The 52,500-nt window shown below is 33.5% G+C and overlaps 6 protein-coding genes across 8 annotated transcripts; 3 read left to right on the top strand and 3 right to left on the bottom strand.

The window, feature by feature from the left end:
* Window positions 1–1,811: 1,811 nt before the first annotated feature.
* On the top strand, window positions 1,812–8,320 carry LOC124949250. Of its 2 annotated transcripts, none has more exons than XM_047494039.1 (7): window positions 1,812–2,044; window positions 2,883–3,019; window positions 5,334–5,516; window positions 5,693–5,809; window positions 7,068–7,155; window positions 7,334–7,472; window positions 7,716–8,320. In XM_047494039.1, the coding sequence occupies exons 1-7, from the start codon at window positions 2,002–2,004 to the stop codon at window positions 7,924–7,926; spliced, it is 918 nt and encodes a 305-aa protein (XP_047349995.1). In that variant the 5' UTR covers window positions 1,812–2,001; the 3' UTR covers window positions 7,927–8,320. The 2 variants fall into 2 exon arrangements, with proteins under 2 accessions (XP_047349995.1, XP_047349994.1); XM_047494038.1 differs by having other exon boundaries at window positions 5,328–5,516.
* Window positions 8,321–24,008: 15,688 nt separating this feature from the next.
* On the top strand, window positions 24,009–32,260 carry LOC124949285 (homeobox protein SIX2). Its single transcript, XM_047494094.1, has 4 exons — window positions 24,009–24,358; window positions 25,131–25,592; window positions 29,336–29,661; window positions 29,756–32,260. The coding sequence occupies exons 1-4, from the start codon at window positions 24,018–24,020 to the stop codon at window positions 29,929–29,931; spliced, it is 1,305 nt and encodes a 434-aa protein (XP_047350050.1). The 5' UTR covers window positions 24,009–24,017; the 3' UTR covers window positions 29,932–32,260.
* Window positions 32,261–32,548: 288 nt separating this feature from the next.
* LOC124949140 (rho guanine nucleotide exchange factor 7) lies at window positions 32,549–37,727 on the top strand. The gene is made up of 12 exons (XM_047493778.1): window positions 32,549–33,013; window positions 33,098–33,224; window positions 33,337–33,514; window positions 33,603–33,818; window positions 33,934–34,132; window positions 34,209–34,436; window positions 34,520–34,598; window positions 34,666–34,784; window positions 36,484–36,613; window positions 36,784–36,885; window positions 36,954–37,038; window positions 37,112–37,727. Exons 1-12 carry the CDS (start codon window positions 32,945–32,947, stop codon window positions 37,272–37,274), a joined length of 1,695 nt encoding a protein of 564 aa, XP_047349734.1. The 5' UTR covers window positions 32,549–32,944; the 3' UTR covers window positions 37,275–37,727.
* On the bottom strand, window positions 37,613–38,506 carry LOC124949143 (mediator of RNA polymerase II transcription subunit 11-like). Its single transcript, XM_047493782.1, has 3 exons — window positions 38,211–38,506; window positions 37,984–38,124; window positions 37,613–37,853 (listed from the first exon to the last, which is right to left on the bottom strand). The coding sequence occupies exons 1-3, from the start codon at window positions 38,284–38,286 to the stop codon at window positions 37,732–37,734; spliced, it is 339 nt and encodes a 112-aa protein (XP_047349738.1). The 5' UTR covers window positions 38,287–38,506; the 3' UTR covers window positions 37,613–37,731.
* Window positions 38,507–39,043: 537 nt separating this feature from the next.
* On the bottom strand, window positions 39,044–40,639 carry LOC124949142 (cytochrome b-c1 complex subunit Rieske, mitochondrial-like). Of its 2 annotated transcripts, XM_047493780.1 has the most exons (4): window positions 39,977–40,639; window positions 39,785–39,901; window positions 39,528–39,705; window positions 39,044–39,454 (listed from the first exon to the last, which is right to left on the bottom strand). In XM_047493780.1, the coding sequence occupies exons 1-4, from the start codon at window positions 40,080–40,082 to the stop codon at window positions 39,163–39,165; spliced, it is 693 nt and encodes a 230-aa protein (XP_047349736.1). In that variant the 5' UTR covers window positions 40,083–40,639; the 3' UTR covers window positions 39,044–39,162. The 2 variants fall into 2 exon arrangements, with proteins under 2 accessions (XP_047349736.1, XP_047349737.1); XM_047493781.1 differs by lacking the exon at window positions 39,785–39,901.
* Window positions 40,640–40,782: 143 nt separating this feature from the next.
* Window positions 40,783–45,688, bottom strand: LOC124949141 (vanin-like protein 1). Its single transcript, XM_047493779.1, has 8 exons — window positions 45,530–45,688; window positions 43,939–44,030; window positions 43,721–43,858; window positions 43,019–43,165; window positions 42,418–42,578; window positions 42,118–42,332; window positions 41,900–42,004; window positions 40,783–41,759 (listed from the first exon to the last, which is right to left on the bottom strand). Exons 2-8 carry the CDS (start codon window positions 44,008–44,010, stop codon window positions 41,059–41,061), a joined length of 1,539 nt encoding a protein of 512 aa, XP_047349735.1. The 5' UTR covers window positions 44,011–44,030; window positions 45,530–45,688; the 3' UTR covers window positions 40,783–41,058.
* Between the last annotated feature and the right edge of the window lie 6,812 nt (window positions 45,689–52,500).

Here is a 52,500-nt window from a genome sequence, read left to right as displayed (position 1 = left end):
TCTTCTTTTTCTGTCTATTTTTTTTTCTTTTTTACAAATTCGTTACCGAAACGACAAGATTTTTAGATTTCAAAATAACGCAGAATGAGCGCAATAAATGTCACAGTGCAAATAATTCGATTTAGATAAAGAAGAAAATTTTGTCTCGAATGATATAATCCTTGTAGAGAAAACTTGACAATTTTGGAAGAAAATTGTTATCGCACATGTATATATATAGTTTGATATGGTTATAGTAGGAATATAAAAGTTGAAAAATTATAAAAAAAAAAAGTTGAGACTTTGATTTTTGCCGTAATCACGAGTCTCTTCAAAATAACACAAAATGTCATAGGAGAGTCATGCAACGCGTGGGATGCTTTTTATAGTTAGTTGTTACGATAAATCCATGTTTTTTTTTCTTTTGTACATTAAATACAAATCGGGTCACGATATTCATTAGTATTATAATATTTTCACGTGTTAATGCGAACGAGGATAGATAATTATTTATTGATGTAGGATAAATGTTAGTGCACAATTTTTCTTTTTCATTTCTTTCCTATGACGCATGCTCTACCAATCTATTACCATTCAATAATAATCAACTCGAATGATATCCCCTTTTTTCCTTAAGATACTAACTGTTATTCTAAAACCCAATCCTTTCCATTTTTCGATTAATAATTAATATCCGGCGAAATGTCATCGGAGTCATGACTTTAATTCTCGCGTTATTCGTAATCCTACTTTTTTTTCCCCTTCCATAATTTTTTCATGTAACCTAGATATCTTCTTCTTTTTTTTTTCTTCTTTTTTTATTTCCATCAAGAAGAATACCTTGTATATATAATAAAATTTTCAAAGAGACGAATTCCTTAACGATGATTGAAACAACAGAGAGAAGGTATAAATGAGAAGCAATTAATAAAGGATGCTCGATAAAAAGTGACGGAAAAAAAAAAGAAAGAACGACGGAATATCAACGGGAGGTTTAATGTACGCGAGATGTGTCAGCTTAAAATGAATGAAAATCTGAGTACGATACGACGTCACTGCTATCGCGCACATCGCGGAGGAGGAAATCATCAAAAAGCTTTCGTGTTTTGTATATATAGAGTGTACACAAATTGTATACGGAATGTATATATACATATACAAATACAAATCGGCGATATTCAACTGAATAATATATACATATATATATACAAATATACATTTATACACATAATATAGATAAATTACACGTACACGCACACACATACAAGTATATATATATATATATATAAAATTTAAATATGTATTTAGAGTATGCACACTAAAAATGATTTCAATGAATTGTACGAATTCTATAAGCCTATCAAATTGATATACACCCTGTATAACCGGATACTTGTTTAAGAGAAAAAGAGAAAGGGCTAGAGAATGACAGAGAAGGAGGAAATAGGGAGGAGAGAGAGAGAGAGAGAGAGAAAGCGCAGCGCATGCTGAAAGCTCCTTCTATCGATCGATCCGCACCCGAGCTTACTCGTTTTCCTTCATAAGCTTCGCGAACGTCGACACGGTGTAATCGTCTCGCGCGTACGATCGCGACGTACGACGGGGCGTATTTTTCGTTCTCTCCGCTTTTTCTCTATCTATTTATCTATTCATCTATCTATCTCTATTCATCTATCTATCTTTTAATCTCTGTCATTATCTCTCTTCGTCGTGCGTGTTTCTCTCTCTCTCTCTCTCTCTCTCTCTCTCTCTCTCTCTCTCTCTTCTTCTCTCTCTCCTTCTCTCTCTCCTCTCTCTCTCTCTCTCTCTATCTATCTATTTCTATTCTCTTTTCTATCTATCTTAATTTATCTTATTAGTCTACGTTAAAAATATTTTTCTCTTTTTTGTCTTCCTCCCCCCCTTCTTTTTCTATTTCTATTTCTTCTTCTTCTTCTTCTTTTTCTTCTTCGTCCTCCTTATCTTCTACTTCCAACGTAGGATAAAAATCTTGAAGGCGAAGATCGAAAGAAGTCCGTCGTCATGGCGCATCGAAGCGAATCCTTCAAAGCACTCTGTCTATTGTGTGAGTTTTCTGCTTTTCTTTTCCTTCTTCCTTTTTTTCTCTCTCTTTTTCTCCCAACCCACCCCTATCTCCATTCCTCTTCCTCTCTCCTTCTATATCTATAACTTTTACAATCTCTTCTTGAATTATTATCTGCAAGATCGTCTTTCCATTTTACTTACTTTTCTATATATTTCTATAAAATAGAGAAAAAGAGAGAGAAGAAAAAGGGCAAAACTAGTACTGCTGTATAATATATATATATATATATATATATATATATATATATATATATATATATATATATATTTCTTTCTTTCTCTTTTTTCTAAAGAATGCAGAAAGAAAAGAAAAGATTCGCGTTCTTAGAAGAGATCCTTTTCAGAAAAATTTATTTTTTTATTTTTTAAAGAAACAAATTCGAACTCATCTCTTTATACGCGAAATATATATCTGACATATTATATATATATATATATATATATATATATATATATATATATATATATATATATATGACTATTTGTATAATATACAATATTTTGTCGCTTTCTCTTTTTGTAAATTTAGAGAATACCTTATTCGAATGTTTTTCTTTCTCCTCGACACAGCACGGAAACGTGCTTTAATTTTATGCTTCCTAAGCCGAAAACGAGCCATCGTCACGCGCAAATTCATTCTCGCGTGTATTCCTCTCCTTCTTCCTCCTCCTCCTCCTCCTTCTACCTTCTTTCTCTCTCTCTCTCTCTCTCTCTTTCTCTCCCCGTCCGTCTTCCAATCCTCTCTCCTTTCCACTTTATTTCCCCTACTTGTCCACTTTCATTTTGCTTAATGAAATTTCTCTTTCTATTCCCTGTAGGGTGTGTCTTGGGCAACGTGTTCAGTGTTCCTACTCCAACCACATCGCCCTTAAAAGTGGAAGATCACAGGTATACGACACGTAGGATACCGAAGACTATAGTCGATTTGCCAACTCAAAGAACCAGATTGCCAATTGTAAGTATCCAAATATATTTCCTTTCGATAGAGATTTTCTTTTTGATAGATTTTAATGTATAAAAAGAAAATGAATGAAACAACAATGACATCGATATATCAATGACAATTAAGTACGAACGAAGATAGGGATAGTATATGATCGTAATTATTAATCGATAATATGAAATCTTTATCATAATTGAATATAAAATGAGAAATAGAAAATAGAATTTATAAGGGGAGATAGAGAGATATTCGTAAAAGAAATTTTTCAAGGTTTAATGAAAAAAAAAAAAAAAAAAAAAAAAGAAAAAGAAAAAATAAACGAAAGAAAAAAAAAACAAAAAAAAAATGAAACACGCCGGAATGATATCTATGGATTTTAATAATATCCTTTGTAATATTTAATGAGAGAAGAAAAAACATGGAGAAATAACGAAATGTTTTATTTTGTTGTTCCATCGTACATTGAAGTCGGTACACTGTTCTGATTATGTACGTCCTGTCGGTCTGAATTATTGACTCGTACTACTGGCAGTCTCTCTCTCTCTCTCTCTCTCTCTCTCTCTCTCTCTCTCTCTCTCTCTCTCTCTCTCTCTCTCTCTCTCTCTCCGAAGTCCGGACCGAGTTACTTACTTAACTCTTCTACTTCTGCACGCACATTCATGAATAAGTTAATCTCTTTCCCTTTTTCTTTCTACATTTTGCATAATATATTCAACGTGTACATGCGTCAACGACTTCAAGTGAATTTCCTTTTCTCTCTCTCTCTCTCTCTCTCTCTCTCTCTCTTTCTTGTTTCTAAACGTTATTACCGATTGACGTCGAACCGTTTCCAAGGTGACGAGAAATAATCGTTTGACTTGCCCAAATCGTTCCCTACAATTTAACCATTCCTCGCGTAACAAAAGATCATAAGGTTTCCAATTATGAAGATATATATATATATATATATGTACGATTACACGAATAATACCTATTACATAATAATACCTATATATTTTTTTATAGGTATAGATTTTATCCTTTTCCAAGAGGAAACACCTACGCGTTTGATAATATCATCGTATCTTATCGTTCAGTTAGTTTTTCCATGAACGTTTACCTTAAGAATCAAATCTGATTAGAATAGACCGCAAATATACCTTGAGTATTCTCTGCTAATTCCACGAACTGATTTTCTCACTAATTTCATTTCGATTCTCAAAGTGATTCACGAGATTTAATCAAGCTTTCGTGGTACACCAAAAGGCGATTGTTTCTTGAATATATAATGCTTCAAAGAATTTCTCTCTCTCTCTCTCTCTCTCTCTGATCCTCCTTTTCTCTTGAATAAATCAAACTAAAAGGAGCTAAATGTTTCTTGCTATCTTGCTATAGAATTATTCCAATATACTGTAAATAAGTATATATATATATATATATATATATATATATATATATATATGTTGTATATATGTATATATATATGCACATAACGATCGATTGAAAATCTAGTTACTAGAAACAAATGATATATTCTTTTACGTAGGCATTTATTAATTACTATTACTATTACTATTACTATTACTATTACTATTATATATTTTCCAGTTCGTAATGCACATATATTTTTAATTCGTAAATACGAGTACACTCATACATATATATATATATATATATATATCAATAACATGGCATATAACGTGCATTGCTCGAACACGATCAGTTACCTTGTTTATCAGACAGTTCTGTTAGCCATTTACATCTTTCATCAATCTTTTTCCTCGGTCACGAAAGCGACGAGCGACGACTCAAGCGTTATTTCTATTGACAATACGTTCAAACATACAACATGATAATTGATCGTTCGCGATACAATGTATATATATATATATATACACATATACTTACTGTCGTTAATACACATTACATAAAATTTCATACGTTTTGTCTAGAAAGATTTACTTCATGTTCTACAATGCGAGAATCATCAGGACGCGATTACGAAGATTAATTATCTCTGCGCTTAGGGAATTAGAGAGGAGGAGGAATTACCGGTGAATTGGATAAACGTTCTGGCGAATCAATTTAAATTTCTCCCTTCACTTTAAATCCTGGTTATTGTTTCAGTCATTATTAAACCGAGGATGAGAAAGCTTCGTGAAATCAAGTTAGGGATATTGGTCTATTCGTTTTTCTTTTCTTTTTTAATCTTTCTTTTCTTCCATTTATTATTACTACTCGCAAAGATTTTTCCTCTATTTTCATCTATTGTTAACGATAATATGTCGTTATTAATTGTAATAATTTACAAAGGGTAATATCGTTCATTTTTTTTTTCCATGCGTTGACCCCAATGAATTTGGAGACAAAGACGTCGACTACGTCGATACCGATGACGACACACCACAGATCCATATCCGGAGAGAATCCGATTTATCGTCTGAACGGAGCTAATGGACAAGCTTGCATCCTTCTGCAAACAGACGCTGTTATAGCAATAAAATATCGCACCGTTCTAGGCGAAGATCGAGTAAGAATGATCTTTACGTTTCATTCATTAATATCGTTCTTATTTATTTATATAAATTTTATGAAAGTCACGCGACACTTAAATATAATATACATATATATATATCCATTACGTATGTATTGTACATATAGGCGTTGAAAAAGTTTGTAAAATTTTTCTTTATCCTCATTTCCCAGGTGGCAGATTTATTTGTGCCCGACGATGCAATGGTCACAGGAAATTGCGACAATGAAAATACGGTAACGATGTCCTTGAAGTGGAACGCTTTTATGCTCCTATGGAGCTTCGCCAAGGTATTATAACAAATTTTTATTAACACTCATTTTTTTTCATTTCTTTTTTTTTCTTTTTTTCTTTTTTTAATAATCCTTTTAAATCCTAATAAAATTTTTATCGTCATCGAATATCTCTGCTTCTATTAGGTATCGAAAAAAAAAATATATATATATATATATTATGGAATTGTTAATAGATATCTTAATATAATGATAAGTTCATTACGTTAATCATTATTTCGAATCTTCTTGTTAATAAAACGCGTTAAATTATTCGACGCTGATCACGTTGATCATTTTTGTGCTTAATTGTAATGACGCAAGCTTCTTCGTCCTCTTGGAGATCGATACTCGCGTTCTATTTCCAGTACGAATTCTATCCGTTGCGTAACGTAAAGTCGTTTCGACGAATATTATTTATAGAAACGTGTATCGTTTTACATGTTATTTATATTTCAACATCATCGTCGTTCTTCCGACAGATAAGAAGTTTTCAAAATGACATATTACTTGTTAATTCCCACTACGTTGTCTTTCCTTTTCTTATTTTTTCGCTTATTCTTTATTCCACAGGTGGTACGCGACTTTTTTCTTTTTTTTTTTTTTTTTTCATTTTTCTCTCCTCCTCGCTTTTCTCTCGTTTACCTTCATCGCTACTTCATTTAATGTATTCTCGAATGAAATTCAGCAATGGTTATTATTATTATAGGATTTACGTAGTAAAAGAAAAACGTGTAGTTCGTTCAAAACGTAATAATGATTACTTTGTTATTCGAGGACTTTTGAAAAATCTTATAAAAAGCACGTCGAAAAGCTTCAATCCTATTCTTTCGAAGTGATACTTAAAATACAATTTTCGCGCTTGTCAAGTACGCATCTATATAGAAATATATATATATATGTGTATGTGTGTGTGATTGCATAATGTGCATATATATATATATATATGCACACTTATATGTGTATACCAATAAAAAGTTCGTAAATACGAAATAAAGTCATACAATCGATTTGACGTGGGAATAATTTAGTTCTAAATAATATATAAATATTATAGAAAAGAAATATATTATATTGTAACTTTTAATTAAAAACTAGCCTTTAATTAAAAACTATCCTTTAATTAAAAACCCGATAACATATTGCTATTGCTTATTTTGAAAATCGTTTATGAAGAATAGAGAAATAGGGAGAAAAGAAAATCTCGTTGTAAAAAGGATTTCATTTTTATAAAAGAGATAGAGTTTTCTATTGAAAGAGAAAACTTATTTTTCAGACGCCCGGCGGCGAACGATGGTACGTTGAGAAAATCGAATTGACCTACAATTCGAGCGACCGACATTTCGAGCTAGTAGATCAGCCAAGTAAGTCAAGTTATTACTTTGTTCGACCTCTTCAATATTTCTTTTTTCTTTTACGTTCGATACACACGAAATATCCATTTATTCTACTAAGAAAACACGATGGCAAGGGATGATATTAAAAAACGCTAGAAGATAGGAGAAGGATTTTACCTCTCTTATATGTATTTTTATTTTTCAGATAAAACTGTTCGCGTGAGTACCGGCTCGAAGCACAGTGCCATGCTTTTTCCAACACCCGTTGGAAAGTCTTATGCTTGTGACAATGAAACGGAAATTCATTTAACCGATGGCAAACATACCGCCACCGTTATCCTCAGGTATATGCATATATATGTGTGTATATGTGTATATATATATATATATACATGACCGAGCTATATTTTAATTATTCACATATTTACATTTTTTTATTTTTTTTATATATATATATTTTTTTTTTTTTTTTTTTTTTTTTTTTTTTTTTTTTTCATATAAATACCTAGAGGCGAGTCAATGAGAAACGCTAACAAAGTTTACGTTTTTATAAGACGTGTAAAATATTAATTTATTCGTTTGTTTAGAAATATGAAGCTTCAACCGTTCAAATTTAAGAACAACGAATTTGCCGCTGAGTTTTCTTGTGCAGCGTTAAGTGCACGAGCAAACGGAGACGAGACTGCACCGGTCGCGGTTGGTTCCACTTTGGCTGCTGCCGTCCTATTAACTATCACCGGTTATGCGGCCTATCGATATTTCAAAGTGAAGAAGGTCAAGTACGATACGATGGAGTAAAGTACTTTGCTCTTGCGATCAAGGACACTGTCACGACGACATGCCAAAGAGATTACGAATAAGAGACAGCGAGATAAAAGGGAGTAAGAAAATCTATGAAAAAAGAAAAGAAAAGAAAAGAAACGAAAAGATGCTCCTTTAGCCAAACTAATGTCGACAGAAAAAATCCTTCGCTATTTTTATTCGTTTATTTTTGTTTTTGTTTCTTTTTTCTTTTTGTTATTTTTAAAGAATTCCAAAAAAAAAAAAAAAAAAACGAAAGAAGCTGTAAAAATTTTAATCGGACATATTAAGATTCGTACTGGTAATTATGAAAGTGGTCAAAGTTCGATCATTATTGTTACCGAACATTTTATTTATTTATTTATTCATTTAATTTTTCTTTTATATCGTTTAGAATTATCTAAAAAATTACGTATAGAAACCACTTTCGTAATCATCGGTTCTCATGGTCTCGCTTTTTGAAAGAAAGAGACTCTAATAACGTGCTATCGTCGAAGCGTTCAGTGATATTTACAGAACTTTAACGCTTGAAAATCATAAAGATGGACGTATGGAAGAAAAGAAAGAGAAAAAGGAAAAAATAAAAAAGAGAAAAAAGGAAAGAAAAGAAGAAAGAGAAAAAGGAAAAAAATAAAAAAGAGACAAAAGGAAAGAAAAGAAGAAAAACAGAAAGGAAGAAAGAAAGAAAGAAAGAAAGAAAACGAAAAAAAAAGAAAAAAAAAGAAAAAAAGAAGAAGTAAAAGTTACCTACTAAAAAAAAAACTAAAAAAGTTATCTATTTATTAAACATCTAATGCAAGGACAAAAAGAAAAAAATAAAAAAAAGCAAAGAAAAAGAAAACAAGGTAAAAAAAGAAAAAGAAAAGACGAATAGCGTCCGCGATGATGGTCGAGTCGGTGTACCTGAGATATCTGAGATCCGAGATTTTTTTTTTCGAAAAAAACTTGTCAGACAAAAGTAATAAGAAAAACAAAATCTCTGATTAAGTGAGGATGTTATCGTTGCGAGCACGATCTCTCAATATTCACTGATTAAAATTGTCATTATATCACATATCGTAATCGAGCTAGTGGCCATCATCTATATACAAACTTTTCATAGGATACAAATATTTCGCGAATATATTTAGGAATATTCTCGTTGTACCTTTTAAGGACTTCGATAATCAACTCGTGCGACGATTAATCGCATTAGTATACGAGATATTAAGCGTATGTAAATTTATTATTAATTATTATTATTATTATTAATTATTATCAATTATTATTAATTATCACTCTTATTTCTCTCTCTCTCTCTCTCTCTTTCCCTCTCTCTCTCTCTCTCTCTCTCTCTCTCTCTCTCTCTCTCTCTTTCTCTCTACGTACGTTTCATTCGTCCGAAGTGATATAAAGTCCATATTCGCAAACTCTGATGGTTGTAACGATAGACTTTAAAAAAAAAAAAATCGCAGAAGGGTGTTATTTCATCCCTTCGGTAAATATCGTCATTTCTTTTTAAATCGTGATCAGTGTTGCGCGACATATTCCTTATCTCAATATCCTTCATAAATATTAATTATAAATATATACATATTTACATACCTACATACATAAATAAATATATACCTATATTATAGAACGGAAAATGTTAAGAGAAATATTGAAGAATAAGAATAATGGTTTGTAATTAATTCGTTTCATTATTAAATGCGTTAAAAACGACGAAAGATGTAATTAGCCCCTCAGGCAGCTAAAGTTTTAAAAGAGAAACAACTATAATAATTAGTTTTAAATTAATGCAAATATTTGCCTTGATATTATATTTGTAAGATTTTTCCTCTCTTTTTCTCACTCTTTCTCTCTTTCTCTCTCTTTCTCACTTTCTCTTTATCTCTCTTTTTCCCTTGTGCTTTTATTATTTTTTCATTGCTTAATATTTTTCTCGTCTCTTTTTTATCTCATTTTTTTCTCTCTTTTATTCGATACGTGTAAATGTAGGTTTTACTCGAAATATCTGTAAATACACATAAAGTTAAATCGATCTTATATAATATATATATATATATATATATATATAATTTCAATATTATAATGTTTAAATCAATTTTGCATAAATCGCGATCTGACACAGCTCGCTTTTATCGTCACGTTGCTTTTTGACACGGATGATGGAAATGTGAAAAGTGTATAAAAGGGAAAAAAGAAAAAATGAAAAGAAAAAGAAGTGAGTGTTGACGGGGGAAAAAACAAAAAAAAAAAAAAGAAGAAGAAATTCAATTATCCCATTCCGTATAATTTTCATCCCACGACACTGCGCAATTATATTGTAACATATTGTGTAAATATATTATACGTAGATCGTAACGATTGACGAAGCTCGATGATTTCATAATAAAATCTAAAAATAGGATCGCGATTAAACGTATGTACGATTATATAAAATCGATCCTTTCGAAATATCATCATCGACCTTGGTTGTTATCGTCGAACGAAATAATTCAATATCGTGATAATTTAAAAATTTACAGCACACATCAATTTAAAGATTTTAAATCAAAAAGAACGTTGTCTATAGTCGACAGATAACACATATAAAAAGACCTAATCGAGATCAATACTGTTAGTTTTAAATTATTATTAAATTTTCTTAGATATAATGCGAGGGTAAGACGCACGTAAGATAACAAAAAAAATAAGAAGAGGGGTAGAAAGAGGGAAGAAAATAATAGAGAGAGAGAGAGAGAGAGAGAGAGAGAAGAGAGAAGGAAAGATAAAGATAAGTTCGACGTTTCTATAGCGTATACCCACTTTGATTTTCTTTTTCCTCGACGCATATAATCCAAAAAAAGAAAAAAGGGAAAAAAAAAAAAAAGAAAAAAATTAAACCAAGAAGAAAAAAACAGTCGCAAGATTAACGATCGAAGCGAATAATTTTGAGGGATGAATATTGTAAACGCGGATACGGCGTTTTTAAATGTACCGCGTATGTGCCTGTACGTACGTGTGTGTGGAAATATAATATGTTTATATATATATATATGTATATATATATATATCTATATATACACGCATTTCACACGTGCGTATACATACGCCATATATATGTAATATTTACATTATCGATATATTATTAATATAACATATGAACCTCTGTCTTCCAAGTGCATATTAAAGTTACAGAAAACTTCGTGTGTAAATATATTATATGAATATCGTAATATATGCATATATATATATATATATATATATATATATATATATATATAAATATATATATCGTCGTCAATTCGTGATCATTCACGTTGATCGCGTCAAAGGATACGATAATAACAGAATAAATAAGAAAGAAAGAAAAAAAGAAACAGAAAGAGAAAGAGAGAGAGAGAGAGAGAGAGAGAGAGAGAGAGAGAAAGAAAGAAAGGCACTATACGAAAAGGAAGAAATGAAATATATGATAAAATCAAGAAGACTTCTGGAAAGTTCGACAACAACAGGATCGACTCGCTATTTTAGCTCCAAGAACAATGGCGTTATTATATAAAAATGTATTTTTGTGCTAAAAGTCAATCTTATCTTAAAATTAATTAGAGACACGAGTAAACGAATAGCTATTTAATGAAGAAATCAATTTAACAATAATTATTAACCATTGTACCTTGCGGCTTCCACTTTGTTATCGTGTCGTGTTTATAGCTCGTTGAAGAAAAAGAAAGCCGACAAAAGGAAAACGAATCAATAGTCAAACGATATTAGATCAAACACATTAGCCAAAAACACATATTATTAGACAATTTTGCAGTCCTCCCCTCTCTTCGTCCTTCTCGCTGTTACGTCTCGTCTAAAAAGAAAAATGAAAAAAGAAAACAAAAAAAGAAAAAAAAAAAAAAAAGAAAAGAAAACAAAGAAAAAACCAAGTTACACGAACGTCGAAAGGTGCAAGGGATTGATAAGGGTGATTATTTTGTGCAAAGTTTTTGATAAGCGAACGAAGGAAAATGAAAAATTTCAAAAGGATTTAGAGTCTTTCGAGCTATCTCTTAACGAGGCCAATTAAGTTAATTTCGGCGATAGGATGAGGGTGTCGATGGACAAAGTCGGTGATTAAGATAAAGCGATTGATTAATTTCAATAATCGAAGTGGTACGTAATTATACATCTATAAAAAATTGTATGATATCAATGAAAAAAAAAAGAAAAAAACAAAAGAAAAAGAAAAAAAAAGAAAAAAAAAAATAAAGGCTGTTATACAAATTCATTCGCTCATCTTCACCCGTCTCTGTCTTTCTATATTTTATTACATTAAATTTTCATTTCAATATAATTCATTCGTATACTTTAACACCGTTATACTTAGTTGTACGATTTAGAAGTTTTCAAAGATTTCAAAAACAACGAAAATAATGGAAACGATAAAGACAGTAGATAATTGTCGAAAAAAAAAAAATCAATACGATTGTGTAGATGAGAATAATAATATAGTATATAGTTCGTAACGAAGATCACACCATCGACACCATTTTTCCTATTACCAATAATTTAACAATTAAAAGTTTCAATTGCAAATAATACAGATCTTATTTATTATATATCAAACGTGCTACGCGTTTGTTCGATATGTTTTTCCTAGACAGATGTTTATAGTACGATTTAAGGTAGGGTGGGAGATAGTAGTAATAATAGTAGTAATAATAGTAGTAGTAATAGTAGTAGTAGTAGTAGTAGTAAGAGAGCTCGAAACGACATAATAATTTCGCGTGGAGCTGTGGAAAAAGGGCGTGAAAAGTACAGTCAAGCAGGCTTATACAACGACCAACCAAAGGAACCCTCCGCCCCTTTTTTGCGCAATACACACGTACACGTATATACACACACATACAGATCCCTTTCTTTCTCTCTCTCCCTCCTACAGCATTGCTGTCAATGGTTCATTGTCGTAATGTTCATTGAAAAGATTCTACCGACGTAAATGTGGACCAGTACGGACTGATCTTATTGTCATCGACGACTAAACCATCGACTCGCGCCTGCGGGTAGTCCCGAAGCATTCGAAGAAAAATCACCATTCTCGTATCTTCTCGAGGAGATTAAGTTTACCTAAACTCGAATCTTAGGTTACTAGAGTCATCGATTTTATTCTATTAACAAAATCACTAAACAAATATGATATTGCGAGGACAACGAGTTCTTCTTCTTATTTTTGTTTTCATCGAAACCTTATTGATCTAATAACTGCAATTTGTTGTCTTAGGTTACTGAATTATTCATAGATTTTATTTTGCGAAAATCGATAGCCAATCGTCGTAACAGAACACTGCTGACACAATTATCTAATATAAATCAATTATTTGTCTAGACTTTGTAGGTTGAAATGTCAAACGAGCTGACGAGTTTATCTTCAATTTCGAAAGAAAAAACCCCCCTCCCAAAAAAAAGATAAAGAAAAAAGAAAGAAAGAAAAAAGAAGAAGAAGAAGAGACGATTCGTTAGGACAGGGGACGTTTATTAAGTCTATTTTCCTGGTCGCGATGTCATGCATGATATAACTTACGGTTGGACAGCACGTCCTGGTAAAAGGCTTGCATAGGGCGGCCGTATATAACGGGCCGCTAACGTTATGGTGTTACGCGGCGGATAGTAGAGTGGCACGGTGTCCAGTGACTCCCATGTCGGCTTGTTATCCGGACCGCCCCATCGTTATCTGCAATTACCCCAAAACAGCCCCTAGTTTATAAATTATAGGCCACCCCCTCTAACGCTCACGACCCACTCACCCTTTACGCCACCCAGTTCTACCCTTTTCCATCCTATATCTCTCCACCTCATCCTCATTCTGCATTTTCCTTGGTTACGTTGCGAGCATCAACGAGCATTTCTGCGAACGCAACCGATTGATCGACCATTCAAATCATTTTCTTCTTTTATTCAACACCTGTAACATTGTTTTCATTTATCTTATCAAAGATTTATCTTTCTCTTTACGATTTTCTTTTCCCTTTTCAACATTTCAAATAGAAACGTAAATGATGCGATAAATTTGTAGTTTCTTTTTAAAAAAAAAGGGCCCTAACCCCCAAAGGATTTTCGCGACATCTAAACGTAGATAAGTAGTCGATGTTTCCTTTTGAAAGAAGTAAGTATTTCACACCTTGTTGAACGAGGTACCGACGGTGGAACAACTACCTACTGGGTGTCCATTCGGGAGAGACAACCGAACAAAAGACGTTTCCTCTACCTGACCGTTTCTCTCTCTTTCCCTCTTTCCTTTTTCCTTTCTTTCTCTATCTCTGTCCGTCCGTCTGTCTTTCTTATAGGTCTACGAGCAAACGATTTTACAGAAAACGATATTTTGACAAGCTTGCGGTTTTGAACAATTTCTCATTCCTTTTTAAAGGTTTTACTTTAAGTATGGCCTAAAATAAATAGAGAAGTAATTGAGCCGGAGTGTAACGACGAAACCTTTCATTCCTCTGTCGTATCCTCTGCAAACAAATATACTTTGTTTTTTCTTGACTTGGCAAAAGAAGTCAAAAGTATGTCTCAACGTCTCGAAAGTTGATTTTATTTTGACGGGTTGATAAATGCAGGTATATATATATATATATATATATATATATATATATATATATATATATATAAATTGTCGGAGAGTTCGTTAGTGTTTCCTGGAGAAAGACTATAAATACTACTCCCAGTGGTATGACGCGATAATTATTTAATTCTCACAGCGTAGACCGTTCCGCTTTGTCTTGATAAGCATTGCTGAAAGAGCGCCTCGTCCTTGACGAGTCTGCATGGTCAGCTTAAAGGAATCGTCATAGTAGGCAACGTTTCCTCTTCCCTCCGAGCTAACACAAAATCATCTTCTTATTTCTTTATAGCTATGGCAAACGAATAAACGCGACTAATCGCTGACGTCTAAATTCTTCTATACCTTACTATATATCTACCGATGAAAGGGACATTTTTATGTTAATTTATCAATGGATATGTTAAATTTTCTTTTCAATTAAAAATATAAATCATTTGAATTCGTAAATTTCGATCGAATTTAATGTTATATAATATAAATAAATATTTATTTATAATTGAACGATAAAAGTTTGTTGTATATAACGGAGTTTTGGATGTCTCGTTAAAAGAAAGAACGGATTAAAACGCGAGACTCTCTCTAATTCGATAAATCTTAGCCGCGGTACGGACAATTTCATCGTTTCAAAGGCAGCCGCTAAAGCAACAAGGAGGGGACACGTACACACAGGAGTACGAGATTTCGAGGGGTAAGTTTGTACATCTACCACCGATCTATCTATTGGGGTGCTCGAGGGTGACGGATACAATGATGTAATGCGAAACCTGTGAAACTTTCCCCCTGTCATCTCTTTTCTCTCTCTCTCTCTCTCTCTCTCTCTTTTCTTTTTCTATTTTTTTTTTCTTTTTTTCTTTTTATTATACCATCATGGCGTAACGTAGAGCAATAGATGTACAAATTCTCCCAGCTAGTCTCTGAAACCGAACTAATATAAATTCCTAGCGTAAACGAAAAAGATAAAGAAAAGAAAAACAAATAAATAAATAAGTAAATAAATAAACGAATTGAATTGAAAATGTAATAAAAAGAATTTTGCATATTGTCCGACTTAGGATCGTAGAGAGAGAGCGAGAGAGAAAGAGAGGGAGAGAGAGAGAGAGAGAGAGAGAGAGAGAAAGAGGAATCTTTGCTTTTTCACTTCGAGGTGAGATCAAAGACGAGAAGGAAAAAAGAAAAAAAGAGTATCTAAGATGTCAGAGAAAGAGAAAGAGAGAGAGAGAGAGAGAGAGGGGGGGGGAGAGAGAGAGAGAGAGAAAGAGAGGTAGGGGTATAAGCGTGGAGAAAGACACGGCCGAGGGGTGAAAAGGAGGAAGTTCATAATAACGTCGAGGGACCAACGGACCTCGTCGACGCGTTCAGATGCTCTTTTCAAGAGTGCGAACCCTCCTCGACGCGCATTCAAGTGTCGCCGCTTTGTAATGCCTCTTAATACTACTCGCTCTCGCTCGTTATTAAGGATCCGGAACATATTGTAGGTATAACAGTGCCTACGATGGCACTATGGCGTCAAGCCTTTATATTGTCGTGCGTGTTGTACATCCGCGACAGGAAGTGGCCAGAGATTACTGTGAAATTTTAGAAAAAGATAAGCGACACATCGTTCGTAACCATAGTTACTTTTTTCTCTTTCTCAATTTACTTATTAATTTTACTTTAACATCGATTCTTTATCTTTTTTATTTCTTTCTCTCTCTCTCTCTCTCTCTCTCTTTCTCTCCTCGCTTCTTCTCCATCTAGATCGTTATTAGCGAACGTTGAGAAAGACGAGACTCTTCGAATCTACCAAGAAATCTAAGATTTTTTTATTTTTTATTTTTTGTATTCTCTTCCATTTTTTATAAGTCTCGCCATAAAAATTCTCGTAGGGCACGGCTGAATACATTCTTTTCTTTTTTTTTCCGCGTACTTTACCTGCTCGAACATGTCGCGCGAGTCAGCGTAAGACGACTCCTCGTAGAAACTTGCGTCCACCTTTTTCCCACAAAACTCACCTGACACAAGTTACGGTGATAAGGAACGTCGAATACGCCAAGTGGCACGGATTAGAACGAGAGATCCTTACGACGAAACTTTCATACCATAGTTTGAGACAATTTGCGCTTAACTTTTTATATCAGTCAGCGATTATCACCTAACGAGTCTTTTTTAATACGTATGATGGGCACGAAGAGAAAAAAGAAAACGACGAATAGAAAATCATCGATGCGGTAACGCGGTAGTTTTTATCGGGAAATCGTATGGAGCCACCATATGTGTCAGTCCCACATGGACCCATTAAAACCACCATCCTTTGGTGTCCTTAATAAGCGTCCTACCTAGTCCCTATCTATCAAACAACATCATAATTGCCATCGTGTTTCTGAATCTACAGCATCCCTTCTCCCTCGAATCGTTAAAGTGATTTTTCGTCGATAACACATGTTATCCTTTAAACTTTATCCATCTCCCTTTACAACGTTAATTGCGATTATCAATATTCGTAATTTTCTTAATTGCATGATAAAATAGAATTCTATTAAGAAAGTTTCGTTAAAAAGCGTTGATAAGATTGGAGTTTAGAATGGATTAAATCGACGTTTGTAGTAATTCATTCACTATCATTAGTCGAATGCTTTTCGTTTGCGAAACATTCAGAAGCGTGTCCTTTTCTAGGATCTCTCCTAGTTGGATGAAGTAGAACGTACAAAACGGTACACAAGGGATGATGACAGTCCTCCGTTCGTTCTATCCCCAAATCACTGGGCGCAACTAACTAACCGTGTAATCGACAATTTCGACCTATTACGACACCCTCTACGCTATAGTTTACCCCCTCGTGCAAAGTACAGAGGATAGAGACCGTACGCGACACGATAATAATCATTTCCGATCCTTATTGTTTCTTACGTCGTAATGATGTTACGAGTAACTACAGTCTGTTTAGTAATAGCCGATTCGCTCTAATAAGACGAGTTAAATTATTCTATTCTACATTATAATCAAACAATTACGTTTAATTACTTTCACAATTTTCAACGAATCTATCACGATTTTCTCTTGGAGGAAAGAAGAAAAGAGAAACAAGAAGAAATAAAAAAAAGGAAAGAAAAAGGGAAAATGTGAAACGTAACATTCAAGGCCGACGATCCAGGACACATAATACTCAAACAGCAATATACCTACCTGTAAATCAGAAAAATCGTGGACCAATCGCATTTTCGAATCTATCGTAGTGGGAGCTTACTGATACGGAACCATGGCATAAAGTGGCCAGTGACACATAAAGAGCATATTTTCGGGCATTAGGGCACCCTCCGAAGGACTCATCGAAATGGCTACCTGTGTTCGCGCCTTCGTTCGTGTCTTCGGAATATAAAAAGAATCTCGCTCGACGATCTTCACGAGGAGCAACCCTGCTAATGGGGAAATAACCGACGGATTAAGTCGACTAATCCTCTTGGCAGCGTGATTTTATTGTCGCAAGAGAGAGAGAGAGAGAGAGAGAGAGAGAGAGAGAGAGAGAGAGAGAGAGAGAGAGGATTCCATCGAATTTTAGATTTTCTTTTTTCTTTCGTGGGGTTCCATTATTGTAAGCCGTATAAGGGCTGATCGATGATAATAACGCGTGTACGAAAGTATTAATTTGAGAAAAATATGGTTCGAAACGAAACGAAATAAAACAAAAAAAAATATATATATATATATTGATTAGGTACTTGATAAAAAAAAAAAGAGAAAAAAGTAAGAGATAAAAAGGATGGAAACAATAAAAAAATGTCGAACTCGAGAACGAAGTCTTTTCGAATCATCCCCCTTTTATCGTTGAAACTCGAGACCCGCGAGTATAGCCGCGTGTGCCCTTGCACATTAGCGTTCTCTCACACCTGCCGACTGATAAGATAGAGTCAGCTTCTAAAAATATATCCGAGGAGATTTCGCGAGCGACGGCGGCTTCCGTCCGTCGTCGAGGACTTCTTGGACACACTTCGTCATTCAAACGTGCATACATATTTCTAGACGTATACTAACACACTTTACATCGATGTTACGTATGCATAAAGAAGATGATAGCGGCTATCTCGACGACTCGATTCGGTGTCTAATGACAGACCACCAACGCATTATTTACCCTCCCTCTTTGATGCCCTCTTTCTTCTCTCTTCGTGACTGCTTATTGTTCCAATGATATTAATTATATACATATACATATATATATATATATATATATATATATATATCTGTCTATATATATGTACGTATGTATGTATGTATGTATGTATGTATGTAGGTAGGTACGTATGTACTTACGTTTAAGCGCATAAATGCGTGCGTGCATGCGTGTGTTTATGGTAACGTCGACGATGTGACACCGAGTGGCACAGAAACGTGATACGATCTCCTATCGTTCTCGTCGTGTCAATCGAACGTTATATCGCCGGATTACATCGGCTTCGACAACCCTCGCTTACTCTTTTACAATTAAAACGCATCGAAGTCGTTTCTCTCGTTAGAAATCGCGAGAATCTTCTTTCAGCAGGTCGAATGTGCGTAAGTACGTAGAAATGAGTAAAACTAAAAACCGTGTGTCTTCGAATTTCTCTCTGTGCAAGAGGAAAATAAAAAAGTTTGTGCGATCGTAGCGAGAATCGTAAAGTTCCTTGATTATTTTCTCTTTTTTTTTTTCCTAGTCTTTTTTCTTTTGTTCTTTTTAATTTTTTTCTTCTCTCCTCGCTAGAAAGCACCGAGAGAGATTCCGAGCTTTTTATCTGGCTCGCTTTTGCCCAAAGAGATGGACGAACGAACGAACGAACGAATACACTTGCAATTCGTCATTACAAGCCTCTCCACTCTTTAGTCGCAGTCGCTTTACGGTGAAACCGTAGATTCTTGAACCGAGTCGGGAAGGAAGAGAAGGGAAAAGAGGAGAGACGAAGAGGAGGGTGCTGGCTTGTACGATGAATCTCGGAAACAAACGCTGAAGAGGGTTAGGTGGGTTGGGGAGGGTTCGGAGATAGGATAGGACACGTTCGCGTTGAAATCTACGTGGAGAACGTAGGTGGGTTTAATTTATCTGGATTTACGATACGCTGAAGATGCCACCCTACGGCATCGTTGGCAGCAACAGAAGCAGTAGCAACAGCATCACCAGGCAGCAACTCCAGCACCATCACCAGCACCAGCATCACTACCACTACTACCGCCTCTCAGTCTCGACGAGAGAGCAACGGCAGACGTTAAAGAGGGACGGAGGGTAGTGAGAGGTAGTGGTACTCATGAGAGACAGAGTAGAGGGATGGTGATTTTGCACAGAGCCATTTTGGAATGCAATTAAACGCAGTACAGTGAAATACGATGCTAGTGCTGCTGCTGCTGCTGCTGCTGCTGGTGCCGTTGCCGTTGTCGCTGTCGCTACTGCTGCCGCTTCTGTATACCTCTCCTTTTCTCTCTTTCGCTCTCTCTCTCTCTCTCTCTCTCTCTCTGTCTTTTTCCATCTATTTCTTCTGTATGCGTTCCAACGAATACGCGAAGATAGGAATACCTTAATGCGACGAGAACAAACGGAACATCTCGAAACGTTTGGATTCTGACGAAGAACAAAGTGAATTCGCTGTTATCGAACCGTGCATTTCTTTGATTTCCACCTTTTATCCAATCGAGATCCCATTTTTTTCCTTCGAATACATCACTTTACCGATGTTATCTTTGATTTATTATATTTCGAAATATATCACACTGACCAGTCAATTCGCTACGCGAAAGATCAATTTAGAATGAACCGAAGTAGAACATATCGCAGAAGATAAATGAATAATATTAATTTTGATAATTCGAGTGAGCTAAGACGATTCGAAGAATAAAAATGAAAAAATATTTACGAGAAAAGGAAAGGTAGTTAAGATTGGAAATCTCGGGATCGTTTTGATAAGAAGGTGCGTATATCCTTATCTTTTCAAGTGTAATGCGCGAAAGAGAAACGGGTTGGAGGTACGAGAGGAAGAGAGACGGAGGGAGGGTTAGAGGGAAAATGGCGACCGGGAAAGGAAATCCGACACCAAATCGAAGGAGACGCCATCGCGAAGCACGGCGCCGCCCCTCTATCATCGAGTCTCCCCTGAAGACATCGCGTCATTCTCTTGCCACCTCCGAGGCCTTCTCTCCAAAATATCGCGATAGTGTATTCTCTTTTTTTACCCTCCTATCCACTCCTACTTACGTTTCTTTCAATTTCAAGGATCGGGAGAGGAGGAATACGAGAGGGAGAGAGAGAGAGAGAGAGAGAGAAGAAAAAACGGAAAAGTAAAAATTCGTCGGTCAAAATCAACGAATGATCTTAACTCGTTGATGACGTAGCAACTAGAGACGCAACGTTTTCTTTAAAGGATTCTCTTATCAGACGCGATAACGACGCGATCGTTATTACGTACGATCAGGTTTCTGGACGATCGTCCTGAGTCGTGTTGTCACCTCGTGTCGATAAGAGCGCGTTACATGCAAGTTGGTACGGTCAATCACGTGCCTCTGCTGTCGCCGATTCCTATTGCTTTTGTCACTAAGGAGTCGACATTTTGTTTCAGGGTACATTCCATTCGACACTGACGCGATAACTGATCGAATCCGATGCTACCGATAGAACACTGATCGTTCTTATATATATATATATATATATATATATATATATATATATATATATATATATAATGATTATTGGTAAATCAATTCACTTTCATTACGAATTTCGAAAGGACACGCGGAAACTAGTGTTCTCATCCTTCTTTTTTGTTAAATATCCAAATCCGTTATATAGTTAGGTTTAGCGCATTAGTAAAAAAAGACAACGTCACTTGGTTGGTTACGGTCCAACGGTGGGTTCAACGTTAGACGTTCTGTTGGCAATTAGAGAGAAAAGGCGGAGCACGTTCAAAGGATTGTCGAGGCGTGCCGAGCGTCGTGAAAGATCAGGCTGCCCGCGGAAAGACATCTTCGCTCGTCTGCCACAGAAATATCGGTTCTCATTGATCTACGTTACTCTCGTTGGCTCGACGACTTCCTCGTCGTCTTGAAATTTTCTCTTTGTTACTTTTCAAAATAATTTTATATCGATCTACGGTACGGGTCGAGTTTCCCCGAGATTGTTCCTCATCCATTACCTGGGATTACTCTGTAGAAATAAATTCAAAAAGAAGAAAAAAGAAGAAAAAAAAAAAAGAAAAAAAGAAAAAAGAAGAAAAAAAAAAGAAAAAAGGAAAAAAAGGATTCAACAGGACAGAGTAATCATAAGGTTGAAAAATAAACGCAATTATAAAGTATACACGAGTAGAGGAGTATCAAATTCGTTAGCGATAACACAGCTTGCACCGAATGCAGTCGTGAACGAACATGAAATAAACTTTTTCGACAGATATAGCTCGGGATCTCGTTATAAAGTTAAAAACATAATTACTACGATAAAACAATTCTTGCCGTTATTCTTCGATCGACATAAGGACAGTATTAGATTGAAATGAAATACGATATAGGTTTGCTAGTCAGGTATTTTCCATGAACGATAATAAATTTCCATATTTCTTATCTGTCGAGGAACGATGTAATCGAACGGGAAATCGTCGAACGATTGTTTTGAAATTGCCGATGAAACGGACAGTGGTGCGATAGAGGAACGTAGAGTCAAAACAAGGCGTACGATGACGTGACGCGTTTCCGGTGTTTGTTGATGACCATTTGCATTCTCAAACGTTCATCGTTTGATTATTTTTTTCAGGCGAATTTCCCTAAGGAAGAAGCATTTACCATTTACACCAATGTCTATACGATTAAATAGTATGAATAGATAAAAGTATAAAATTCAATTAAGGGATAAGTCGTAATAATGACAAAGAGGGAATGATTTTAATCAATCGAAATGCATCGACATTTGGGAAAATCCTTGAACGTTCTCTAAAAAGGTAAGTAGTATTGAAGGATTGACCATAAAAAGAGTGATAGGGGGGAGGAGGGGGGAGGGAGGAGGGACGAGAGAGAGAGAGAGAGAGAGAGAGAGAGAGAAGAATGAAAAAGGACGACGGCTGCTGTATGGGGTGAATGTTCCAGCGGGGGTAGAGAGTCTTGGACCGCCCCTAGGCTCGACCAATCGTACGACATCGACGAGTACGCGCCGGCCAATGACAGAACGCTGCTCGTTCGGAGTCGAGCCACTCTGATCTTCGTCCTGTATAGGCAAGCGTGCGTCGAAAAAAAGAGAAGAGAAGAAGAAGAAGAGGAAGAGAGAAGACCACCACCGTCACCGCCACCGCCACCACCACCACCACCACCACCACCACCACCATCACCACCACCACCACCATCACCACCACCACCAACAACACCACCACCACCACCACCATCACATCACCGCCGTCGCCGCCGACGTCGCCGCCGCCGCCGCCGCCGCCGCCGCCGCCGCCGCCACCACCACCACCACGAGCAACACCAGCACCACCACCACCACCACCATCACCATCACCATCAGCGAGTTCTAAGCTATACCAACATCAGCACGGCACAAGCACGGCAACGGCGTTACGTAGCAAGTAGTGGAGCGAGTTCGCTTTTACTAACTTGGTGACTTGGTCACTCAGTGAGTGTGCCTTCAACGGAGGCCAAAGGAGTCCTTATAATCGACGCTTGCATAATTACCTATCAAGAAGAACGATCTTTATCCGCCCTCGGCGCGTGTGTCTTCGTTACGATATCCCACGTTTAGCTTTTACTCTGTTGTGTCTTCGTCGTTTACGTAGCTACTTATGCGAATTACGAACGATGATAATCGTGCTAATAGATATCAAAGCTTTTTACGTTTTCAAAGAAGAAAGGAAACGGTGATCGAGCATGTGGAATTATCGATTATCGTGATTCATTCTTGCTTCTATTTTCTTCGGATACAAACGACGTCTATAAGTCGCAATGATCGACTATTGAACATCATTGGAATGCCGAGTGATTCGTTGCAAAGTGTTCGAAAATCTTACTTTAATCGACGTCTCAACGTTATAATAAGACTGAGTGAAAAGTAAGAATTAATAATCAACGATCGAACTATATATATTAGATCGAAGAACGTTCGATCTTTCTCCCGTAAAAATTTGTGTGCTGTGTAACGGACTCAATGGAAAAGACGTGAACGACAACACCGTGGATATGAATGAATCGCGCGTGATTAAACAACGAGCTAGGCTCGTCGATCGTGCGAACATCGGATGTTTACTCTGATCGCGAGCCATTCTTTCGTTTCTCTCGCGATCGGCAATGTTGAATCGTCTACTAATATCAATAATAATAATAATAGTAATAATAATGGTATTACAAATTAAATCAGTAGTATGAAAGGTTGATAGAAGTAGGAGAAGAAGAGATCAAGGAGCTGTCGAATAATCGATTCGTTCGAAACAAAAGGAAGACAATTTTTAAAATTCGATTTTCTCAAAGGGCCCGAGTGTACGCGTGTTTATGTGTACGTAGGCGTATGCGAGCGTGTTCATGAAAACCTTCGAGGTTCCTAAGAATGTCTGATAGTTCGGATCAGCTGTCACCGCCGAACAGCGACTGTAATAGTCAAATGGGTGGCTTGCATCGGAACACTGCTGCCGGACAATACAGCAATTCTTCGATGTCAGCCCTTACACTGAGCCATCATGCACAACCACAGAATTTAACGCCCACGTCGGACGGTAGTCCACAGTATCCCCAAGAATTGTCCACCTGCAGCTCGTCGAACGTATCTACGAATATTGGAAATATCGGTGGACTTTCACTCGGTACAACCATCAGCAATTTTACACCCGAACAAATATCCTGCATGTGCGAAGCCCTGTCGCAGAGTCAAGACATCGAGAAACTTACTAGGTGAAAGAAATATATTTTCTTTTTATTTCGTCGGAAATAAAATTCAATGTCTAAATAAATAATATAAATAATTTGGATAAACTTTAATAATTATTTCGAACTACGATCGGCACTCAATCGGCCCTCACTTCCCCCTTTACGTTTTACAATGAGTATTAAATCTTTTTCTATTTCTTCGTTCGAAAATTATTTTCTTAGAACGGTCGATCGTTACATTTGACAAATAACGTCGACCGTTTACATCTTATACCTCTCGTCGCTCGTTAATATTATTTCTTTATTTCTTCCTGCAAAGAATCGATAATCGTGAAAAGAAATAAACGAGACAATAAATGCCGACGCGAAGAAACATTGGGCCCTTCGTTTTAATAAAGCCGCACACTATCGAGCACAAACAAAACGAGTCGTTTGGCTCTGCTCGTAAACGGAACGAATATGCGGCTGTGAGATATGCCTGGCCGATAGTCGGTAAAAGGACCACGGGGGAAAAGGGGAGTAAGAGAAAGAGAGAATTGTTTGTAAGTGTGGTTTCAAATTCAACGCTCTAGGATTATTACCTAAATAACTTGACGGATATTAGGATGATTGTAAACGATCGATCGATCAAACAACTTTTCATAAAAATTCGATTTAATATCGTAATTGAAATTTCGTTTTATAATCAAAGTTAAAGTAATAGAACGGATTGAGAAAAACAAACAAACAAAACAAAATAAAAATATGAAATAAGAAAAAAAGCGTGTAATTGAAGGTTTCTCCTTGCATTTATCAGGTTTCTCTGGTCGTTACCACCCGGTGAGCTGCTGCGTGGCGGCGAGAGCGTTTTAATGGCTCGGGCGGCGGTAGCATTTCATCGTGGTGCCTATCACGAGCTCTACTCGATCCTTGAGAGTCATCCGTTTTCGCCGCGACGGCATCCAGAACTTCAACAAATGTGGTACAAATCGCATTACCGCGAAGCCGAAAAGATTCGTGGTCGTCCTTTGGGTGCCGTCGATAAGTATCGACTTCGAAAGAAGTATCCATTGCCAAAGACGATCTGGGATGGCGAAGAGACCGTCTATTGCTTCAAGGAACGATCGAGGAATGCTTTGAAGGAGTGCTACATGAGAAACAGGTACCCGACGCCCGACGACAAGAAAAACTTGGCCAAGAAAACGGGCCTCACGTTGACCCAGGTCTCTAATTGGTTTAAAAATCGAAGACAAAGGGATCGTACGCCGCAAACCAGATCGTAAGTTGATCGTTTCTCTCTCTCTCTCTCTCTCTCTTTCTATATATATATACATATATATATATATATATATATATTTTTTTTTCTTTTATTAATCAAACAACTCTTTCAAGTTCGTAAACGCGCGCGCGCGCGCGTGTAAATTTCAAAGAACGTTCACAAATTCGAATCCTATTGCACTTTCGAGAACACTCGAAAGAATGATGACAGAAAAATTGTGATCTACATACCGAGAGACACCTTTCTTTTTTCTTTGTCTTTTCTCTTTTCTCTCGAATGCCATAGAAATTCTCGGTGAAGAGTAATAAAAGCGTCCCGTGACGAGAGTTTCGTGTATGGAGGGCACATGTATCGACAGGGGGTCTCTTCTTTTTCAAGGAGCAACAAGTGTTTCGACATGTGTCCTCTGACCCATGTCCTTCTTTTTTTTTTTTTCGGGTCCGTCGTAAAAAATCGCTAAATCATTTGGTATAGATATGCGACATGAACTCTGTGTCATTTTTAATTAACTGATTGTTTGTTCGAGGAAAAGGTTGGTTAATAAATAACTTCTCAAAAGGAAAAAGATCGGATTCATTGGGAAAATATATATGTTCATTTTGCAAGGAAATATTTCAACGATGATGATGATGATGCCTGGTACAATTGCTTTTTCAATCAGGATTCCTAATTCCTTCTAAACCATTAAAGATATAAGTGAAAGGGTGTGTTAAACAAAACGGCAAGACGAATCAATTCGATAAGGAAATGTAATTCTAGCGAACGATTATCTGATACGAGAATTTATTTACCTTTCGACCGGCAAAGATGTATACAAACTTATGAGGAATTAAATAAATGCAAGGGGGTGCGATCTCGATGAATGCGATTAGAACACTGATTAATTGGCAAGATTATTAAAGAACATTTTGATAAACCATCAAGAATGGCCGAAGGATAAAAATTTTTTTATGAATTGTATATATATATATATATATATATATATATATATATATACATTTCACATAAAATAATATTATTACCTAATTATCTCGATTATAAATAAATGCAAATACCGATGCCCTCGTCAACAAAAATACACTCGTACGTTTCTAACCATATGGATGATGCAGTAATTAAATGCGTAGATTAACTCAACATCGTACCACCTTTCGGCGAATTTTGCTGACTCGCTGATGTTATACTTAGTGTTCTTCTTCGGAGCGGACACATGGTATCGACTTCCGATCGTGATATCAAAGAATAAAGAATAATAAGAAACTCGTGATTTTAATATATTCGAATTCATAATTTAACCGACCTAGTCCCATAAATGAATTTATTATCAATGATTGACCAGTTTCTGTGAACGTTTTTGTTACGCCATTGATATTAAATTTTGCCAAGCTTAACATTTTGATTTGATTTTCAAGGGTTCCCGATAACGACAAGATAAAAAGAAAAATTGTAGGATTGGATTGTATCTATCAAAAAGAAAGAAAAAAAAAAAAAAGAAAAGAGAAGAAAAGAAAGTAAGAAAGAAAGAAAGAAAGAAAGAAAGAAAAGGAGTAACAATACACACGTGTCATGTAAGATATTCTTTCGAGGCAATGGCCGATATCACGGCGCAGTCAGAGTATCGCAAGGCGTACTCGTCGAACGAATCACCGTACGTAAAGCCGCGCGTGCGTACACACATTTACTAGTAGTGCGTGTAGTATTTATGTTTGTGCCTACGTACAAGCGTGCAATAGTATAGGTACATAAAGAAAGGAACGAACTCCGCGTTGTTATGGCTACGACTTAACCGCGGTCATGGGCTAACACAGAAGGCCTCGTCTCGAACGTTTCTTCTGGACCAACCGACCGAACTTGCTAACTGGACTCTATAATTCAATAGAAAATATATCTTCTGATCGTTCATTTGGAATATTTTAACAGAATGAATAATAAGAGCGAGAGAGAGAGAGAGAGAGAGAGGGGGAGAGAGATGATAATATTAATATCTATTAAAATTGATTGAAAAATAACCAACGAAACAATAAAAATCATAAATCGTTTAGATAACGAAATATTACCTTTTTTCGTAAACGCTTAACGTACATAAGTTATTAATTTCAAAGAATGTGAAAGAGCAGATTTTGTAAAAAAATGGAAAAGAAAAGGGAAAGAAAAATCGAATAATTAATTATCTTTGCGAGGAAAGAAAATTATCGGGAGCGTAGGTAGCGAAAAGGAATGTTTTGTAATTGCGTTAATAAGGAGGAGGAAAAGATTGCGGAATGGACGCGGAGCTTACTCGCGGTGGGACGGCCCAACGAAGATAAATCGGGGTAGCAGGGGAGGGCCGGCCGTGGCCTTTATGTAGTAAACTATTGGTAGTGCGAACAGCTCAATGGTGAAACGCGAGATGTAACCGTAGCTGCGTCATAAAACGGTAATGGGGCGTCGCGTTTCCTTTTCCTAGAGTCTTTCTCGAAGGAGAACGTTAAGGGCGGAAAAAGGGAGAAAGGTCGAATCGGTTCTTCGCCGAAAAACTACTCGCGAGGGATTCATCTTTGCCCGAGCCATCTTTGATCTGATCTATCGAAAGAAGAAAAAAGGAAGATCGATACGAATGGTAAAAAAAAAAAAAAAAAAAAAAGAAGAAAAAAAAAAGAAAAAAGAAAGGAAAGAAAAAACCGAACCAATTCTCTCTCTTCTTTCTTTCGTTTTCTTTTCTTTTCTTTTTTTTTCTTTTTTTTTTTTTTCTCTACAATTCCACAACTTTCTCGTTTATACATTCGCAAGTAATAAAAATAAAAATGATCCAAAAATGTTGCGAATCTTCCTATCTCTTTCTCTCGATTCGATTGGTTATGTAATTTTTTTTATTTATTTTTTTTCTTTCTGTTAACATATTATAAGAAAACAGTGGAGGTAGACGTAAAAGAAGGGTGTTAAAAAGAGGGGAGAGTAAGAGAAAAAAGAAAGGCGAAGGAGGCCATGCGAGGACCACCATAGGGCGTATTTCTTAAGGCTTAGGCCTTGAAGAGCGCGAAGCATAAAAATGCTTGCGCCCTTGCGTCTACATAAAAAGAGAGAAAAAGAAAAAGGAAAGCAGGACAAGAAGATGGAAGGAAGGAAGGAAGGAAGGAAGAAAGAAACGAAGGAGAACCGTGGCCATGGGCGGGGTCGTTGTTGCATATGGACCACCGTGTGTACGCACGTGCTTCACAGTCTAGCACGTATATACATCAAGAGAAACTTGCGTACACGTATACGTGTGTATGCGAGAACGCTTTTATTTTCACGAGCAGTAAAACAATGCGAGAATAAAGTGGCTTTGCTCCTGCTCCTTTGATTCTCTCTCTCTCTCTCTCTCTCGTTCTCTTTTTCTTTCTCGTCGCTAAACGAAAAAAAGAAAATTCTCAGAAGTTGGTCAGGCAAGTAAAAATCGCCTTTGCGAGTGCGTACCCTCAAAATGTGAGGGTCAAAAGCTAATCGTTCTAGACCTAGGACCTTCCGCGTGAGTTATAAGTTTCTTCTGGGTTCTTAAGACAATGGCAGAGAGCTCGCATGTGATCCTCGAAAACGCAAGATTTATGAGGGAACTTTGTGGGATGAAGAACACGAACGAAAAACGTTCTTTTTTTTTTCCAAAGAAACGAATGAAATAAGTGCTTGTTAACTTATGATTTTTCTTTCGGAAACGATTGTGATTAATAGATGGAAATATTATCAATGAGATATAATTGTCGAATTTAATGTATTTCTCTTTTTAGGGATATGCTGCCACTAAATTGTCAAAGCACAACGAACAGTACAATAAGTAATTCGGTGAGCAACGGAGGCAACATGCAATCATTGCAGAGTATCGATTCGGACAGTCCGAATTTAGCGATGTCACCTTTATCAACGATGGGTATGTCGCCAGCAGCAATGAATCCATGTAGTCCAATGGGTATGAGTCCTATGGGGCCTCATCATCATGGATACGCGACTCCTGTAACGCCGTCCTCCGTACACACGGCTCATCCACACAATGGTGGTTTAAGTCCGATGAACGACGTTAAAGCGTTATGCTATGGTCGTAGTGTTTACGACAGCGGTAAGTTCAAGTTTTGTAATTAAAAAATATTTATTTATTTTTGAATAATTTTTAAAAGAATTTCCGTGATCATCCTTCCTCGAAATTTCTTCAGGTAAAGACGTCGAACAGAGTTCGGTTTATTATCCCAGTCATACCAGTATGCATCATCAATATTATCAACAAACCCATCATCAAATGATGTCCGGTTCTCATCATCATCATCATCATCAGCAGGGCATGCCAACGGGCTACGAAATTATGTTACCTCCGCCGCAACATTCCATGTGACCAACGGATTACGATGGCGAACGAAACGAGCAAGGTCATCACGGACCGAATGACGATTCCTTGGCTCGTATTCACGCCTTTGCCTGATTTTTCGTGTTCCAAAGTTTTTCCATTGGTGTATCATCATCATCATCATCATTATCATCATCATCATCCTCATCATCGTCGTCATCATTATCATCATCATCATTGTGTAATATCGAAAGGACAAATTTTCTTCGATCGTCGATTTTCGTCACGTGGGGGAAAAAAGAAAAAAAAAAAAAAAAAAAAGAATCATTGATACCGACGACAGACAATACACACATTTGAGATATTTTTTTAACTCGCTATCCGTAGCAAACGGCGGATCAACTATCGTTCTTAATACTGACGATAAAAAAAAAAAAGGGAAAAAAAAAGAAAAAAGAAAAGGAGAAGAGAAAAAAAGGAGAAAAAAAGGAGAAAAAAAAACAAAAAAAGAAAAGAAAAAAAAACGAAAAAAAGAAAACGAAAAAAAAGGAACAAGAAGAAATTAAAGAACGATTCGACTCGTCACTTAAAAACTGTGATTACCAAATCGGTGCGGTACCAACCAATTTTTTCGAATTGAAGGGCCTAAACGTATCTTATAATAAATTAAATAGCGATTGGTGCATTGAAAATGCATTTAAATTGTGCAAAAGAACATCGGCCATCTTTGCAAGGAACGTGAAATAAATGATTTAACCAATGGGAGACCGAGGCAATATCCATTAAATATCAGGGAGGAGCTCGAAAACTGGTTTTACCCGTGCGCGCACGCACGTACGCACATACATACGATGCACACACACACACGCACACGTACACACACACACACACACACGCGCACGCACGCACGCACGCACGCACGCAAGCAAGCAAGCACACACATACCACACATAATTCTTTAATTTACTTTCGAGATATCATGGCGTGTATTAGAAAAATCCTGCTGTGTAAGTAAATTTTAACGAACGACGGATATGATTCGCGATAGCCGTAATACTTTGATGAATTTTTAAAAATACTTCTCGTCGAATTTTTTTCTTAAATAGAGTATTCTATGTCACATCGAGTTAGTACATACATACTTAATGAACTATATCATCGAAGTGATAGAAAAATTAAAATCAATTACGATTATAACGGACAACAAGAAAAAAAAAATAAGTAAATAAATAAATAAATAAATAAAAAAATAAATAAATAAATAAACTAGTCGAATTTTATGAAATTCGTGTAGTAATTTCCATAACGCGAAGCGTACGTTAAAAAAAAAAAAAAGAAAAAAAAGAAAAAAAAAGGCGTTTAAATTTCAAAAAAATCAACAACGATCCATAACAGTTTATTGCCAGAATAAAAACGTTTAACGTTTTTTTTAATGATATTTAACGATATATTTTCAACATAGTCCGCACAATATCTTTTACTTTTTATAAATATCAATTTATATATCATGTATCTCTGTAGTACCTTGCTTTGAACGGATTAAATTAAAATTGCATACATATGTGTATATATATATATATATATATGTATGTATGTACGTATGTATGTATGAATCGACTAAAAAGAAATATATTTATGTTGAACTTACAAATACGATTCCGACGTAACACGCTGTAGCAGTGTGTGGAAATAAGTATGATGATCATCGAAATTACTGTTAAAGACGAACTTCTTTTATTTTCCAATATTCCTATGTATATAAAAAAAAAAAGCATATATAATATTCTAATGATAATGTATGTAATGTATATAATGAGAGAAAGTATCTGTGTATTCCCCAAAATTAGTGATTTTTAATAAATAAAATGTAATTCGTACTGAGAGATCTTCTCAGAATTAATTCAAAGGAAAAAAAATATGTATTATTTCTTATCTTTGTAGGATAGTCGATCGAACACATAAAAAAAAAAAAAAAAAAATAAAAAATAAAAAATAAAAAAGAAAGGAAAAAAAAGAAAGAATTACAAAAGGAAATAACCTTAAGTCGATTTTATAAAGCACGAGTTTAGAAAATATTAAAAACCATTGATTACTTATACTTACCGTATGTATTAAAATGCATACAGATAAGTTTCTCTTTTGCAAGATAACAGGGTAAACAAAAAAAAATAAATCTATACAAATCCAGAGAAAATTATTCGCTTTAAACACTATATGATTGACTTTATTATTACCTTCGTAATAAACTTCGTTATGGTAGAATCTAACGTTTCAATTGGTCAATAGTTAAAATCCTTCATTCCTATTGGCTGATCGTATTAAATCGTGATTGGACAATTTCAAAAAAATTAATCATTAAAATTTGAAATAATTCCTTGCCATACACATATAAATGACAATAACATATATTATTATTATTATTATTCTATTGAAGTAATAATAAAACGTATTTTAATAAATATATAAAGAAATTGACGTTATTCCTATAAATTTCAATGAAGGTTATATACGAGGAATATTTTATAACGTAGATTTTATTATTATTATCAGATTAAGTAGCTTTGTTGTTAATAATTGTTGAGAAAAATAAAAATTTTTTTCTATAAATGAAGAATCCAAAAAATTAGTGCCATTTCATAAGCACGGCGCTGTCAAGAACATACCAGTAAACATGGTCATGTGATGCAAAGGCCGAGTTATTTATAGAATACTTTGTAGCAAGTATAGGTTGGCAAGATATATAAATGTAATGTCTGCAATTGCACTTTATAAGCATTATATAGATAGAATTCAGTGTGATTGGACCGGATTAGAATCATAATATGTCATATTTATTAATGGATATAAAGTAGCCCCTCGGTATTGTTATAATAATGTAAATAATTGAATCTTAAATAGTGATTGTACTGTCACTGCACTTACTCTCTTCAGTGTATAAAAAGTACATGCAATAATTACGTTTCAAGTTTGTAAAATATTCTCACATTTAAATGCTAGTGATTCATTTTCTGACTATTCGCTTTTAATTGAACTCCAAGATATTTGAAAAACATCCATAGTTATGTCAAAACCTGATGCACCTAAGTTTGTGACAGCACTCTTTTCCTTTAAGGGAAAGAATAACGATGAAGTATGTGAGATCTTATTCTAGTAAAAATAATGATTTACAGATAAGTCGATCCAATACATCTCAAATTTGGATTGTAATTTACAGTTGTGCTTTAAGAAAGGTGATATAATAACGATAACTCAAACGGACGATGAAGGTTGGTGGGAGGGTACGTTGCATGATAAAACTGGATGGTTTCCATCTAATTATGTCAAAGAGCATAGAGTACCAGGTGAGATTTATGTCTTATACAAGAATTATATTAAATAAATGATCTGTTATATCATTCTGTTGTATCAAGATTTGATTCAATTTTTCTTATATAAGAATTTATATTATTGCAGATAATGGACTTTCTTCCGTTAAAGTATCCTCAGATAAAGGTTTACCGGAATCACCTGTTCATCAGAAACTTAATCGTGATATAGTAATAAAAGACATTGTAGATTCCGAAAGAATTAATGTAGCGGAATTACAAGGCTTAGTTAATAATTTCTTGCAACCATTAGAATCATCAAATATGTAGGTCTCATGGCATTTGATTATTTTTCATCTAACATTATATTCATTATATTATTATAATCATGAATTAACTATATTATAATCCTAGATTAAAAAAGGAAGAGTACAAACAGTTATTAGGTAATATACACGAAGTTTTGGAAATGCATCAACGTCTTCTTACAAATTTGGAAGCTACAGTTCTACAAGGTGTAGCTGGTAGAATAGGAAATTTGTTTTTAACTCTTGCTCCAAGATTAAAATCTATTCATACCGCATATTGTAATAATCATCCACAAGCGGTCTGCATTCTTGATAGATACAGGTAAAAAATATATTGCATAGTATTCTTGTTATTTCCCTCCCTCTCTCTCTCTCTCTCTCTCTCTCTATTAGAGAAATGATTTCTACTGGAGAAATTACAAGAAGTACTGTTACAGAGACGAATTAAATGAATTTATGGAAGATAGCGGTGCAATTTCTCCAGGTATATTAGTTTTAACGACGGGTCTTAGTAAACCATTTAGAAGATTAGACAAGTACTCTGCTATGCTACAAGAATTAGAAAGGTACACGGAAAAAAATCATTCCGATAGAGGAGACACGCAACGAAGTATAGCGGTTTATAGGGAAATAGCGGTAAAATTGATATTTGTCATAAAATTTGATCTAACATAACGTATGAAAGATACTTATTATTACCAAACGTTAATAGGATTCTTGTTCTTCGATACGTAAACAACGTGAATTAGCACTACAGGTATTAACTAGCGGCATTAAAGGTTGGGAAGGTGAAGAATTGAGTTCCCTTGGTGAAATTCTTCACGTTGGATCTGTGACTCTAGCGACAGGTGTAGATAGAAGAGACAGATATTTCGTTCTCTTTCCCTCTACATTATTAGTATTGAGTACCAGTCCAAGAATGAGTTCTTTTATTTATGAGGTATACTATCATTTCAAAAAATTGTCTAGAGCATATTACTTTTCATATATGTATTTGTCTATGTAAATTTAACTATTTCCTAGGGGAAACTCCCATTGACAGGCATTAATGTTACAGCAACAGAGGACACTGATGAAATAAGGAATGCTTTTGAAATAACGGGTATAGTCAATTCTATGATTTAAGTTTTTACTAATCAAATATTATCTATATCATTTCTTTTTCGTAGGACCAATGATTGAAAATATAACGGTATTGTGTGCAAGTAAAGAAGAGAGGCAACGTTGGATTGAGCTTCTAGTCCAAGAACAGGGTACCAATGTATTGAAATCACCAACAATGCCTCGAGTGAGTTATAATCATCCTCCGTATACGCGGCTCTCGAGGTACTTTGCAAGGCTCGTGAGGAAAAAAATCATAGAAGTTGAATTAATGAAAAAGTTACTTTATATTCAATATGTCCTAAAGCCAGATATAAGTAACGTAAAGATGCGCAGATGTAATGTAACGTATACTATTTTTCCTAACAAAAGTAGCGAATGTATGTCCGATTGTGAAACCATTATCGATAATGAAAATAGTCAAGATCCGCCAAAAATATTACGTAAATCTACTTTAACGCTCGATGTCAGATACGAGGTTGAAAATACCGATCTTCGTACCTATGGCATAGAAAGTAATTCTCTCACGAACTTTGCATCGAGGGCCGCTTACGGGGATCGTTCTACGTTCGAAACCAGCAAGAGTTTACCTGCTGGCCGTACAACGAGCCACGTCCTGCCAAATATATTACTTTCTACAAGTAATTCTGCAGTGCCAATTTTACTACCGCGAACACACGATCATTATCGAGAAAATTTAGACATACCACGCGAATATATGCCTTGCGGTGGTACAATAAAATGTTGGGACGTTGTCGAGCTTTATCCAAAAATACCGGACATTTCAAAACTCAGTGTTCAAGATTCTGTAACACACGTAAACAGAGCTGATAATGGAAATCTAAGGAATGATCAACATTTATGTCCTACTACCAGTTTGCACTCATCAGATTCTGGAATGGCTGAAAGTTATCACTTAAACTCAACAGAGCTCAATTCCTGTTACAAATCTCAAAGATGCAGTCATAGTAAATATATAGATCCAATAAGAACGTCTCATAGTGAAAGCGAAATTGATGAAAATAAGTTTGAACATCAATGCATTTGTACTTCCCCGTTTGGCTCTACACCCAGAGATAGCGAACGTTCATTCCCTTCGTCAGAAAATATTAATAAGATGACGCATTCGGTAAAGCAGCCTTCCTCCAGCTCTATTAAAAAAGATGTAAAAGATGCATTTGATAATATGAAAGAAGAAACAGAGAAAAACATTGTGTTTCTTACTACAAAAGATTATGAAAATATTAAGCACAAAAGGTTCACAGAACCAATTCCACATTTACATCAAAGTAATCTTAAAAAAAAGGGAAAACGAATGGTCCGTCCAGTACAACCAACTATTGAAGAACAACCTGAACAAACTGGTCAAGTTTATAGATCAGGATTATATGCTCATTGGTGGCTCAAGAAAACAATTCCATTGTCAGGATGCACGGAACGAGGCAAGCTTCCATGGCATGGCTGTTTTTTTTTTTTTTTTCTTTTTTCTTCTCAATTGGATTGATTTCCTTTCATTGATTTCACCACTAATAATCATTTATCATCAATGATTTTATGCTTCTATTTCACAGCCATGTTGTGTGAAGAATGCTTTTGCTTTGCTAACATAACTATTCATAAAATACATATAACCGGGAAAGAACACGAATCACGTAGAAATTTACATTATTATTTATCCTTTTCACGTTCGTTTAACGAATATGCATTGTGCTCACTTTCTTTTTTAGTTTAGTCAAGTTCTTTTTTCTTTTTGTAGGTAGGGCGTGTGCTCCGAATGCTTTTTATAATTCATTATAGATACACAAAAAAAAAAAAAAAAGAAAAAAAAAGAAAGAAAATTTCATGCGTTACTATTATTAATGTTTATAAAAAATTATTTTATATAGATGAACAGTCAGATGAGCGGGAAACGCCAGCGGTCGGCAGCGGATCATTGTTTATCTCCAGGGATTAAGACTCCTTGGAGTATCGCTTCGTTACGTCCAGCCCCACCTTTATATACACTCAAGACATTTGGTAAGATCGCATACGCGTATATAATAACTTTTCTTCATTTCATAAATATATATTATATGTGTATATATATATCTGTCAGTCATTGCATCTGTACAAGAGAAATTTACACGATCAATGAACTCGAAGACAATAGAGACTTCGTTTTTCACTATAGTGTTTTGTTCTAACAGATGAACGTCAATTTGAAGAAGATGCAATTATTCTAAAAATAATAGAAAGTTACTGTCTTTCTGTCAACAGTAGATTTACCATGAATTCTAATGAATCTAATTGTAAGTACATAACATTTTTGTAGATATGTATATATTACATATTTATTATGATAAATTTTAAATCTTAGCTATGATGGATATTGAATGGCAAAGAACGCGCGATGCATCATCAATGCACAAGAGAGGTGTAAATTGGGATACTCGTGCTGATCGGTACATTCTTTTAATCTATCTTTAATATCTTACTTATGAATTATCTGTTTAATTCGAATGTTGTATTGTTCAGGTCATTATCGGAAACTGTGAAAACCTTAAAAAATCAAATGACAGATTTACAGTCACAAATGTCATTACTTACTAAACAATTAGATGAAGAAAGAAGATCTCGCCTTTCATTAGCTGCTACTGTTAAACGCAGTATGGCTGCTATGGATAGTTCCATATCTTAAAATTTATAATTAACATTCAAGAAATAAATTCGCCGAATTTGAATTTAATTCGTGCTACTCGCATGCATCTTAACGCGCAGAAGGATGCATCGTACTTGGAATGTTTTCAGATATCTTTAAGTTCATAACATAGATTACGTAACGTTAAGATAGTAAAATGTTATTTATCTATTTTTATAGTAACTCGTTCATTCATAAAATAAATGAAGGTTTCATCATGTGCCTATTTTACATACATTGTAAATTATATCATATTTTCAAATTAGTGTCTTATACTACATCTTGTTAATAACAGCTGATTTGAAAGATGAAATATAAAAAGAAAATTAGAGATAAAATAAAAAATAAAAAATTAATTTATTGTTACGTTTTATGATACATGACGATACCTTCTAAATATAATTATTGTTATATTTAGAACATGTATTTATAAATATATATTTCTTTAAATCAGTTTTTATCTTGGTTTATTCTTTATGCGTTCCAGTTCATTTACTCTACTACGAGCATGTTCTAACCTATGCCACGCCATTTGCAAAACCTTTTGACTCGCGTATCCAGAACCTTCGTGTGGTTGACCTGTTGAATAAAGAATTTAATTAAAAAAATAATTATAAACATGGAATAATACAGATTTCTTTTCAGTGTCAGATTTCTCAGTGCGGACATTATCAATATTTGGAGGTTATAAGTCTTAGTATTTACGAACCTGTCGAAACTTGTGTAAGATAATTGATTTGTTCGCTCAATTTTGATTCCACATGGCCTAAAGTTTTCAAAAATTGATGAGTTTGGGCTTCTGCTTGCTTTAAACTAGACTTTTCCTTACTTAATTCCATAAACGCTTGTCCTATAATGATACACGAATATTCGTATAACCTTACAAAATATATCTAACGACAGTACAAAATATTAATATTATTGTTCTAAATATACCTGCACTTTGTAAACAAACAATGATATCTTTTTCAATAGTTTCTAAGATTTGAATCCTCTCCATAGGTGGAGTCATTTTTGCGAATTTTGTATTATATTTTATAATATGTACAAAAAGTGTTTAATTAAAGTATTATAGTTACGACGAACAGCTTGAGAGATAACTGCGTATGAGAGAAGCTTCTTCGAAAATGGACGTAATAAATGACAAAATATATGTTATAAGCTTCGAAGAATAAAATCGACTGAACGTAAACACATGTTATACATATGTCCTACTAAAGTTGCGATATTGCGAACTTGAGATTCGTCGATGCGCGAGCTGCGCAGTAATCCTATTGCGCATACATATCCCTTCCACTTTCATGATAGGAGCAGGGCGGCCATTCAAATTTGTGACGATATTATTTCACAATAGTTTTTAATGTATTTAATAATTAGCATAATGACACGTAAAATAATTAACTTGTCATATTAATTAATTATGCTGTTGAATTGTAACGAGATCGGCATGGATTTCATTTTAATGAATATTACGCTACTTTTTATTTCTTCGAAAGACGACGAAGTCATGAACGATTTTATTGTCATTATTATAATATTTCGATCTTATCGCAGTTTGACGACAGTGAACAGTACAGTTTTGTTTGTTAAAAAAGAAAAGATATCTAAAAAGATATATGGATTTTGATTTTTCACGATTCATTTTGTAAATATTGTCTCTTGTGAATCGTAAAATGATCACCATTTTTTTAGGTGCCTTGAACAATTTTAATAAGTAATATTTCACTTTAAGAATTACGTATATATAAGTAGATATGTTAGATTGTAGATATGGTAGATTGGTTTTTTATTTTTATCATAAAGTCAATGCAGATAATGTCAAAACTTAGAATTAATTCTATAAATACAAGTTATTCGGCATGAATAAAAAAAAAACTGATAAAGCCACTTAACCGATAATTATCTTTTCATCATTAATGAATTCGTATTTAGGAATATTAAGATTAATAGGTGCTGGTCCTTTTCGTATACGTCCGGCCGCATCATAATGCGATCCGTGACAAGGACAAAAGAAACCTCCTGGAATAATACCAGAATTAGGAATAGGTATGCATCCTAAATGAGTGCAAATTCCAATGACAATTAGCCATTCGGGTTTTTTCACTCTTTCGTCATCCGTTTGAGGATCTCTCAAAATTGATATATCGGCTGCTCTTTCTTGCTCAATAATATTTTGTGCTCTAACGGCAATAAAAAGTTACATTTCATATCTTCTTTTTAACTCTATGTATATATATATATATAATAAATTACCTATGGTAAAGAAAAACTGGTTTTCCTCGCCATTTAACAATTCCAACTTTCCCTTCTGGTATATTAGTCAATGTGGCTTCTGTTTGAGCCGTAGCCAGTACATCACGAGATGGTGCCAAATACATTATATAATGCAACATATGAGACTTAAAAGTATACATACAAGTTACTCCAGCAACTATAAAATATAAATAATATATATATTTATATTTTTAATATTATCCAATATGAGAGAATGGATGTATAATGAAATGTACCAAAAGATACGGCATAATTTAAACATTTTCGATTTTCATTTGAATCAAGTGGTTTTTTATTTGGCTTTAATATCCCTTCAAAATCTGGTAATGGGATGTCAGAATGAGCATATCTAACTAAAGAAAAGAAAAAGACAAAAAAATCATTTAGATCAAGGTGATATATTTAGGATATTATTTCTTTTCACTTACTTGGATCACAACTTACAAATGACGCTGGAAAATATCTTTTCTTTCTTGCGATTTTTGAAGTTAACCCTATAATTGTATTTGCGAGTATCATTGTCGTTTTCCACATTTTTTATATTTATGAGGAAAAGATCCAAATAATTTTATCAGGTTAAGTTATCCTGTATTTCGAATGTTTTCATTTCAATTGTTTTAGGATTATCATTATTACGAGAGATGACATTATGATATTCCATGATTTATAAGCTCTTTACTATCTTAACTTCGTAACGTATGTGACTTCAATGACAGATATGGCATAAACAAAACATGAACTACAAGGAAAACACTGTTCTCACTATGCGCCTGTTACATCGGTATATTAAGATTATGTAGGTTATATCCCTTGTATAACCTTCACGTGTAATTTAATAATCGAATTACCGTGTGACAGAAACTTTTGTATGTCGCAAAAATAATAGTACATTTGACAAAAGCAAATGAAAAGAAATATGCCAGATTATTACTACTTGTGGATAATTATTCTCTTAAAATCAATAGAAATATAGTGTCAAAAAGATTCACTTTGTGACATATTTTTCCATGAAAATGAAGCTTTTTCAAGAATTCCAAAAAAAAAAAAAAAACTGTGTCATAGCTTGAACCTTCATCTTTAAAATGAGACCTTGTTCGTTAAAATCAATCGAGAAATACCGCATGTACTCATTGTTGGCGTAAACCATTATAAAATCATGGGTAATGAAGAATTTTGAAACTTGAGTGATACTTTTAAGAATCTACTTCATATGATTTAAATAACAAGATGAATATTTCTGTAACATGTAGAATTATATTTTATATACCCCTCACATAATACACATACATCAAGATATCACCGTTTATGTTGCAAAAATATTTTATATTTTTTCATAATAATAATATGAAAAAATTTTAACATAAATATATTTTGGTATTAACTGAAAATAGAAAACAGTCTCTTTATGGAAGTCTTTGAAATAGTTGATACAAAAAACGTGCTAGTAGAAATGTTATTACGATCGAAAACTAATAGGAGGTGATATTGCTTGAAGAAGCAGTATCATTTATTAGTTTACAGTGTTATCCCTGCTATTATCTCTGGAATAAATACCGAATGTAATTGGATTTGTTAACGTTCCGTTCGAAGACATATACACGTGTTTGTGATCGCCGAATGCATATTCTTTAAACGACCAGTCATGTAACGGCAACAACGTTTGGCCCAAAGTATTTGGCATAATCAAAGAATACTTCGACTTGTCGAATTTTCCTGATATGCTGATTTTGTTGAAAGTCGTTGCGGACTCGATAACAGATCCACAAGATTGCAAGGTATTGTCGGAACATTGTATTACTGAGCAGAGTCGCACACCCATCGAACGTATATTCGCAATAACGCGGATTCCATTGAAAACAACCAATCGGTATTGTACCTTCTTATCTAACTTAATCGTTTCAATGACGAAACGACAACAGTGATTATTATGACACAAAGTCTTCGTAACATCGCCCTTCAATATTTCTGTCTGATATGAAGTAACATTTTCACGTAATAATATCATCGAGTCTTCCATTACTTCACGTTTTCTCCTTAGTTCATTGTGAAAATGTTCGCTCACTTTTGACTTTGCGTATGCGATTTCGGGATGTTCTTTGCCTATGACATTCTGATGTGATAAAATCCTACTCGGCATCTTAGGAACTTCTCCGACTAATAATTTGGTACCTCGATTAGTTAATATTATGGCTTTGCTTATCCCATTGCGACCTAAATAAAATTTTTCTTTGTTAAAATATTTATTAACACGTTCTCATTCGATGATTTTACGTTATTTCGATTAATATCTTAACATTAAGTTGACTTATAATTCTATTTATATTACGTCGTTATGAATTAAATGATCGTACCGAAATAAATTCCGCTGCCGGTAGTACCCCTTATGGGATTATTGTATCCAGCTGCCAAAAAATTTACATTCTCCGAGAACGCCCAACCTGATTGCGTCTGAATGGCTACATTATAAATGAATTTATATCGTTATTATACAGTTATAATAAAGTGAGAGAAGGGGAAGGTGAGAGAGAACATTTATAATTAGTTTTACTTAGATTTTGATTTGACTTACAAGTTAAAAATGGAGTCTCAGAGAACCATGCCGTTGTAAAAATAATATCGGTAACTACACGATTTCTTGTTAAAATCAAGGAAGGGTTTGCGAATAGAATATCGAAACAAATGAACGTTCCGAATTTAACACCAAAATCCGTATCGAATGTTACCACATCTGGACGTGCCGGACTATCAAATCCAGGTTCCACAAAAAGATTTACTTTGCGGTATCTATAAATGAGAAACATCGTATTAATTCAAACTATCATTTATCTCTTCGTTCGACGTAGAAAACATTATTATTCGAATATTTTACTTTGCTATTATCGTGCCACTGCGATCGAATACAACATTGGTGTTATAATAAAATACTTTATCTTCTGGACAATTATTGCCCGTACAATGTTCTTTTTCGGCAATATTAATGACAGTGTATATTTTATTATTTCTAGCGGCGCATGATATGTTCTTCAGTACCTGCAAAAAAAAAAAAAAAAAAAAGAATGCATTATCAAAAATTATCATATATTATTAATGTTTATTAGCGTTTACGATCATTATCGATTAATTATCGCTATCAGTTTTCGTAACTTTGTATGTTATGTAATATTGATTCATATATTTCAAAATTATTATTATTTTTATTATTACTATCATAAATATCTTATCAAAGTTCACGAATATGTTTCGTGAAAGATTTCAAATTTTCAACACATTAAAAATATTCGTGTATTGCATATATGTACGCAAAGAGAAATCTAAATATATATTCGAGATAAAATTTCGATCGGACTTGAATACTTTGCAATACTCATTTACTTAATCGACATGATTTATTTATTATATAAATATAAAAAATGGAGAGCAGATTATTTCAATTGATAAATATTGAAGATAAGAAGAAGAATGGAGTTTACCTCGCTAACGCCATTCATATTTGTAGTACAAGGTGTATATTCCGCATCAGCTGAGGGTATCAACGTTGTCCACGAGTCCAATTCACTTCTCTCTGGAAATTCATAACCAGTTATACCATTCTCGGGAAAAACAACGATGTCGGCGTTCTGGGAAAAAAAGAAAAGAAAAAGAAAAGAAAAAAAAAAAAAAATGAAATAAAAAATACAAAAGAAATAGTCGTACGTTACATTAATAACTTTGTTTATAAATTTCGTCTTAGAATTTCAACGTATCGATTTCTGAGACTTTATTATATATCGCTAGTAAGATAGATGTACATATATACTTGCTCAAAAGTTATTCTTCGTCATCAATCTTCTTATGTAAGACAAAGTTTTTTTCTAATAAGATTCTTTATTTCTCTATTCGGATAAATTCATAAATTCGTGCAACGTTCGTTGAATGAAATAGGAGTGAAAGTGGAAATGAGACGATACGATGTGATTGTACGCAAAAAAAAAAAAAAGAAAAAAGAAAAATAAAAAGAAAGAGGGAGAAAGGGGAGAGGGAGAGAATGAAAACAATATATGGAAGAAAATAATTTCGGAGATTGAATAAAAGTAAAATATATAAAATGTAATAGAGTAAAAAATCGATAACACTAAAGCTCATATTAGAACGAAATATTAAAATTGTTCGAAATTAAATAAAAATCCATTTACCTGTTTACCAGCATCTTGTATGAGTTTCAAATATCTCAACGTATTGATTTGCAAAGTGAGTTTGCTGTTATTGGCCATTTTTTCCGGTGCAAATTCTACGACCGCGGCTATATAGCTCTTTGAAGCTGGCGTCGATGCCTGATTTTAAATAAAACATTTAATCATACTTAAATCGTAGACGATCATTCTTTTTTTTAATAATAAAGTTTCATTTTTACCTGACTTGACGATCGCGCATATACAATAAGTAGATAAAATAAGACCCATCGCCAATTTGTATTAGTAGACATGATTGATCTTTTTGAGCTGACTGAAAAATACGTGAAAATAATTTTTATAGACGATTTCTTGGAAATATCTTCTTATTTCTTTCTTTATTTTCTTTTTTTTTCCTGTTTCTTTTGCTTTTTTCTCTTTTAATAATTTTGTTTGATAAATATATGTACTAGCCAAAATATAACTCTTTCTATTGACAAAAATGTGAACTTCATTGCGGAGAAGACTTTTACATTTTTCCAGCCATTGTAGCATAGCATGGTATACAATAGAGAATGACATTGCTACATACGTATGCACATATATTTTAACTTTAATTCAGTTTCGCAGTACAGATGCACACTTATTTTATACAACTAGAATGGATATACACACATATATATATATATATTTAATTCATTTAAAATCATAGACTGTACCCAAAATTTAATTTCAATTTTATATCAGAAACTTTAATCAATTATTAATTTAATTAATTAACTATCTTTTGCAGTCTTTATTTACTTTTTCCCATAGCGCCATGGCTATTTCAAATATGTATAATCATAAGATAAATGTAATAATCATTTTTTTCCATAATTCTCAATAAATAAAGTACTATCAATCAATATATATGTAAACTTTTATAAATAAACATCTATATACATATTTTTGCATTTGTGCAAAAGTGATAAAGATCATTTAAAGTCTTTAATATTAATTATTAATGTTATGGTAACAACATAAAATCATTGTCATGTTATAATATTACTATATTTTCTTTTGTATGTAATGAAATAAAGTAGTAATAGTACATTTCATTTCTAATAATTTTGAAGAAAGTACTGGAACTACCTAACACAATTCAAGTGCTTAAAAATTATATGTATATATACCGTATCTAGAATAGAATCTAAAAATTTAATATTATTAATTAAAAGTTATGTATGTCATATCTAGATAAGAATCTAAAATTTAATTTAGCTTACATTTTATCTTTTGCTTTTCTCTTAAATCTTTAAAATTAAAGTGCGATAAACACAATATGGATTAGTGATAAACATCTCTTTTATCAGTAGTGAAATAATGTAGTAACAATATATGTTATTTCAGAGAATGTTGAAGAAAGATATAAAATTCAAGTATTTGATAGTTATTTATGTTAAATCTAAGATGAAATTTAATATCATAAGTAGTTTACAGTTTATCTTATCTTTTTAGACTTTCTCAAAATTGAAAATAGATAAATATAATGTAAATTGTTTAATATAATCAAAATTGTATAAATTTATTGAAATATAATATTTGCAACAATTAAACATGCGTACAAAAATTTTTAAGATCTCTAATCTATATTTACAAACTTATAAAAGTTATAGCACAAGGAAAAAAGTTATAATTGATTAGTCATAAAATTATACAAGAAAGACTTAATCATACAATGAAAGAAATTACTTTTGAAGGTGTAATAGCTAAATGTTCTTCTTTTTTTGAAGGTTATGTTAATGAAATAGAAAAAAGAAGACAAAATAAAGAAAGTATTATTGGACTTACTCTTTCAGATAAGATGTTTCTTTGACATGAAAGTCAGCAGCTGATATTCAGAATATGATAACTCCCTCGCGTTATAAACGCAACTGCGGACATAGTGAGCTCGGTTTGAACATATACGAATTCATTTATCTTTAGAGTAGGGATTTCCTGATAGTATGCACGTGAGTGTGTCGCTGTATGCATGTTTCTGTGTATAGTTTGATACAAGAGAATTATATATATATATATATATATATGAATATAGATGAATCAAAAGTAAAAATAATTCTTAGTAAGTTGTTTTTAAGAGGCAATAGTAGTGCTCGATGGGAATAAACATACTTGTAAATAATTAATTAATTAAAGAATATCTTAATCCTCGAGATTACTTATGAATTTTTTTAATTTAATCTATTATCGCTCGGTGCTCACGTGCTAGCTATACTTATTATATATATATATATATATATATATTTTGTGTGTAGCATGAAATTTTTCTAATGTATTATTTTAATTAATGTAACAAATAAATTTTTATACATAAAAATCTTTTAACATTTATTACAATTAATTTATGTCAGTGTAAGTATTCAAAATTTTCACTTAAATTTAATTTATTTGATATCAATTAAATAAATATCAAACATTTTGTAATATGATTAATCAAACTTTTTGTATTTTGAATCAAGATAATATTAAAGGTTCTCTCACGTTATATTTATTGATTTTATTAATTTTCACATATTACAGCGAAATAATTATGTTTGGAGATTCGTTATATGTAAATTAGCATTGTGCGCATGCGCTGCGATGAATCGCCAAACGTTAACCAATTCGAATCAGATGCCATGTTGAAATTTGAGAGTAAGTTAATACCGGTATCGTTGTCATCGTAATTACAGGTAATTAGTGATATTTTTTCTAACATACATCCTCCTACTATATATCAATTGATTTTTTAAAATGCGTATTCTAACATGTATTGTTCGTTAGTCGAGATATCATTGCATTTAAAAAATATTCGTGAAAATAAAATCGGTGTCTCCATGAGGGCTACTACGCAATCTTTTTTTTTGGAATTTTTCACCAATATTTTGATAATATCGATATTTCATCAACGTTTTATTGATTATTTTATTAATTATTTTGTATTAATTAAACATGATCGATCATATTTTGATATTATATTCGATTTTTATATATACATATACATATACAGTTTGTCTCTCTCTCTTTCTCTGTCTCTCTGTCTCTCTCTCTCTCTTTCCCTCTCACTCTCTCTTTCTCTTTGTTTCTTTTTGTCTCCGTCTTCCTCTCTACCTCTCTCTCTCTCCTGTTTCTCTTTCTTTCTTTCACATACACACCACACACACACACACACACACACAAACACATATACAACATAACACACACACGCACACACACATACACATTCTCTACTAATAAAGATCGTAATTTTTCCAACCTCTCTCGTATTCTAAGAATTGGTAAAATTAATTCTATATAATACGTAATTGTATATATACGTACAGATATGTAAGTCTATCTCTTTTTAAAGACTTAAAGAGAAGCTTTACATAGAGTATGTTTGTTATTTGGATTTCTAGGAAATCGAGACGATTTCTAGAAAGTTCAAGAACGAAAACAAAATAGACAGTCATGTTCGCGTAACATCGATCATTCATTTAAATATTATATTACTCTCATATAGTACTGTAATATAATTAACCTATGTTTATGTAATATTGCATTTGTTTGAAATAATACGTAGCTCGTAACACACGTTAATTTAAAAAAATAATTTTATTTTAATAATATTTTAATACAATTAAGTTTCAAACAGCGTTTTTTATCATTCTGAAATTGGGCGCCTGTCGTGCATACATCAACGAAGGCTTAATATAAGTAAATTTTTTTATTAAACATTTTCTGAATAATTTCGATGATATTTCATTTTTAACAATGATACTTATAATCTTGTTTTCGTTTTTCTTTTTCAGAATGCCATTGTAATCGTGCGCAAACCAATGAAGAAGTCGTGTGTTGTATCGTTAATATAATAATAGAAAAATCGCGAAATAGAATCAGTGTTGTTCGTCGTATATGAAAAATTCGTTCGCGATAAGAAACTCATCTATAGTTTCTTATTTTCGTCAGCGCGCGTTATTAAAATTCACAAGGAGCCGCGAGACGCATCATCATGGTGCCATTGGGTTCTACTTTCATACGAAATAAACGTAAGTATTTATGTTTCTTTATATGTATATGTATGTGTATAATATATTGAATATATAAAATTCTTTATATATAAAATTTTTATATATATATATAAAGAATAAAATTTTTATTCTAATTGATTTTTGATCAATATTCCAGATAACTTATCGCCTTGTTCTTTTTTGTTCTGTTTCAGATGTGACAACAATTTTTCTTTCTTTTCAAAGAAGAGGAAAAGCGAGCACTTCTTCGAAGGAAGTTTCTAACAGGAAAAACAAGAAATTCTCCGATCGCGTGACCACTGTGATCGTTGTAAAGTAGGTGTGTTTTGGAGCCATCGCAGAACATCTCTATGTAGTGAGTGAACTTTTAAGTTCCTCCGATCACTCAATCATGTCGAGGATGAAAAGTCCGAATTGGTATGGGTGATTGGTTGTAATTAAATAATTTGTAGAAAGAGCATTGGAAGAGTGACCACGAGTAAATTTTCTTTGGAGATTTAGTCGTGAATGCTTTCTTATTTGTTTATTTACTTATTAGATCAGGAATAGGGTCTTTTTCTTTCATATGCATTTGGAATTATTTGCACTATAAATATATTAGTGCATTTTTAACTATTTTTTTTTCTTCTCTCTAGCGATAATAACGAAGAATTTGTCATGTTAATCATTCGAATTTATCAGAAGTATAAATGGGCAAGAAGACATTCGCGATGGGTTGTCTTTAGATTATAAGTGCATGGTCTTTTTGCAACAATTAGATTAATCGCTTATAAGAAAGAGTGTTCAAGGATTTTCTATAATATTTTTAAATAAGAATTAATTAAATATTTAATCAATTTGAATTGATAAAAGAAAAGTCTCGATTAGAGTAATAGCTTTTGAAAATAAAAAAAAAAAAAGAATAGTCGAGTAGAGTAATTATTGCTAAAAGACAAAGTAACTTATAGAATCATAGCCCGTATACCTAGTCAATAAATTAATCATTTTTAGCTCTAGTAGTTTAGCTCTCATAGTTTAGAATTTTCAGCAATTAATATATACTAATTCTCGTTTCTCCTCCCCATCCTCATTCTTTCTGCGTCATCTATACGTGTGCTACAGGTGTTACTCATATATGTGAGAAACAGTTAGTATTGGGTGTAGTATTAAATTTCCCCATTTGGCGATTGTCATTGTTCCTAGTGATTGTGCCTGATCTACGATTCATGCATGTGAATCATACGTCGGTCCGCGATAAATTCTTTGTCCTTAAATATTTATTCTCTCATAAATACACTTTTTTTTTAGAATTGAATTTTGAATATATATATATCATTCATCATATATATATATTTACGAAGGTATACAAATTTTCTCACGTTGCAAAGTAGAGTAATCAAATTCGATCTGATAATGATAAAATACTCGTATGATACTAATACAAGTATATACTAATGTGTATTAGTATTTTTTGTCTTAGTCATATTACGCAATAATCATTAAACGTGACAGTCGATTACAGAAAAATGGTACGTACACGTAGTATGTAAGAGAGAAACGCAGTTGAGCTAGGGCGTTGGAAGTATCCCGGGGTATACTTCCTAGTATAGGTTTTTGCACCCTGGTGGTATGTGAAAGAATCGTGGAGTGTGTGTGTGTGTTGGAATGAACGATATGCTATTTTTTATATATAGATTATAGGCAGACAGATAGCATATTTTTCTGAGCGAATGTGTGAATTTTAATTTTAAGCAGATATGGCAAGGCGCAAGATATGATCGGAAGTGAAAAAAATTCTGCCTCTGGGTTTATATAGAATTGTCACGAAATTTTATCGTTTAACTCGATCATGCTTATCTCATTAATTTATTTAGTAACGATTCTGTAATTTTATTATGTATCATGATTCAAAGGGATTTCCAATTGTTTGTAATTGATTAGTTTTTATTTCGATTCTATTTCGTTAGATCAAATCGGCAAAATCTTTGATGAATTTGATACTTAGTTTTTTAAGATTAACACTTCGCACAACTCGCGATTTTGTTTTTTGAATATTTGATATAATAGAACATATATATATATATATATATATATATATATATATATATAATGATTTATATGTATATTAAATGATTTATACACGAAATGTACGGAATGAATAAATGAAATGGAAAGTACTGCAAGAAAATCTATTACAGATTAAGTTATTATATTTATTGCATTCTTTATTTTTCATACGATTTTATTTTTCGATATGAAAAATGCGAAGGGTTAATATTAGTTTGTAATAGGTCATCGAATAGAATTATTATCTGCCAGGACATTTGAATTAATGTGCTCGTTTAAGTCTATTGATTGTTCATGTTTTAGAATAGTTTAAGAGAAACAAATGAAATGAAAGAGAATCACATAACGAAAAACGAAAATATTAACCATAATAATATGTTAAATTCTTTTACTAGAATTTTTGAACGATGAACGTTTTTATCCAAAAATTCTTTTCTTGCTCGCACTTAAGGAATGCCCTGCAGCAGTGGTTAGGACACGAAGCAAAGAAAAGGCTATTATGTCGAAGAGGCCCTTACAAACTGTGACTCTAGAGGGCAACTATAAGCTATTAAGTTACTTTCGAAGGTTCCTGCAACATGTTTGAACCTTTCGAGAATAGCTCTTAGTCGTACATACTTCACCATGTTGTCACTCGAAATACTCTTATAGTGGAGGATGTAGGGGTAGATTTGAAAAACCGGGACAACGTAATATTTCGTCTTTGGTCCTGCATTGCCTCGCTTACGCGAATATGATTATTTCATATTTTATGCATTTTCATTATTAAAGTCGGGTCATATACATTTTTCACTTAAATTAAATTGAATTCTTTTATCTTACTTATATCTTACGTATAAATAGTATATTTCTTATTTGAATAAAATTAAGTTCTTTTAAAGTCGTAGTCACGAAACGTATTATATGGCAATTGTGGGAGACCACTGAAGCTGCATTAATAAATAAAGGTACACGTGGATTGGAAACAAGCACACTGGAATCTTTGCCAAGATTTTCCTTTACAATGCATTACGGGAAAAATTTATTTGTTTAGATTAAGATCAAGAATGTTTTATTTTATTTTAATTTTTTATTTTTCAATTAAATTAATTTAAATTAAATTAAAAATTTCGATTAAATGGAATGTACGGAATGTTTTTTTTTCTTTCTACTTTTCGATTAGATTAATAGATCTCTTTAATTTATTTCTTTAAATCTATTTCCACGTTATGAGACCGTAATAGTTTTTTTAAATACCTTTTTATCGGTATTTATCGGTACAATAGATCAATCAATAATTATTTAGATCAAATTTTAATATTACTTTGTTACAAGATAAATTTAGCTTAAAGGTATTCTTTCGAATAAATAAAAAAAAAAAAAAAAAAATTTCGTATTATTTACAATCTATGTAATTACAATTAATGTAACGTAAGTACTACGGAATCAATTAATGATTTCGATTTGCTTTAAAAACATATTTTCTTAATTTCCTTAATTTTACTTAAATTCAAAATTTTATTTTAAGTATTACGTGCATTATGTATAAAAAATTGTATTATCGATTTCTATATATCTAACATTGATTTTTCATTCATTCGATATAGGGTCTGAGATATACATAACGAAATAATTTATATTCTTATCATATATTTTGACCACGTTTTCATTGCGAGTGCAGATAATAGACCATTTCATCTCTTTTGTCAACAAATGGGAATTGAACGGGGTATCGATTTCATTGATATATTTCCATACTATGAAGAGAGGCAGAGGAAAAGAGAGAGAGAGAGAGAGGGAGAGAGAGAGAGAGGGATAGAGAGAGGATGAAGGAGAGAGGATAAAGAGGGAGAGAATAAAGAGAGAAAAAATAGATATAAACTTTAAATAATGGAGAATGGAGGAGAACAAGGTATAGGACGAAAGATAAAATGCTTGAACGCATTTTTCGGGCGGTCAAGCCTGTCCGGTAGTTGCGTTAAATAAAGACCTTGTCGAATTTGAACGCCTCGTCTATGCTTGCCTATATGTAGTGTACCTATACATACATACATACATACATATATATATATATATACGATCGAACGATTTTCAACCCGTATATCATCGACTACTATACTATGATACAATGTGACGCGTCTCGTCCGTTCAAAAATTTACCCCTCGTTTTTTGTTCACTCGAGCGTTGTTATATTGGCAATGAGTCGTCCATCCATCGTCGGTCGAAGTAGTTTTATCTCGGCGAAGTTCCATGTATAGTCTGTGTTTGTAAAGGGATAACGATGGACTATAAGACATTAAATAGATTGTAAAACTCGAACTGACAATTGTTTGATTAACATCGCTCGTTGAGTCTTTGAAATAAGCAACGCATGGAACGGTCTTTGCTTTTTATTTCTCAGTCGATTGCTCGTAAATCATGCGATAAAAGTCGAAAGCTTGGTTGTCTCGTAAAAGCCTTGCTTTCATTTTTTTCTTTTTCCCTCCATCTTTTTACCTCGTTCTCTTTCTCTCTCTCTCTCTCTCTCTTTCTCGTTTAGAAATTCGAGGAAAGATTTTCCTTTGGTCTAACGCGCCTTCGATCGTGAATGTGAATATATTCGAAATTTTGATTTCGTCATTGTAAGAGTAAAACTCTTGATATAATCATAGAAGAAGAAAAACGTGGTATAGTAAAATAATTTATTAATTTTTTAAAGAAAAATTTAGCGATTTTTTGAATCGCGTTGCCTTCGTCATCGTCGTCGT

This window comes from Vespa velutina, chromosome 5 (assembly GCF_912470025.1).
Source record: "Vespa velutina chromosome 5, iVesVel2.1, whole genome shotgun sequence".
Taxonomy (NCBI): Eukaryota; Metazoa; Arthropoda; class Insecta; order Hymenoptera; family Vespidae; genus Vespa; species Vespa velutina.
The sequence above is the reverse complement of the archived record's forward strand: the minus strand, read 5'-3'. Positions and strand labels throughout refer to the sequence as shown.

Excerpts from the sequence above, each read along its gene's own strand:
- LOC124949141 (XM_047493779.1), bottom strand. The coding sequence starts at position 44,010 with ATGTCTACTAATACAAATTGGCGATGGGTCTTATTTTATCTACTTATT. Across the intron at positions 43,859-43,938 it reads ATGCGCGATCGTCAAGTCAG|GCATCGACGCCAGCTTCAAA; the intron begins GTAAAAATGAAA and ends ATTTAAAATCAG. Across the intron at positions 42,333-42,417 it reads AGTGGCACGATAATAGCAAA|ATACCGCAAAGTAAATCTTT; the intron begins GTAAAATATTCG and ends TCTCATTTATAG.
- LOC124949143 (XM_047493782.1), bottom strand. The coding sequence starts at position 38,286 with ATGACTCCACCTATGGAGAGGATTCAAATCTTAGAAACTATTGAAAAA. Across the intron at positions 38,125-38,210 it reads TGTTTGTTTACAAAGTGCAG|GACAAGCGTTTATGGAATTA; the intron begins GTATATTTAGAA and ends GTATCATTATAG. Across the intron at positions 37,854-37,983 it reads TCTTACACAAGTTTCGACAG|GTCAACCACACGAAGGTTCT; the intron begins GTTCGTAAATAC and ends TTTATTCAACAG.
- LOC124949142 (XM_047493780.1), bottom strand. The coding sequence starts at position 40,082 with ATGTGGAAAACGACAATGATACTCGCAAATACAATTATAGGGTTAACT. Across the intron at positions 39,902-39,976 it reads ATTTGTAAGTTGTGATCCAA|TTAGATATGCTCATTCTGAC; the intron begins GTAAGTGAAAAG and ends TCTTTTCTTTAG. Across the intron at positions 39,455-39,527 it reads CCAGTTTTTCTTTACCATAG|AGCACAAAATATTATTGAGC; the intron begins GTAATTTATTAT and ends TATTGCCGTTAG.
- LOC124949250 (XM_047494038.1), top strand. The coding sequence starts at position 2,002 with ATGGCGCATCGAAGCGAATCCTTCAAAGCACTCTGTCTATTGT. Across the intron at positions 2,045-2,882 it reads CAAAGCACTCTGTCTATTGT|GGTGTGTCTTGGGCAACGTG; the intron begins GTGAGTTTTCTG and ends TATTCCCTGTAG. Across the intron at positions 5,810-7,067 it reads TCCTATGGAGCTTCGCCAAG|ACGCCCGGCGGCGAACGATG; the intron begins GTATTATAACAA and ends CTTATTTTTCAG.
- LOC124949285 (XM_047494094.1), top strand. The coding sequence starts at position 24,018 with ATGTCTGATAGTTCGGATCAGCTGTCACCGCCGAACAGCGACTGTAAT. Across the intron at positions 25,593-29,335 it reads CGTACGCCGCAAACCAGATC|GGATATGCTGCCACTAAATT; the intron begins GTAAGTTGATCG and ends TTCTCTTTTTAG. Across the intron at positions 29,662-29,755 it reads TCGTAGTGTTTACGACAGCG|GTAAAGACGTCGAACAGAGT; the intron begins GTAAGTTCAAGT and ends AAATTTCTTCAG.
- LOC124949140 (XM_047493778.1), top strand. The coding sequence starts at position 32,945 with ATGTCAAAACCTGATGCACCTAAGTTTGTGACAGCACTCTTTTCCTTT. Across the intron at positions 33,014-33,097 it reads AGGGAAAGAATAACGATGAA|TTGTGCTTTAAGAAAGGTGA; the intron begins GTATGTGAGATC and ends TGTAATTTACAG. Across the intron at positions 36,614-36,783 it reads ATATACACTCAAGACATTTG|ATGAACGTCAATTTGAAGAA; the intron begins GTAAGATCGCAT and ends TTGTTCTAACAG.